Source organism: Convolutriloba macropyga, chromosome 3, assembly GCF_964194025.1.
Source record: "Convolutriloba macropyga chromosome 3, txConMacr16.3, whole genome shotgun sequence".
NCBI lineage: Eukaryota > Metazoa > Xenacoelomorpha > Acoela > Convolutidae > Convolutriloba > Convolutriloba macropyga.
In genome coordinates this window covers 51,501,785-51,573,854 of record NC_134470.1, presented here as the reverse complement: position 1 = coordinate 51,573,854, position 72,070 = coordinate 51,501,785, and the positions used below count along the sequence as shown (strand labels likewise).

Here is a 72,070-nt window from a genome sequence, read left to right as displayed (position 1 = left end):
TTAAGTTGAACACTTTTGACGTAGTAAGGTATACTAAACCTACAGATGAAAAACTAGAAGAAAATGAATTCACTTTTAGGCTAATGACTGGACAAAATAATGGACCCTATGACATGGATTTGTTGAATGGAGAACTTGAGACTAGACTGCAGGAACAAGAAATGAATCAATCTCTTTGGAGTTTGCAAAGATTCATCAAAAGAACTATGTATGTACATAGGTGTTATCCTAGTGGTGGTTGTCATTTGGAACTCCCGTTTCAATCAAGATATTTACTTAATATACATAATAATGATAATAAATGTTTACTATGGTGTTGAATTGCTTATCTACATCCTGCTAAAGACCATCCCAATAGAGTTAGTAATTATAATAAACCTGAAATTATTAACGAGATAAGACTACCAAAGATTCGTCCTCCCTATGGATATAAAGATTTACAGAAAATAAAAGAGATGAAGAAAGATAAAGTATTATTTAACGTGTTTAATCTTAAAAAAATAAAACTATTAATCCTGTATTAATCAATCATAATTATCCTAAAGGATTTAATATATCATACTAGGATAATCATTAATTACTATGTGAGGATGCGTGATTCTTATTAGGAAAATCATATAAACATAAATGTTATCCATGTCTAAAATTTTGTGTCTCATTTCAAACAGAAAATGCTTTAATAAAACAATTAGAACTGTGTAATAATACTGGAAGACGAACATTCTACCATTATGATTATCTAAAATTTGATAAGTTCCATTATAAGAACAGAGTACCATTAGCTATGTGTTATGATTTTGAATGTATAATAAAAAACAGAAAACACATTCCTATTGTTTGTGGGCTTTATATAAAAAGTGATTATCCTGATACATTAGAAGAAAAGTATAAAAGCTTTGCTGGAGAAGAAGTAGTTGATTGGTTTATAAATAGGATGAGTTTTTATAATAAATTATTTAAAGATATATTTAGTATGAATATTCCATTGAAAGAAGATATCATTACTCAGTTTACTAATATGTGTTATTATTGTAATGAGTATATGGATAATGAGATTGTTAGTGATCATGATCACCTAAATGCCAAACTTAGAGGATATGCTCACAATAAATGTAACCTTCAAGCTAAGAACAGTTTTGTTCCAATATATGCATATAATTCTACTAATAGTTATAACCACCTATTTATAACTGAACTAGCAAAGAAGATTAGATTTAAAGTATTAATTAAAACTGATGAGAATTATATTTGTATTGATATGGGTCATGCTAAAGCATTAGATATGTTTAGTTTCTTCCATCCACTTAGCTTAGATGCTATAAGTAAAACATTGAGTGATAGAGAGTGTGTAACATTAAACAAACTCAAGTAAAGGTATTTTCCCATATGAGTGGTTAGATGGTTTAGACAAACTTAATAATAGAGAACTACCTCCTAAAGATGCATTCTATTCTAAGTTGAAACAGAGTGGTATTACAGATAAAGAATATCAGCAAGCAATATATTTTTGGAATAAGACGGGATGTAAGACAATAAAAGATTATATGATGTTATATCTTAAAACAGATGTATTGTTATCACTTGATGTATTTGAGAAGTTTAGAGATAAGTTTTTAGAATATTACGAAAAAGATCCTTGTTATACATATTCTACTCTGGATTAACTTGGTTATGTGGATTGAATTATACTAATGTTAGACTTAAATATTATAAGGAAAATACAGTTAATATTTCTGATACAATACAACGTGGTATTAGAGGAGGGTTATCTCATTGTTGGGTGATTGTCATGTAAAATGTAAAAAAAAAATAAATAGATATTGAGTATACTGGGAAAGAGAATTATTTGAAGTATTTAGACTTCAACTCATTGTTTGCTTCTGCTATTGTACAAACTTTACCTACTGGTGAGATTAGTGTTTGTGATAATCCGGTATACACTAGATCTAGCTTAAGCTCAGGTTATATCTACACCATTGATATAAATTATATTGATGAGTTGAAACAGAAAACAAAGAAGTATCTATTCTTTCCTGAAGCTTTCCTGCTCTGTAATTGGTAGAAGCATAATGTACTGGGGGGGGGGGCACAAACGGTAAAGATCCCAAATTCCCTTAGATTGTTATAAGACTGCGCTGCTTCCACTCCCTTAAAACAATATAAATGCTTTTGATTGTAAAATCTGTGGTCAGATTCTGTTAAGGTGGGCTTTAATCCACTTCTCTTCCTTCATTCTGAAAAATCAGGTAAGCAGGTATCCATGTAAAACTGACACAATTTTAACTCGTCATTTTCAAGGAATCGTCTTTTAATTCTATCTGTAATTACAAACTGACAAAATTAACAAACGGATTTTTTTTTAAAACGATTTGTCTTTTTGACATCTGGATGCAGGGACTTCGAAGTGATCTCATAATTTTTTTTCCATAACTCTCCGTGTGATCCCAGTTTAGTGGATGCATATTATTGGCTACCGCAGGAGCAGGTATCATATTTGCTCTGTAACTAATTGGTGCACAACTTACTGCGGGCAGAAACGGAAGAGATCCAAGAACTTTTACAAATTGTAATTGCCCGTAAGAACTGTACGTATCAGTACCGGGCACGTCTAAATGCAATCCTCATCTGTACTGATTCCTGCACTGATTCGTCATTTTTCTTAATTGCCAGACGTGCGTTCATACTAATTTTACAATGGTCAGACCGGCGCTAATTCCGTTTTTTTACTTGCCAGACGGTAGGCAATTCTGATGTCTTCTACTTCCAGAACTGGCACCAATTTTATTTTTTTACTCAAAAACGTTCGGAAATACGTCAAAAATAGTCAAAAGAAAACCGTCAGCTTAGTCTAAAACATCATTGAAAGCTAGGGTCCGTCAAAACTCAACAAAGTACAAAAACGCCAAAAACAATTTTTTTTTTTACAAAACTAAAGCCAAAAGCACAAGGGCATCATCTGAAATTGTAAAGGTAGCAGAGTTCGGTATACCTTAAATTTACAAAAACTTGGTGATTTCGGCTGTTTTTGGGCTAAAAATTGACTGAAAACTGCTCAAAATGGCTGAATAAGAAGCATTTATGTAACCCCCGATAACCCCGATTTCAGCTGTTTTTGGGCAAGAATTTCGGCTGTTTTTCGGGACATTAATGTAAATTCCGATAACGAGGCCTGGTGAAAAAGAGGCATTAATGTAACCTCTGATAAACCCAATTTCGGCTGTTTTTGGGCTAGAATTTGGCTGAAAACTTCTCAAAATGGCTGAATACGAGGCATTAATGCAACCCCCGATAAACATTTTTAACCCGCGATAATCATTTTTGATGGCTCTGGTGGTGTTTTATAAGCACCTCGGAGAAATTGATCACAAATAATCCAAAAATCGATCAATGTGCGCTACAGAATTTTCAACATTTGAAGAGCCAAGTGCAGCTCAAGTCTGATATTTTAGACAGTTAATTCAGTACTAATTTTTTACGAAAGATTAGCAGTTATCCGTGCCCAGTACTGCATCGTGCTAGGAGTACCGTACGGGTGCGAGTTTTCTTAGGTTTTGCAAACGCTCATTTGTGTCAATCAAGAATTTGTTTGATCCTATGGTTTTAACCAACTAATTTAATTTCAGATAACAGTTAATTTTTGCAATGAAATTAATTTATAATTGCTAAGCAGCAGTTTGCCAATTCAACAGTTTCATGCTGGCTCATTTCCGCTTACACCCCCAGTAGTTTAGGCACGTCCTATTTGAACATGATATATGCATTGAAACTATTTCGTATTTATAAGTGCGAATAAGCAATTTGAAAATACTAATAAGGGGGAGGCTGGTTTGAACCTAATATGCATATGGAAATAAGTCACTACATAATTTGTAGACATCTACACAAAACTTGTTCATATTACATAATCTAGAATAACGTGCTCTGGTAGAGGCGTCTAGACTGTGATTTCTCTCGAAAAATAGGGTTGTCGATGTACTTTAGCTGGCATGTAACTATAAAAATAGGGAGCAAAATATTTTCAGAAGGGAGGAAATATCAATACTTGGGATGTGTCAAAATTTGGACCACGGGACAATTGAAAAATGTTCCGTTTTTTAAAATTTTTTGACAACGTTGACAGTGTTGGGGATGAAAATGACTATGAAGTTACGTTAGCAACTTAGCAACTTATTGTTTCATTATACCAATGTTTTGTCGCAATTTGCAGCGAAAAAGTGTTTCAATTCCTAGCCCAAGTGATTATTTGGCCACTTTTGTTATTAACAACTGAGAGCTCAATCATATAAATATAAATATATATATATATATATATATATATATATATATATATATATATATATATATATATATATATACATACATACATACTATATATATATATATATATATATATATATATATATATATATATATATATATATATATACTAAACATCTAAGGAGGCACAATATACAAAAATGGGAACCTCCAAAGTGTCGTTATAGTCCGCAAATAATTATCCCATTGACTTTTAAGCAATCATTTACCTGTTTTCTGAATTCATTCCGGACAATTTGGCGCCGTGTAAAGCCAAATGACGAAATATATTGACAAGTGCGAGAATACAGCTGTTTGCCAAGAAGTTGAAAAAAAAATAAGCGAAGTATTTCAAATTGCCCTGAAAACGGGATCAGAAAACGAAATTCACCTTTTCTTTAAAACATACAATTTGTTCATAGGTAGAATGCGTGATCACCAAGTTCTTTTTAAATTGCCTTGTGACTCTTTGGTAATTGTTAAGACGCAGGTGATCAGTCCGCCTCAGACCAAAGTGACCTCTGATTAAACTACCGCGAACTTTAAAACCTCGTCTGATCAGAATATCGTGCCGTCGAACGTAACTGCTAATGTACGCTCGAATCCGCTTCTGAGCAGACAAGTGTGCGCTTGATCCCACCTCTGATCACGCAAATGCGCTCGATTTTTGTTCTGATTTCACTAATGTGCGCTCGAAAGAGTTTGATGACAGAATAATTTTAAAAAGAAACAATCAAGGCAAAACCAATCCTAAGAGTATTCCAAGTAAAATTAAAACCCAAATAACGGGAAAATAACTTATTTGGCACGCCATTGTTACATGTTTCTGCTTCGATAGACGCAATTATACACCTCTCATAAGGTCGTGATCTACAGTTAATCAAAAATCTTTTAAAGGGGACTGGCATTTGATATGAGTTGGACTCCATGGTTCTGATCAGCAACATCAGACTCTAGATGGGTCGTTGATCTGAACTCTGTTGTTTTGCTCTCTCTTGGCAAAGCGAACACCTCTCAGTAAAAACCCAAAGAATTGAAACAAAGAAAATGCGCTCCAAGTAGTTTTTTAATCAGACTCAATCAAGTTCGATTTTTTTTGTGTGATGAGACTACAAAGGCAATTCATGTACAACCATCAACAATCAAGTTTATTACAGCAGCAGCTTGAAGAGTTTTTAAGTTTGAGTTTGAATTTGGGACATTGGTTCTAAACTGTACACTGTTACTGGGGTACGAAGCCATTATAAACATCGTGGAGGGTTTTTACTGGCTTGCGATTACTTGTCGTTGATTACTTCTGGCTAGCCGTGTTTGCAGTTGTTATTGAACAATGTTGGGCATAAAGGTAAGTTTGGTCAGGGATAGGGAAGAAAGAAAGAATAAGTAGGTAATAGAGGAAAGAAAAAAAAGAGATTGAATTAAACTAAAACTAGAGGAAGGGCTGAGAATTAATCAGCTTTGTTTGTTTGCTCGAGACAGCTGCGGCGCGTTGGGGGATCGAACTCCCGCTGTGTTTTTCATTTAGTATACTTATGTGTTGCGCCAATATACACACGTCTCTGCTTGAGAATTGTCTTTATTCAGTTATCGTGGCTGATGAGTTTCTCTCGATTTTTGAATTGAATTCGTTATACATAATTGAGATACTTTAGAATCATTGGTCCAAAGTTTGCCGGTTTCGAATTGTATCGTATTTTTTACAAATGCTGAGCATTTATGCTTGAGGGGATTAACAAAATGTTTGTACGCACTACTCCCGAGAGTCCTCCTGCAGAGGAGAAGTTTCCTCACGGCATGGTTCGGGTGATTCCTCTCGAAAGCTTCGGCGACGGAGCCAGGGATACCCGGCAGATTGCCCGAGAGAAGCTTCCTCTGTTTGAGGGGCTGTTACCGGATGGACTGTCGGAGGCTTATAGAGCTTGGAAGCGACAGAATCGCATTTTAAAGCCTAGGAAATTGCTGGCAACTTATGATTCTGATTCAAAAGGATCGAAGAAGCTTCCTGACCCCAGATTAGATCCTGAATTTGACTCGAAGGATCCTTTGGGTCTTAGTCGGTGATCACTGATTTTTAAATCAGTAAATAGGCAGAAACTGCTGTAATGTCAGTAATTCTAATCAATCAGAAAGTTTAATGTGCCTTTGCAGTTGTTCTTTGGACATTGCCTTTTCTTTTCTATAAGCCGTAAAATTGCTTCAATTTTGTTCTTTTGTGCGCGCCTGATGTATTCTTTCGCCAACCGTATCTGAATGTTTCTTATTGTAGGTGAGTTCGATTCTTCATGTAACTTTTGCGCGCTGTACCATCGAGGTTTCCTTAAACATATTCTCAGTGCTCTGTTTTGCGCTTTTTGCATGATTGATATGACCGTTTGCGATTGGGTTAGCCAGCAAGCGTTTGCATATAGAAATAGGGGCCGGATCCAGGACTTGTACAGCAGAAGTAAACTCTCCTGCTCAACATTGAGGTCGCTTAGACGCTGCAGTTGGAAGATTCGCTTATTTGCTCTGCTTGTGATGTTTTTACATTGTTCATTCCAGTTTAGTTGTGGCGTCATGGTTATTCCTGAGAACTTTATGGTTTTTGCTTCCTCAATTTGTTTTCCATTGATGTTTTAACTGAGACTTGTTTGTCTTTTCGAATGGTTTTTGAATAGCATGTACTTTGTTTTGGCCTGGTTTATTTTGATTTTCAACTTATCACACCACTTTATGAGAGTGTTGAGTGAGGCTTGGAGTTTGTTTTGTATCAACTGACTGGACTTTGACCTGTAAAACAATACAAAGTCATCTGCAAACTGAGATATTTCTGCTGGCGTTTCTGGAATGTTAGAGACATAAATTAGGAATAATATGGGCGCCACAACGCTACCCTGGGGGACCCCGGCTGTTGGTGAGAACTTCTCGCTTCTCGTATTCTTAATTTTCACGTAAACATTTCATTGTGAGAAAAAGGAGTTCACCCATTTGATGATTTTCGTCTGTTTTCTGATTTTAATCAGTTTATCAATCAAACCTAATCTCCAGACTGCATCAAAAGCTTTTTCGACATCAAGGCAGACAAGTCCCACCATTTCTGACCACTGGTATGCTTCACTTATATGCTCAGTCAAAACAAGGAGGTTATCGGTTGTGCATCTGTTTGCTCTGTATGCACTTTGTTGTGGTCCAAAGACTTTGTTTGCTTCACAGTGGTCTAGGATGAGATTATTCACAACAGTTTCACAGATCTTTGCAATAGAATTGGTAAGGCTAATTCGTCTGTAATTTTCTGCTTTCTTCTGGTCTTTTTGAGGTTTTGGAAGCATTGTTACTTTTGAGTCTTTCCAAAGACATGGCACGTAAGAACTGTTAATTGAGCTGGAAATAATTATGCATATGAGAGCTTTAATGCTTTTTGGTAGCAACTTCAGTAGCTGATAGCTTATTTTGTCTGGCCCGGGGCATGATTTACTTGCATTTTTCAAAATTTCATTGAACTCTTCAACTTTTAAGAAGATGACTTCTGCAGTTGTTTCTTTTGGATCGGTTTCTGATAGATGGTTTGTGTTTTGTTCTGTCTCGAGAAAGTGCTTTTGTAAATCTTCGTTTTCATATTGGTGTTCTATCATTGTCTCACTCAGAAGGCTTTTGAACATTTCACACTTTTCATGGTCAGTTATGGCAATTTTGTCTTCAAACGTTATTTGTAAATGTGATCTGCTTGACTGTTGTTTATCTGTGGTGATGGTTTTGATTGCTGTCCAGAACCCCTTGTTTCCTGCTTGTTTCGCTGTTTCAATTAATTTTCTATTTTGTATTTCAATCGAAAGTTTGAATGCTCTTCTGATTTATCTTTGCATGAAATTGATTTCGTTTCTCAATCGATAGAAAGTGTCATCCTTTGCATGTATTAGTTGCCTCTTTATCCTTTTCTTTTGCTTGATTAGTTTGATTATCTCTGGACTAATTTGAAGATTTGTTTTATTTACGTAGAACTGATCAATTGATTTATGAATAAGCTCGATGATGTTATGGCTCGTTTCATTCAGATTGTCTTTGTTTGGATATTTCGGTGGGTACAAGCAGGAATTTTTGTAATTGACTTTCGCATGTTTTCTGAACTTCCTGAAATCGACTTTTGCTTTTAAATCGAATTCCACTTGAAGTTTCAGTTTCAATGAGGTAAGTGTCGCTGAGTGGTCGCTGCCAAAATCTTCTAATACTTGAAAATTGTCAAAATGTTTAAGGACTGAAAGACTACCGAAAAGTAAATCAAGCATGCCCTGGCTCTTATGTTGATTAGATTGATACGTTGGATAACCGTTGTTCAGTAGTTTGAAGTTTCCTTCATCAATTATTTCCAGCAGTTTTTCGCCGTTTTCGGTTCTTGTATGTACAATTGAGCTCTTGATGAGGAGAAATGAAATCTCCATATATGAATACGTTCTGGGGATTGTTGTCAAATATTTCAGTAGTATTTAGAACTTGATTGGGTGAATTGTAAACATTGATTATCCATAAGTTTCCAATGATTGGCGTTTCCAAGTTTACACCGATTATTTCTAATGCTTGTCCGTTACTGTTTTTTCTCGATATGATAGGTCTGACCTCTTTGACATTTATGCTTTTTTTGCAATGATAACAGACCCATAAAAGTTGCTTGCTTTTGCTTCTATTACAATGAAATATTTTTCATGTACGAAACAGTTTTGCCATTTCTTGACTTCATTTAAACAAGCAATGTCGATGTTTTCTTTCGTCAGAAACAAGAACAACTCATGAATTTTGTTTTCTAAGCCACGACAGTTCCATTGTAAAATTTTAATGTTGTCCATTTTGAAGAATTTATTGGCTGTTAGATTGAATCATGTTTGTGTTAACAGTTTGCATTAGGTTTGCCTTCTTGACGTTATCGTGAATTTCATGTCCATCTATTCTTTCGTTAAACACTCTGGAGGCACTGTTGCTAACGACGCTGATAATATTGCTATTGAGACTGTTTCTTATTTTACTTAGAACTTCAACTACTAGAACAGTAATTTTTGTAGTGGTTAATGACCGAGTGTTCTGAGTATCTTTCCTTGTAACCGCACTTGAGTATTTTGTTTCTTGTTTCTGTTTATTTGCTTCAGTCACAGCGTTCCGATATGCGGGACAGCCTCTATACACTGTTGCGTGTGAGCCACCACAGTTTGCACATTTTGCTCGTTCTTTCAATTCATTGCAACTTTTCACAGTGTGTTTGCCTGCACATCGTAGACATCTCAATTCGTCTTCACAATCGCTTGCTGAATGACCAAACTTTGACTTTTGAAGCATTGTTTAACGTGAGGTGGTTCTTTACTTGGTTCGCAGCGGTGGAGCACCCAACCTATTTTAACGCCATGTTTGACTGCGGCTGTTACATGGTTTGAGAAATCAGTTTTTACGCGAATCAGTTTTGTTGGTTCTCCGGTGGCCCTGCTTGTTATCTGAAGCACTTTGATCACATTCATAGCATTGTTGTTGAGAAGTTCTTCCTTCACTTCGTTTTCTTGTATGCTCTGATGAACATTTACAATTACAAAACTTGGTTTTGATTTGGCTTTTGGCAGAGTGTTTCTTGCGTTGATAGAAGTGTTTGGAAAGACAAGTTGAAGATTTGAGGCGTTCATCAGACATTCTCTTGTGGTTTGGTCTTCGGGTTGGATAGAGAAGTCATTGTTGTTTGGAAATTCTCTGATGCATTGATTTTGAGTTGAGGCAAGTTATTTCTCATCAAACGAGCAAAATGAACTTGTGTTGGTCTCGGATTAATCGTTATTATCACTGGTCTGATTTTTTCTGAGTTGGTGTTTTGATAATTTCGGGTTCGTTTTCGTTTCTTTTTGACTTGAACGAAGTCTTGTTCATCTTGTGATGTTTCGTCTGCAATGTTTCGTGCTTCAGAGAGAAGTGCACTTAACTGGCTCATTTCGGCCAGCGCCGTTATACGAACTTGAGGCAGGAAGGCTTTAAATTGAGCTTAAGACTTTTGAAGATGAAGGATAAAACTGGGCGGAAAGTAAAGACTTTCGAGCTTAAGACATTTGAGGGTGAGAATAAAACTGGAAGAAAAGTAGAAGAACAATCGGGAAATAGAGAAAAAAAGTTGGGATTTAAAACCTTAAGCAATTTTTAGTGAAAAATCTCTTTTTATAAAAGTCTCACTCCCAAAGGACGTTCCTGCACAAAGTGGAGTACTTGCTTGTGGCTTTCCTATCACACTTTGAGGTACTGATCCGAAAGTGACAATAACAGCGTTTTGATCATTCCCATTATTAGGCTATCATTCTCATTTTTTTTGTGTGATGAGACTAGTGTGTGTGCTCGAATCAGCCTCTAATCAGACAATTTCCAAACCATTTTTCAGACTGAAATGCGCTCAATGACCTTTCCAGGCCACTGCTCAGAGGTGTGCGCTTGAAAATGGTCTGATCGGAAGTCCATTCGGTCTGGACACCTCGGCCTGGACACCACGACAATTTAATAGAACATCAATATCTTTTAACTACATCTACCCACGCAGTTGTACAGAATCAGTCAGATAAAAACAGAGGAAGTTATCGTTGGAACCTACGATTTTATTTTGCGGACACCTGCTGCCAACAACAATTGACGCTACAATTTGTTACAAGCAAAAAACCTTTTCATAGTAACTTTTATTTTCATCTATTACAGTTGAATTATTCGGAGAATATTTGTTTAGCTGCAATAGAGTAATTTAAAATTTATGCAATTAGAGGAGATAACGTTCCATGTTTTTGAAATCTATGCCAAGGTTATTTTAAAATCTATATTATAGAATGTAGACACTATCCCAGAGGGCACAAATTTTTCCAACAAACATTACGACGCGTGATTGAGTGCTGTTCGTTAATTTTTGAAGAAATACTGATTTGCAGAATAGTCTTTTTCGTTGCATGAGATCAATTGATTCCCGTGCTTGACTGAGTTATGTTGTTCATTAACTGAATCTTTAAATATTTGGATCAATAGCTTTTGGGAACCTAATAATTGATTCCTACTGACTTCTCCAATTGTCATCAATTGTCTTCGTATTAAGCTGATGCGTTCAATTAACGACAAAATTCATACATTTTAAATTACTTGTTATGTTCGTACATGCAAAGTTACTTCATTTAATTGTTGGGTGTTTTACATTTTTTTATTATCTCAAATTGGAATTTTTACGAGTTTACAAAAATGCACAGGGGAGAAAGTATTATAGATATTTATCATGATCAGATTTCTTCTTTAAAGCGCCTCCGAACCGATGCCTACCGTGTAAACAACAACTCCCCCTCCCCATTCCACCCCAGGGACTTTTGGAGTGCTTTCATAAGTCCAGGTGTAGTAGACACGGGAGATATCAACGAAAAATGTGGACAAGCGTAGTTGTGCTTATATATTCCGCTATATTAGACAACCCATGATGCCCACACATTCCCATGCTTGCTGGGATCTGCACGGGGGTCACTATCTCTCTTAGCAGATTCGACCATTGTCAACTTCAACTCTTTCAGCCTCTCAGACAATTTCTCTACAATTTCTGGGTAATCCAGAGCTACGTTGTTGTACTCACAAGGATCCTTCATAATATCGAATAGACATGCTAGGGTTCCCGAGTTGGGCTTTAAATTGCACTCTGTGTAGTTGACAGGAATGTTGCAGTTTGTAATTGGGAGTTTCCAGTCGCCGACAGTGTCAATGCGGCGACTGAAAAAAAATATAGGACTTAATAAAACAAATTACTCGAAGATAAAGCGCCCGGGTCTAATGTCCTCCCTAAAATCCTCTATTTTGTTGTAAGAGTGGGGGGGGGGGTAATTTGTCTATGGGGGGTAAATTGATGTAAGAGTGTGGGTGTAATTTGTGTGGGTGTAAAATGATGTAAGAGTTGGGCTGCAATGAAAGGACTTTTGAGGAATTACCCCCCCCCCCCCCCGACTGAAATTGCCATGTAAGAGTGGACTACAATGGGCTGCAATGGGAGGACTTTTGAGGAATTAACCCCCCTGACTAAAATTGCCATGTAAGAGTGGGCTGCAATGGGTGAAATGGTGTAAGAGTGAGGGGGTAATTTGTTCAGAGGGGGTAAAATGATGTAAGAGTTGGGCTGCCAAAGGGGTAAAATGATGTAAGAGTGAGGGGGTAATTTGCCGAGAGGGGGTAAAATGAGGTAAGAGTTGGGCTGCCATGGGGGGTAAAAAGGTGTAAGAGTGAGGGGGTAATTTGTTCAGAGGGGTAAAATAATGTGCGCGATCCACCTTACCCAGTGCAATTTTTGCGGGTCAAAGCTTTGCTGAAAAAATAATGTAAGAAATGCGGTGAATAACGGTGCAAAAAATATTTTACACCGCAAAGCACCCGTATCTTTATGCAATGCATGCGGTTAGAAGAGCTGAATTTTCGTAAGATGCAATGCATGCGGTATCTTTATGCAATGCATGCGGTTAGAAGAGCTGAATTTTCGTAAGATTTGCGATTTTTAGCTGCGAAACTTTTATTTTCAGCGCATTCACTGGAGTTCATACCAAAAAAATCTCAGTACTCGGGTTAGACTATTCAACTTCCTGAATTGCATGCCAACCAGTTCTTTTTCTACAGTCCCACATGTCTCGCATTTAAAAGAATTTTTAAAAAACTTAAATCAGATTCTCTCCTCTATATGAAAAACATACGCCAAAAACTTTTGCTGGATTTGCGGTTTTTAGTAGTGATCATTTGTAGTAATAACAATTCTGGGGTCTTTCCCATTATAGCCCCCCCATGAAAATATAGCCCCCCATTATGGTATATTTACCATGATTGGGGGCTATAGGTTATCTGACCACTAAGCTGGGGGGGCTATAATGGGAAAGACCCCAATTCTGAGCGGCGATTTTATTCTTTTCACCACTTAAGTGTCAAAAAAGCGGTGAAAAAGATTTCCTTGCTCCCAGAAAAGCGGTAAAAAAATTCATTGGTAAAATTAACAAATCTAACAAATTTTTGATTAACGAAACGCCGTAAGATATGTCAATTTAAGCGGCAAACGTTTTTTCGCCGCTTTCACCGAATTCAGTGCCATCATAACCAATGGATGTATTCGCCGCAAATCTTACATTTTTCAGCAACCTTTAGCGTTGAAAGCTGGACCAGGGTTGTGTTTCTCGAGTAACGTGCTATATAAAGTCGTCAATTGCGACGGGCGGACCCAAGGAAGCAGTGAGTAAGCTGGGAGTGATGTTCGAACAGGATAGATCCGTTAAATCCATTGGATCGTCTTCATTTGGCCCCCAGCTTTGTGGGCATATAACTTTTACGCCTCCAGGTGTTAGTGCTGATTTTTTGTATAGTAACATGCTATATAACAACACATAAATTGTAACTTGGGGCATAAATACACTAGGGGAGAGAATTCATTCCTTCTCTGAATTAATTAGCTAATACACGCTCAACTTAACATTTGTTCGAAAAATGCACATGAAATTTTCGTAATGCCCTATCTCTTTACTGTACAGATTTTGCTCTATACAGATGAGCCAGACAAAAAATGCCGGCTTTAAAGTCTCCAGGAGTGCGCGTCTCATTGAGTCGTTACCACCTGCAATCTATAATCCTGCTGAATTTTTGTAAATTGCGTTGACGCATGATTTGATTTCCTACTCAATCACGTGCATTGATTTATTTCTCTGCATTAAATCGCGGACCCAAGTTGTTTGTTTGAAATTATACGTTTGCTTGTGAGCCTAACGGTCCCTCAATTCAAACCAGTCAATTCTCCTTTCAACCTATATTTTTGCTTCTTTTGACAATAAAGCTATCACAAACGTACATATTTGGTCCGCCGACAATATGAGACAACAAAAAATTACAGATCCGCAGTAAAAAAAAGCGTGCCAAATCACGCCAGCACAACTAACACTTTAATTTGTGGGAAAAATTCATGGAGACCTACAAGGAAGACAAGCTCAGATTGGCATTCTCAGAAGCAGCGGAACGCTTCAAAACTCAACATCAGCTACACGATTCTATTCTGGTGTTAAGTAGGATAGCGAAATTAAACTGATACTGAATAAACAAAAAAGAGCCGCAAGAACAATTCCAAATTAGGAGATCAAAAGGAAAACTGGAGATGAAACAGTTGATGATTGGTACACCAATTACCTTTGCCAGAGATGCAACACAGCTTCAGCTCAAAATTGCAAAGCTTTCACAGATACAGCTGCTCCAGTTTAGCCGGCAAAACCAACAAAACGATTGCACCCAACAGTGCACAACAGCTTAACTTTGTCTCATAGTTTGCGCTGAGTCTAATTGAACAGCGCTGTCTCTCTGTTTCCACTGAGGAAGTTTAAAATCATCTCGTTCAAGAAGAACGACAATGGGACCAGAAAATACCTGTTTGAGGAACAAAACAAAAACGATTGCAAAATTGCTGCAAATACGTGAAGCCACAGCCGTTAGTTTGAAGCCTGTAAGGTGTGAGGTTAAATACAAATTGAGCCTGCAAGGAGGAAACTCAATTGAATAAGCCTCATTCAATGAAGTAACTCAATTTAGAACATGAACATCACGTGGTTGACACGTTGACAAGGACATTCGGCATTATCTGTTTTCTATTCTTTTTCGGCAACATCCTGCTCAAAACGATTGGATAACAGCAGAACTATATTTGAATGCACAAATTATATAGAATATGAATTTGAAAATCTCTGCCAAAGGGAAACTATACTCAAAACAAATCAATGTGCTCTCAAATGATGCAAGTACCGCTAACACTTGCTTTGCAACTAATAAGTTCTTATGCTCATCAGTTACCATTGTTAGTTCTTCCAACATCCAAGGAAAGGACAGAAAGGCCCAAAGCAAAACTTTCAAATTTTGAAGAAGCGCTTAACAAAAGTCAGGAAAAAATTTAAACTGAATATCTACCACAGCCTGAGACCAGATCGAAAAAACTTAATTGAAAGCTTAGCATGACAAAAACAGATTTACTGTACATTGCAGTGTTCCTTTTTCATGGCCTCTTTAAACATACACAAGCGGCGATACTTTGGTCCGAGTCACCAAGATCGAAAGATGAAAAGGAAGTTTCTCAAACAGCACAGCCATTGTACTTCAAAAAATAAGTAAAAAAAGATACTATCATTCCAGAAGTTCTGTCAAGATGTGCCAGAGGAACCAATCAAGCTGAATCCGCCATCCTTTTATATGCACTCATCCTATACTCATGGGGCCCAAATCGAGAAGCTTTTGGGGCACTCCGGATCAGGAATCTGGCGACCATGAGTCCAAACAGAAAAGATATTGCTGAAATGTAGTGTTTTTTGGTGATACAGAATTGATTATCTGTCGGTGGTATGAAAAGATAACTTGAGATCTGAAATAATATTACTCGATTCCTTCCGTCAATTTTCAGTCAAGTTTTAAGTATTTAAGCATTCATTGAAGCATGAAATGATTTCTGAGTCAGTCTCATGTATTGACATGATCTTCTAGAGAGAGAGACAAATTTTTTTATGGCATAAATCGCAAAATTGCTTATCCGCCTAGTTCCTACTCTAATTGAAACAATCAATTTCAAATTTATTTCATGTCCCTATTTGAAGAACAATAGAGCTATCACAAACATACAGTAAGTATATCAAATGTGCTGCTATATAATACAAATCAGAAAAAAAACGTACTGTTTTTCTCTCAGTGGATCTCGAAGTAAAAATTAACTATATCAGATTGATTTTGTTAATATGAAGTCCAAAATGACTTTAAAAAATAATTCGCGAGGAATGACTTCAAACGTTTAAAAGGTGAGAAATGAAAACATCACCAAAGAGAATTCCGTTAATTTTTTGAAATGAATTGAAACGGAGGGAATTTTGGGTGGTGGTTTTTAAAAGGCGAACGCAGCCGCCTAAACCTTTTATTTTGTGATTAGTTATGACCAATGTTCGGTTCACTTTCGAGTGTAGACTGAAAAAGAAATATATATGAAAAAACTATTTATCATCCGTTTTATCTAATCACTAAACAACAACTCCTAATCAAGATAGAATGAACCGCTAGCGATGCTTCAGAAGAGAGCGCTTGTTTTATTATTGCAAAAACTCAACTCTTCAGTTTTTAGAAGTTCTAATGCTCTGAGATATAGGTTTGGTAACTCTCAGAAACCAATTGCAAATACTAGCTGCATGTGCCAGAATTGTCTCTTTTTGTTTCTTTTTCACAAAATTTTTATGGGTACGTTTCAATTTTGGTATAGTCAATGATTCATGGTCAATGATTCAATACCCAATGGTTCATCTGCAAAAAAAAACTTAGTGCGAGAGAATTCCACAGAGATTTGCAAAGTTGTGAAAGGTGAAATTATCATATATACAGTGAATTTTCTGCAGAGAGTTTTAAATATCGATGATCTGAGCCGCCTAAACACTGTCTTTTGTTAAAATATCACCTCAATTTGTTCAAATTCGAGTGCATTTTATACTGGAAACAAAATTAATACGAAAAATTTATTTATCGTTCTTTTTGTAACTGAGTGCTCCGGAAAATTTTGTAATGAGTATAAAAAATCGCAAGCAATGCTTTCCCAAATAAACACTGGCCATTATTTTTCTTGTCTCTGTTTAAAAATCATTGTAAAATAAACCATTCAGTGTTCATCCCAAACTTTCATCCCTAAGCAAAACAAAATACCAAAAAGGCCGAATTTTTTCCCTATCTTCCCGTAATGATATATGTAACCTGCATCTGACAGAAATAATTCTTTTTTACTACTTCATTATTTTAAATCTGAAATTTGCTGTTGAAACTTTCCCTATAAAAAATTCTGAGTTTTGACCAAATAGTATAGGTTTTTTCCTGGTCCTTATTAATCTTGCTTCGCGACCAGTCATTGTAATTGAAATTAGTTCAGTTTGAATCATCAATGGAACCGCATTCGCTACTATCTTGGATTAATCTTTGGCTATTTCTCCTGTATTCGCTCCCAAAAATTTCATGCCACTGACTTATGATTCATACGATGAGAAATGAAATTTTGAGTTCCCCTTCTACTGGGCGGGATATCAAAACTCATGAAAATTTGTCACCCCATCTCATTGGGAGACACAATATTTGTCGAAAACTCCCCATCTAACGGATGAGATAAAAATTTTCAAAAAATTATATGATCATTTTTGAAATTGGAAAGCACAATGATATTTTTTTTTCACCAAAAACAAAAGGATATCTAATATCTAAATTGGTTTCAAAAATTCTAATGAACATTTTTCAATTCCCAAAATATTAGGATTTATCTGCGGAATAAACAAGCGTGACATTCCGAAGATCAATCAATTGGCATACTTACGTAACTAAAAAATATTGCATTAAACTCACCGTTATCGAATCGAGAAAATAGTTCAGCTCTGGATGCTCATATCTATGTGACAAATATTCTGTCCTAATGACTAAATCCATTTTCAAAGTTGGTTTAGAGTGACGTATCGTATTAGAATCTTTCAGTGAATCAATTCATTTGAAACGTGGCCTGCTATTTTACTTATGTGATTTTATGGTAGCCATGATTTTATTGAGTAAAAAAGAACATTTAATTTTATTTTTTTGAGTAAAATATTAACTGTGCATTAAACTGAAAACATTTTTGCGCGACTTGCACGACTGCCTTTTTTTACTGATTCCTGGTTACAAATACAGAAGGGTCAAATTCAAAGGTTTAAATTATGTGATTGGTTGTAATTAGATTAATGAAAATGGCCTTTAAATTGAAACGCGCTCAAACGCTATCAATTTAATAAACCGATATTGTTCCCTACAAACAGAGGTAACAAATATTTGGCAAACTTTCGAGAGAACATTGATCATTCAAAGTTTTCAAGAGCATTTCATCGTGAAATAACATTCGTTAGATCAATATTCGGGGTTTTTCTAGAGCAACTAGAGCTACGTAAAGAACGTACACACTGTTCGTTTGGACTGAAGAACTTGAAAGAAAAAGTTATTAATCCGATTGTACTTAATTGGGGAGGGATCTATATTTTTAATTGTTTTTTTTTGGTAGAGTCAGTTTTGACCGGGCAATATATCTAATAATTATAAATTATAAATAAGCCCATTGAGTTTATATCTAATAATTATAAAGAATTTTTGAGTTTCGAATCGAATTGGCTAACGTCAGACTTTTGTTCTTTTTTTCGGCAAATTGCTCAAATTACGATTAGATTGGCTAATATATGTAAAAATCGACGATAGAGATTTTAGCCTTACCTTTAGAGAGGAAGGAATGTTGCTAAACTGTTTGACCCGACTTTTTACGACAAAATGTGACCTGATTTTTTGACATATTAGTCTATTTTGCAAGGGAATGACAACAAATATACTTCTTAGCCTATTTTAAATTATTTGCAGGTACCAAACTTAAAAATACCGACACAATCCTCATAAAAACAATTGAGAGTTTTTTTAAAAGCATTTCCCAAAAAGAAAGTTCTGGATTTAAATTTTCGTCGTCAGTTAGCTAATTTTAAATCGATACGTCTGTAAAATGCATCGTTTATTTGTTTACATTTCCTTAAACTGGACAAAGCAGTCCATTTTGTTCCTTTATATTTTTTTTTGTTTTTTGTTATTTCAGAACTTGTCGTGCTATATTTTTCCAAACAACTGCTTACATTTTTTTTCAACGTTTTGTGTCAATGAAAATGAAATTGAAGTGTGGATGCTTGTTACGATTTACAATCACCTTTGATGGAATGACCTTCAAAGCAATCCGAGATAGATGGGAAAAACATTGATAATTAACCACGTGCTAAAATCAAATGTTCATAATTTCAAACAATATTATCAACTTCACTTGGTCTTTTCGCGCTTGAGATTCATAAGCAATAAGCGTTATAAAGCATTTCTAAGCAAGTGATTCAATTAATGTTGCACCGCAACATTTTGTCCGCCAACAAATAGGTTAAGGATAAAATAGTCAAAGCATTAGGCAGCAAAAGCATTAACTCTCGAACACCTTAGCAAAAAAATCTAAATTGGGATTTTTAAAGGGGAAGCTTAAAGCGGACCCCCATTAGATAACACATCCCCCTTATTTTAAACAAGTTGATTAACTTGCATCAAAAAGTCGATTAACCTAATTCTGGAACCTGTTAAAGTTATCTAGTAGGAGAACCATCTCTCGAGGGTTAAAAAAACTTTTTTGAAACTTCGGGGAAAATAATCTTTCTCCCTGTTCTCGCGGAGAAATCGAAATTTTTAGTTGAAGTTTGCTCCTTCCAAGTAATAACACAAAGTTCGCGCGCAAAAATTGGCCGCAACTTTTGAAGGGGGGATTAAATGAACCGCGATTCCCAATCTTTTTTGTTCTTTTAGTGTGTTTTTAGCTTTCAGCACAGCAAATTCAACAAAAAAGACAAATGAATAAGATACGAACATAGACCAACAACAAAAAGAAGAAAAAGACGCCCTCAAAGTCAACAGCAATTCAAATTGTCCAATCTTGAAATGCAGAAACAGTCTCGGGGATCACACCGCAGCGTTGCTACACGGTTTGACAATGATGCTGAAAACATTATGTCAAAAGATCAATACACCATATCAGAAGCAGACCTCAAGAGGCTAAATCAGGTAGCGACGCTTCTCACCCGAAAGCAAAATTTTCTGATAACTTTGAACCAAGAGTTTCAACAGAACTTCACGGAGGCTGAAACACTGAACAATGACATTCTAGAGTCCGAAGAAGTTGACCACAAGTTGAAACAGAAAATTGCTGCAATCAAACGCTTCACGAAACGTTCTAAGGGACCTTTAACAGCAGTAGATACTTCGCAACATCTACTTCAACGCTCTTTGATACTATAAGGAACTCAGCCAAATTCATTTTACCAAAACTCAATCTGCCACTATTTTTGGGTAATTATAAGGAATGGACTTCGTTCTTTGATTTGTTCAAAGGAGCAGTCATCGACAACAGTTCTCTTTCAGGAATTCAGAAGCTGCAGTATCTAAAAGCTTCTGTAAAAGAAGATGCGGCCAAACTGCTTGCCTTGATACCAGTTACCGATCACAACTTCGACATTGCTGTGAACACTCTGATAAACAGATACGAGAACAAGAGGATGATCATTTGCACACGCCTGCGTTCAATTGTTTCGTATGGATCACTGACAACCGATATTGCCAGAGACTTAAAAAACTTAATCGGAGCAATGGAAGAACATCAACTTGCCTTGCAAAATTTGGGTGAACCAGTCAACAGTCAAGAAATCTTTTTAGTCTACTTGGTCAGTGAGAAGCTGCCTACAGAGACAAGAAAACAATGAGAGCTATCTTCAAAGGTCAAGGAACCTCAAATATGCACAGCTCAGACTTTCTTTAGAAGAACACGCAAGCAGTCAAGGCAACAGCTCCAAATGGATTTGGAGCAACAAAAACTAAAGCGAATGGAATCCACGACATTTTCACACACATTTGGCGACTTCCGAGCAACAAAGCGAATGTTGTGAAGAAACGCACTAAATTTTCAAATGCTGAAAGTTCAAGAAGGTTTCATAAGGCAAACGTGCAGAGCTGATAAAGGTTAGAAAGATCTGTTTCAATTGTCTGCGACCAGGGCACAGATCAGAAGACTGTTATGGATCGAAGTGCAAGCAGTGTGGTAGAAAGCATCAAACTCTTTTTCATTGTGAAAACATTCACAAAAAAACACCAATCAGCAGACAACCAGCAAAACAACCAGCACTCAAGCGAATGAAAAACAGACTAATAAAGCTACAACAACATCAATTGCGAAATCGAAGGATGAAAAAAAGTTCACAGGAGCTATGACTCAACGAACTTCAGAAGAAGTCTTTCTACAAACCGCAATTGTTTCCGTTAATGTTCATGGCCGGACAATTCCACTTAAGGCACCTCTAGAATCAGCTTTCCAAAACAAACTTATAACCGAAGCAACAGTACAACGCTTACAATTGAAGAAGAAAAGCATCAACACAAAACTTTTTGGACAAGGTGGGACAGTTCAAGACAACAAAGGTAGCGTGGAACTTCCTATCTCATTAAGGAACAGATCGTCAACTGTCAATGTTAGTGCATCAGATTTGACAAAAATTTCTGATAATCTGCAATCAACGTTCCTTGGCACCAGCCAATGGAAAACAGTAAAGGAGTTGGAGCTTGCTGACCCAGAATTTAACAAGCCGTCATCAATTGACCTCTTGAAGACATGATGATTGGCAACAATCAAAATCAACTAAAGGAGCCTAACATTGGAATAACAGATAGGCTATCAATGTTCAGTTGGTTTGTTATTGGAAGGGATCATACAAAAAAAAATATACAAACTATCTGCAGACTTTCTTTCTTTCTTTAGAGCCAGAAAATTTGCAGCGTTTTTGGGAATTAGAAGAAGTTCCAGCAGCGCAGCATTGGACAGCCGATGAAAAACGCCGTGATGATCACTTCAAGGAAACAACTAGAAGAAGGCCTGAGGGTCGCTTCATAGTGAAACTTTCCTTCAAGAACGCGACAAAAGCTTTGAGACATTCACTTCCACAAGCCAGAAACGACTCCGAAGTCTTCTATTCAGATTGGAACGACAAGCCAACTTTTATAAAAGATACGCAGTCCATTGAAGAGCTCTTGGATCTCGGACAGATGAAGAAACTTCCAACACCAGAAATTATCAAGCCCGTCGGAAACTGCTACTTTCTTTGTCATCATTGTGTGTTCAAAGAGTCAAGCAATACCACCAAGTCGAGGTTCGTTTTCGACGGATCGGCCAAGACGACAACAGAAGTATCTCTTAACGACAGACCCAAAAGTTCAGAAAGACATTTTCAGCATTTCTGTTCGATTTCGACTACATCAAGTAGCACTTTCTGCTGACATTGCAAAAATGTACGGACAAGTGAAATCGAACAAGGAAAACAAAAATTACCACCGATTATTGTAAAATTATCCAAATTGAGACACAATTAAAACTCATCGTATGACTCGGATAAGATATTGCATTGTTTCTTCGTTTTTTCATTCAATTAGACCCCCTACAGTTTCTTGCCAAAGAAACAAGAAACAATAAACTTCGTTTGTCACTTACAACTGATATTTATATGGATGATCTATTTGCAGGATGCGACGAATCGCATCTAGGATGCGACGAGCCGCAGAGAAGCTTTAGGACGTCATTATTACGCTTCTTGCTTCAGCAGGTTATGATATATGGAAATGGGTGTCTGGCGACTGGAGACTTGTATCAAGACTAGCTGCCACTTTCAGAGAAACGGAAGACGGGAACACAATTGAAAGCGAAGACTATGCCATTAAGACGCTTGGGATCAGGTGGACACCAAATCCTGAACATTTTGGTTTCGCAGTAACACTTGAAAATGGAACTCCATTTACTAAATGGCAAATCCTCTCAGAAGTTTCACATTTATTTGACCCACTAGGATGGCTATCATCAACGACTATTGAACACAAATCTTTTGTTCAACTGTTGTGGATGGACAAACTTAGCTGGGATCAATCTTCATTGGACCCAATTCTACAGCAGTACCTGCGACTTCGAGCACAACTGAAGGATCTAGAAAAAAGTAGTCTTCAACGGAAGGTTCTCAAGCCAGCCAAGAAATCAGATTTGCAGTTCCATGTCTTTTGCGACGCTTCATCTGCAGCATATGTTGCTGTCGGTTTCATCAGACAGGACACAGACAACTTCCTTGAAACAAAAATGCCTACAGCAAAGACAAGACATGCAGCAATCAAATCAGTTTATTAGCCAAGGTTGGAAATTTGTGCTGCCCTGCTGGGAGCTAAGCTTGTTGAGACAGTGACGAATGCTAATGGAATGAACAATTTCCAACTCCGAATGTTTTTGCGTCGTCAGATTCTACGGAAAAAAATGCCGGGCTACAAGATTATCCGAGGAAATGGAAAGCATTTGTCGCCAACCGATTTATGAAAATACAACAAATTATTTCAGCCAATAGTTGTAAAAATGTTCCAACGGAAGATAATCCAGCGGATTGTGCTTCAAGAGTATAAGCAGCAGCTGATTTGTTGAACCATAGGCTTTGGTGGAATGGACCAGAGTGGTTGCGGCAACCTCAAAAACTCTTGGCCTTCACTTGACATCTTGTCACCTACAGCAGAAGAGACCGAAAAAGAAGTGAAGGTGCAATCTGAAAATTTGACAACAATTTTATCAAAAAAGATAACGCAATTTCATTGATGATAAATTGGCATTCGTCAAAACATAAAGATACAATGATATTTACTTATGTCCAAAGGTTCATCAGCAGTATCGAGAGAAGAACTCAATCTTCAAAATTGAAACAGCCGACAAAAAAGAATGTTGAAGCGCAGAACAGCTTGCTCTTCAATGCCAAACGAAAGGACTGTCAGTAATGAGTCTACGTCTCAACCAATGATCTGGACGTATAATTCGGTCTTTTTACAAGATAAAGATTTATACGAAGGACGACTTCAACAGTACAGCTTCATACAGCGGATTTTTTGTCATGAAAACAAGATCATGGGGAATCAGCCCACTGAAGATGCAAGCAACAGCAGCAGAGAAGCGACACAACAAGACGTTCAGCACCGTAACAAATCCACTGGACCAGAGGGGTTTGGTGGTATAGGTAGGGACGGTGGCCCAAGTGCTTACATCAACAACAGGATTTCACGTGGATCTCATTAGTTACCAATGCTCCTCAACGTTTAGGTAGGACCGGAGGCCCGGGTTGTCCTGTCAGCGCCTGGGGCGCAGATGAATATACGGGCTATTTTTCTACTAGTTCCCTAGGTATAGGTAGGGCCGGAAGCCCAGGTTGTCTTGTCAGCGCCGGGGGCGCTGATGAAGATACGGGCTCTTTTTCTACTAGTTCCCTAGGTATAGGTAGGGCCGGAAGCCCAGGTAGTCTTGTCAGCGTCGGGGGCGCAGATGAAGATACGAGCTCTTTTTCTACTAGTTCCCTAGTTATAGGTAGGGTCGGGGGCCCAGTTTTTCTTGTCAGCGTCAGAGGCGTAGATGGTTTTGGGGTATCAAACCTATATCAGGGTGTCAACCTTGATGTAGGTTGGGCCGGCGGTCCTGTGGATCAGCTGTACACCGTGTCTGCTGGGAATACAGACAGTTTCAGCAAAAGAGTACATCAATTCAACAAGGATGAAACCAGAGAAAGAAAATGTTTCTCTAAAACCTATGGAGCAGCCACTAAAGGGAGACAGAGAATAAAAAAAACTTCCCAGAAGCAGCAATCTCTACAGCCTTTCACCATTTTTTAATGAAGAAATTGAGGTCATTCGAGTTGGAGGACGCCAAGCCAATTCAATTTAAACAATCGCTCGAAAGTTTCCAGTTCTTATTCCAAGGAAATCACCAATCAATGAAGTGCTTATTCGAGAAGCACACGAGAAAAAATCTTCACGGAGGACCTCAACTGACGTTATACACGCTTTGACGAACAATTTGGATACCTTGAGGGTTTTCTGTAGGGAAAGATGTCTTATACAGATGCAAACCATGTATCCGTCTTAATGCCAAGGTGTTACAAACTCAGACGAGAGATCTACCTCGAGAACAAATAATGGCGTCATTTGCGTTCAATTACTCCGGAATCGACTATTGTGGACCGTTCTACACGAAAAATGGAACTCGAACGCTTTTGAAAAAACTTTGAATATGTTGCAATTTTTATGTGCTTTAGTAAGAAGCCAGTTCACATAGAGCCAGTTGTCTCTGACCAAGGACGTCTGTCTTACGGCCATTAAAAGATTTGTTTTTTGTCGAGGTACTCCTGATGAAATTTACAGCGACAATTCAACACCTATCATTGGGACCAATGAAGAGTTTGAGTTTCGACAAGCCTTAGCTACCCACGAGTTTGACAATTTGATATCAACGATCGGCAAGGAGAACAAAATTAATTGGCTGACTATTCCGCCGAGAACACCAAATTTTGGATGACTATGGGAGGTCGCTGTCAAATCTTTGAAACGTCATATGTACCGTAGCATTGGAACAAACAAAACTGTTTTTCGACGACTTCACAACATGGTTGACACAAATTGAAGCAATCTTAAATTAAAGGCCTATTACGTCCGTTTGAAATGTTTCAAAGGATGCCTTAGCACTTACACAAGCACTTTTTGATAGAACGACCAATCACAGCATTGCCCAAACCAAAACCAACAGGAAAAGAAGCAATTGCATTGACCCGACAGAAGAAGAGGATGGAGAACCTCATCAGAGGTTTTGGAAAAAGTGGTCAACAGAAGGTTTGTCAAACTTGCAGCAACGGAAAAGTGGAAAACAGGACAAAAAATATTGATATCAATGATGTAGTAATAATCAAGGAAGAGAACACACTACCCACTCTAGATCCAATGGGACGAAAAACAAAGGTCTTTGATGGAATTGATAGAATATTTCGAGTGGTTGAACTGAAGACATCAACTGGACTATTTATTCAACCAGTCAACAAGCTTGTCTTGTTAATAAAAGACGATATTTTCATGTCGCCTTTAAGGTCTGTCAAATAAGATGACACAGATAAAAAATGAACAACAGAGGTTACAGACGAGCAATAACTGCTAAAACAGGTACATTAGAACGGTACAAAACTGGCAAACAAGAACTGATTGATTTTAAGAAAGTATCAAAAAACTTTTGATGAGTTGCCAAGAAATACTATTTAACGCAATTGACCACTTAACCAAAAAGCCATTTTCAGTAATACATTAATAAAGTTGAACCAGCTCAAGGAGGCCGGTATGTTACGATATACAATGACCTTTGATACAATGGCCTTCAAAGCAATACGACCTAGATGAGGAAAACAATGATAATTAAGCACGTGCTGAAACCAAATGTTCATAATTTCGTACGATATTATCGAATTCACTTGGTCTTTTCGAGCTTGACTTTTTTAAGCATGAAGCGTTAAAAAGCATTTCTAAGCAAGTGATTCAATTAATGTTGCACCGCAACAATGCTATTGTTTCAATCAATTTCAATAATCATGAAATTGTGAATTTTCAAGTTTTTACGGTATTCGTTAACTTTTGACAACTCTCATCGTTAAAAGATCCCTCTGGCAGTCTGTGAACCTCGAAGAAGTGATTCAAAGTTTTTTGCACATCATCCTTATTTTTTTGATACTTGAAAACTATTTGTTTTAGAATATTTTGAATATTTTCTCATTATTCTTGGTTTCTGTCGACTTGCAATTTAGTCAGAAAAATAACAGGTTTCAACTCAGTTCAATTGAGAAAATAAAAAAGTTTTATTCGTTGAGTTCTTATGACGATATTCAAAACTTAAATATCCTATTTAGATATTTCAGTATCAAAATAAAAGGTCTCGTCAACCTTATATCGCAATGATATACACTTTTTATAAGTGGTCAATTTGCAGCAGATGGTGTCGACAAAGGCACATTTGTATAAAAACTGTTTTTTTTTATTTTTTCGCGGCATTTTATATTATTTATTTGCCACAATACCGTTGTTGTTGGTTGTGCAAACATAAAAGGTTGAACTGATATCAATGATTTTTTAAATTTTTTTCTCCGTAATCGTAGCGGAATGCTAGTATGCGCTGCAATGTGTACTAGATTAACAAGAAGCTTACTGACAGTGGTCTCTTTTCTATTGTTCCCCACATTTCAGATCGCAATATTTCGCATCATCATTGCGCTTTTACTAATTATTGCAACTTTTTAAGACTGAAGATTCCACGCGGCATCACCCTGCCGCCAAGTTTGGTCAGGTTGTGGTTGACATGAAACTATGGCTTTTTGATACATCCAAAGAAGAAAGAGGTTGAACAATCAATCAATGGTGTGATAAACGTGTCTGAAACGAAGTGGTTTTTTTGGTGGGGTTTTTTTCCGCAACCGAAACGCACGCCTTGCCTCTTGGCTGTCATACCAAATATTTTTTATAAATACTTGTTTGTTCCCCACAAAAAGCGCTGGAAGTGTTCTTATTGGACCCAAAAAGTAGCACCTTTTCTATACTTCACTTGTAATTCACTTGTAAAAAATTTACTATATACTAAATGTATTCATTCATCTCTTGCTTTTCTGCATAAGTTGATAACCTCAATTGTTGGAGTTACTGTTTTGGCATTCTAGCTTATTTAATTAATCTCGATTTTCTCAATAAATATTACTGAAAGTCCACTTATAGTTGGATGGAATTTTGTCGCAGAGACCAAAATTAATAAGTTAGCGACCGTAAATAGTGATAGCTAACAGGCATAGTGCTCCATAATGAAACTGTACACTGCTCCACTGCTCACAATGAATCTGACTTTTTCGAGTATTAATGCCACTGCAGTAAGTCAGAAATCTTTCAGACAAATAATAAGGAAATGGCAAAGATCCGGATAAGAAGATAAGTTGAATGGATGCAAACATAGATGTTGCAAATGTTACCTACGTGTCTGTCTGGTTGAATGGTCCCCTGTAGTGATACCAGCCATCCATGATCTCTCCTCCACCTTGCTCATGAAGCCACAGACCCCTTGTCACTTTGTGCAGTTTAAAATTGTCTCTGAAAACATACAACACGATTGATTACTGAAGATAAAAGTGGGTGCGAAAAATGACATTTTGGCACTTTGGAATATTTTTTAAACTCTTTGCAATTCCTGCTGCTGTAAGGTGAAAAAAGCTGAACATTTGCTAGCAAATAAACTTAACTTTCTCAAGGTTCATTCTTTATAATTCACACTTACAAAGAAACACTAACTTTTTAGATAATTGTTGGAAAGTTACCTGATCATTTAACCCAAAATTCAGGGTCTGGAAGTGGCTATACGGTCACACGATAGTCTGGACTGGACAATAATCGCACAGAAGTCTTTTGCCACAACATTCAGGTTCAATACTACCCGGGTTGAGTGTGCTCCCTAAATTCCTCCCATTTTGTTCTAAGAGTGCTGAGAGTGGGGGTCGTTTGTCTATTGGGGTTAAATTGATGTAAGAGTGAGGGGTAAGTTGGTCTGGGGGAGGGGGTTTAAAATAATGTAAGAGAGGGGCTGCAATGGGAGGACTTTTGAGGAATTAGCCCCCTGGCCAAAATTTTGATGTAAGAGTGGGCTGCAATCGGAGGACTATTGAGAAATTACCCCTGGCCAAGTTTTCGATTTAAGAGTGGGCTGCAATGGGAGGACTTTTGAGGAATTAACCCACTGGCTGAAATTTTGATGTAAGAGTGGGCTGCAATCGGAGGACTATTGAGGAGTTACCTCTGACCAAAATTGCGCCTGGAAGAGTGGGCTGCAATTCGCTGCCATGGGAGGACTTTTAAGGAGTTACCCCTGTCCAAAATTGCGCTGTAAGAGTGGTCTGCAAAGGGCTGCAATAGTAGGAGTTTTGCGAAATTACCACCTTGGCCAAAATTGGCAATGGGCTGCAATGGGAGAAATTTTGAGGATTTGATCCCATTTGGCCAATATAAATTGAAATAGCATATTTCATACAAATTTCAGGTAACTTAAGCACTTTTAAGAGAAAGCTCTGATCATAGGGCGGCAAAGTGTGCAAGATGTTCTGACCATAGATAGTTTTGGTAGAACCAAAGTTGCACAAAATTTTTGGTACACACGAAGGAAACAAGGAAAAGTTAAACACAGCTATTTGCTCAAAAAAAGTGTTCGAACCTGGAAAAAAGATTAGGTGGTAACTAGAAGCCCTGCTGTACTTTAAAAAATTTGTCAGAAATGCCGATTTTGTGGACTTAGTTTTTTGCCTCACTTTCAATTGAAAATATTTCACTGACAGCTGATATTTTATTCCATTTTTTTAAGATATCGTCAGTAAGTTTTCACAAAAATATGCTTTATTTGAAAGTTCTCATATATTAATATGAACAAGAGTATTCAAACTTAAGGGTAGAGTACAACCTTATCGTTTTTATTTTAAAAATACAAAATCGATGTCAGAAAATACAAAAATAAACGTTGAGACCACAATATCATCTCTGCTATATCAATGTGTCGTGTTAAAAAATTTTCAGATTTTTCAGAATTTGTAACCCTAACTGTTTTTCAACAAATTTTTCCCATGGAATCAAATATGAATCAAGTGACAAAAGAACTCTTAGAATCTAAACAAAACTCAGGGCAGCAAAAATATCCTAAAACACGAGAAATTAAACAACTTGGAAGAGTCGAAACAGGAAGACTGCAATAAAAAACTAATAGAGAGGGAGAGAGACAGTGGCAAACCATTTTGATGCAGACTGTTGATTGCCCAGAGCAGACAGTACTGAAACGATCTGCAATCAAGGCAGTCAATCAAACAAAGCAGTCAAGGTTTTGTTTGTTCTTGTTTTAACATAGAAAGATACTGATAAACAAAATCAGGCGCTGAGAAAAAGGCGTCAAGTGATTGATGCAAGTGTTCCCGGTGGAAAATTTAAAAATAATAATCTAGAACTTATTAATGGTCAAATTTATCAACAGAGGAAGAGCGGTCCGATTGTTGAAAAACTTTATTGAATAACATGCAATAGAAAACAAGAAGTTGGGATACAATCGGGAATTCAGCTAATTTGGCAAATATGCATTTCGCTAATTTCGCATTTTTTGCACGTGCTCTGAATTTATTGATAACTTTCTGAATAGACCATCTTTAAAAATAAATTTTATACATTCTGCAACTCTAGGACCCATCTTAAACCCCTTCCTTTTTTTGTCTCCGAAATTACATTGTGGGGTGGATGTGTGAAGGGAGAATATCCAGACTTTCAAGTTGAGGCCGAGGAAGGTCGTCAAAACCGGTCGGATCCAAACTTTACAGCCCACCCTCAACCCCTCTCCTCCCTATCGCCTTTCAGGTGATCGCAACATACGATTCATGGAGCGGTTTGCTTATTGAATCCTTATCGCGTTTTGACCTTGAAAAAAAATCTAAGAGCTAAAGATCTGGTCCAGTCTGAAGCAAATCACGATATAATCAACAATTCATCCCCCTATTCAATGTTCTTTGAATATCATTGAAAAAGTGCCAGTTTCTATGTCTCCCTTCAAAAGATACTCACAGGAACAAACCACTAGCATTTCAGTTAAAAAACGTTATGTCAGACACCTCAACTGGTTTAACACAGCAGATAAGTGACTGACAATAAACGACGACATATCTCGTTTCCTGATTCCAGTGGGAATTATCCTTTTTTATCCCGACAGAAAAGATAACATATATAAAGTCTCCATCTTGGAGCACGACTTGGTCAGGTGCAAGGTGAGGTACTTGCAGTGTGGTCCAAACTATGATGTGTGTGCTCGAAATCAATTTGGGCGTATTCACAGTTCACTCAAATTTTGTCAGCATTGAAAAAGATACCGAAAGATCTATCTGCCCGCATAGACGAGTTGGTTCAATCTGCAACACCGGGAAGCGGCTCTTCAGGCCCCTGTGACAATCCTAGCAAATACCACATTTGAACACTATTTGCAGTAAAAACATTCCAACGAACCGCTATATCCCCGTGAAGTTTCGTATGCCAAGCTCTGGGATAATTACGTCAATCATAGAGGATTGCATCTCAAACTCTGACTGGGTTGATAACTGGAAGAAGTTTTTCGCAGTTAGCAAATGTGTTTTGCGTGCTTCAAACAGAGGGGGTAGAAAACATAAGCAGCAGCAGGAAAACTCAATGATGAATAGATTTGAGCGATGGAGAGCGGGTGAGTATGCTGACCTTTGGTATGAAGCGGCTTCAATGAAGCAAGCAAAAAGTAAAAGCAACATCAAAATGGAAGTGCTTGCCTCTCGAGCGAAAACCCTTTTTCTTCAGGGACAGTTTGGTTTTGCGGCAAAAATTTTATCATCGGAGGGAATAGCACCAGACAAAAAAACCCAAAAAAAAGCATCCAGAGGAAAACGAAATTTTTGAGCCGATGGAAAACTATAGCTGCGAAGCTTATCAATTCGATTAAGGAAAGCTCTTTTTGCAGCTCCAGTCTTTTTTGTATTTCACAGCAGCTTGGCCGTCCAAAATGTACCCAGAGCATCTTCTCGACGCAATCAATTGTTCAATTTCCGATCAATCCAAGCGGGCAATGAATTCCCTGACCAAATTAGTGAACTTGGCCAGCAGGGCCAGTTCTCAAGGTTCGTGGCTCTTGCTTTTTGTAGTTCTACATTAACAGCATTGAATAAAAAGAAAACCAGCATTAGACCTATTGCTGTGGGTGAAGTTATTTGGCGCTTTTTGCCGAGTGCATTGCAAAAGAAGCAGCCATCGAGGCGGTTGAGTTGTTTGGTGCAAAGCATTTGGGAGTTGCTGTCAGAGGAGGTGCCGAGAGCATAGTGCATGCCACAAAAATAACCTTCGAAACAATGAAGATAGTAAAAAGTGGGGCATACTCCAAATTGATTTCAGAAACGCAGTCGTCTCCTCGGCTGAACAAAAGTTTTGATGCCTAGTATATTGTAATTTGTATTCTTTTATTACTCGAAACATAGTGATTTGTTCTTCAATAGCTCAACTGTTGACAGTCAGACAGGAGTGCAACAAGATGATCCACTAGGTCCACTTTTTTTTTCATTGGCCATCTGGCCTCTTATTGACGAAATCCAGATCAAAATACAAAATCTCTTGCATCATTGCTGGTATCGATGACGGAATTACTGCAGGAACCGAGATCGAACTTTGTAAGCCGTTAAAATTTCTCTCAGAATCAAGAAAAAATTTGATTTCGAACCAAGAAGGATAAGTGCGAGCTATGGTCAACCGAAAGCATGGCGAAAGTTGACAGTTTGATCAAGAGGAACTGTGTAGATGGAATTGAAATTTTAGGAGCTGCTGTAGGATCTGATGCTTTTGTTTCGTCTTGTTTACTCAAACGCGATTAAAAATTAGGGAACTTATAGACAATTTAGCATATGTAGACGATCCTCAATATGCTCTTGGTATTTTTCGTTTTTGCCTTGGTGCTCCCAAGATGGTCTACTCTTAGCGATGCAATTCTCCTTCGGACAAATAAAATAAAATCTTTCGAAAATTTGGTTCGATTCAGCGTGCAACCTTTGAAGGTATTCTTGGAATTTTGTTGTCAAAGACATTTTGTGACCAAGCACGCCTTCCCATCAATAAAACCGGTGTAGGAATAAGACGACGAGCAGATCAAGTTCAGGCTGCATACGTTGGATCTGTTTTTCAACCCTCTGTTCTTGTTGAAAAATTAACAGGCCATAATCCAATTGAAGACATCTCGTTTGTTAAGACAGTTGAACGATTAAGCAAAGTTTCGCTGACATATCCCTCTCAAAGAAAAATTCAGGAGGAAAAAGATAACTCAACCTTCGTCAACTCTTTAGGAAAACAAAGTTCCATAAGAGAAAAAGCTCGCTTTCAATCTCTTTCTCTACCGCAATCTGATGCCTGGTTATCCGCAGCCCCCATTCCAGCTCTGGGACTGCACTGATTGTCCAATGAGTTCCGTGTTGTTCACAATATCAAATGGTGTAAAATTATACGAGAACAAGAGAAATTGTCTTTTTTGTAAATCTGGGATTCTAGATGTAATGGGCAACTGTGCAGTGTCATGCAATGGTCGCGATGATATGATCTCTCATCATGATCGTATACGAGAGAAAATTACATCAGCTTGCTCGGAAGCTCTTTTGTGTCCCATCTGTGATCAGAAAAGTTTACTACCCGACAATAACTCCAGACCGGGCAATTTTGTTTTACCTGTATGGAATGCTGGTCAACCAGCAGCTTTAGATGTTACCGTCCCTTCTCCATTGTAAATGCGTCGGAGAAGAGTGGTTTCGCACTGTCAGCTGCTAAGGACAGGAAGTACGAACAGTACGCCCAGAATTGTAGTAAAGTCGGAATTCAATTGATTCCTCTGGCTTTCGAAACGTTTGGAGGATTTTCAGAGACTGTTCGTAAGACCCTCAAACGAATCGCTACTCTGACTGATAACAGAAATTTGCAGCCGGCGGGGTTGTCGGTAGCCTTCAGTAGGTTATCTCAATCAGTCTCTTTTACATCAATTCGGTGGTCTGCAATCATGATCCTTGCAAGGGATGCGAGATTATAGACACATATGAAACGCGAGCAAATCTTTGAATCCTTGTTGCAGAAGTTAAGAGGCGAGTCGGCCTTGAATAGTGTGTCATCCATGAGCGGGGACAATCTATACTGATAAGTTTTTGACTCACCCATTGAGTGGGGAGCTCAAAATTTAATGCATTATCATACTAGCTGTAACTCAGTGGCGGGTGAAATGTATTTGCCCGGAACAGGAAGTTTACCTCTAACAATTTTTCCAAGAAGGAAACGAGTATGATTGCATGGGTGATTGCATGGGTTGAACTGATAACAATGATCGTTTATGAACCAAGATTTTCTAATTAAAGATAATTATTCAATCGTAAAAAAATTATTTCGCAAATACCAGTGTCCATCCAACAATATAATATTTTATGTCTCAGTGAAATGTGGCTGAACAGAAATAGAAACTCTTCAGATTTATTGATAGATATAAACCCTTTATCGCTCTAAAAACGAACTCAGAGATAACAAAAATGCACATGGAGGAGCTCTGGTTGCGGTATCAAACTCTTTGGAATCTGGATTTGTCAGTTCAGAATTTCCTAATTCATGTCCTGCAGGCAAAAATCATTCTACGTCACTCATAAATTATGTTATGTTCTCTAATCCAAATAATCTGCAAAACCTAAGCACTTATAGATAGACGTTTAATGACATCTAACTGCTAAAAGGAGTTACAACAGAAAACCTGTCTGTCGTCATTTGGGGAGAGTTAATAGTTAATTTTTCCATAGACAAAGTTGTGCACTTATAACCGCAAGGCTGGAGAGGAAGAGTTTTTTCTGGAGTTCCTGAAAGAGATCATGTGAATACCTTTCCAAATTGCCAAAATAATGTTCTTGGAGTTTGTGTTCTACGAAAACTAAGTAGTAAATGCTAGAAAACAAGGAGTTTTTGAAAAAATCCACAACTGCTCTGATTACTATGCTATTCACTTGTCGGTAATATGGGCAAGTCATGGAAGCAAAGCCTACTTGAGGAAAAAATCGATATTTTGGATCGCTAGATTTTGAAGGAAAAGTCCAGTATCTGAGGAAAACGCCCATTAAGTGTTTCTCTTATTACTCACACCGACGACATGAGCTACGAGTTATACCACTATCTTTTCAATGTTTTTGTTTTTTACGTACCTTGTCGTACTACATGGGCAAAATCTCCCAACAAAGTTTTCAGCAAATTCATCAAATCTCATCGAGAGGCCTGAAAGGCATAGAGAATGCCTGATCAAAAAACCCAGACACTATAGAAAACAAAGTATAATAACATTCTGAAAATATGTCACTGCGTCAACAGAGTATGACAGAAAAGAGTACAATGAGAAAGTTTTTCAGTCTAAAAAGAATAGTGTAATACTTAAACATCTAGAGACTCTTATCAAGTCTACCAGTCTATCAAAACAACTGAACAATAAAGATGTCAAATGAAGTACGGACCTGAAATAAAGGATAATAGATTGAACCAGTTCTTGCAATCAGTGTTCTCTCCGACAAACTTCGTTAAATAATCAACTCCTAAAGCCCAATTAATTTTAGATTTGGTTATCTAAATTCTGGTTCTGACAAATATTGGTTTTTGAGTGAAGTCAATAATGTTGTGTCAGCCCTTGACACCACGAAATTGAGAAGAGCTGCCAGCCAGCCCTGTTTTCAAAGAGGCATACACAAAATGTATAAAAACATATACATATTTCGTTGCTCAATACTGACAGTAAAGGTTTATTGAAAAGTATTTGCATTAGCCTGTATGAACATTTTGCTCAGTTTTGTCGATTTAGTGCACTCATTTGATCCAAAAGTGTAGCTTTTGAAAGTTTAGTTCTTTCCTCTTTTTTCAGTCTATTCTTTTCACTAAATTAATGCAAAAAGTATTATTTGCAAGGCAAGCAGTCTATCATTAGAGAACATGCTGAGTAGATTTTAAAAGCGAAATACACTCGAGCGCATTATGGTTCTTGATACAACATAAAAAACTTGTTTCAAAGTCTCAAATTATTATCAAATGCAGGTTTTCGGCTGACATTTTTTGTATTTGTTTCAAATATTTTCAAATATTTTTACAGAAAGTTTGAAACTTGTTATATCATTGTGAACCATAACATACATACTTAAGACCAGCTGACAGTCTTAGGTGTCGCTCTAAATGTAGGCTCATTTAATCCTTAAAAATAAATGCAAACCAGTAGAGGAGGCAGGCTATGGTGAGCCCATTTTCCCCATTATTTTCTCATTTTTCAGTTGACGTTGCATTAATGATTATTTGCATGAATTTTGGGGGTTGGTGTTGAACTTGAAGATGACTTTTTGCTCTCTGTGTTTTGGATCTTTGACGTGTCTGAGTTTGGACTCGGCTTCGCAAGCCCGTTTCTGAGCAGACTTTGGGGGAATCCCATTCATCTCAAATTATCAAATGTCAATGTAATGTAGTGTACCTTATAATGGCGCTCTCTCCGTGCTGTTGATGAATGTTGACAAGGAGTTCCCTCCTAGGAGCTGAGCTATAATCGATAGTTTTATCTTCAGTCTGAGCAGATTGACTATTTACAAGTATACTGTTCCAGTGATCAATTCCATCTATGTCTCTTCTGGTGTTCAGTTGGCTTCTGGACGTGAAAGAATTAACAGCTGCCAGCAGTGTGGGCATCCAGTCGACAAGATGGAATAGATGATCGTACGTTGACTCTGGACAAACAAATCTGAATATTTAAGGCATAATTTGAACCTAAAAGAGCTATTTTTACGGCATGAAGAGTTAGTTTTCTGCGAGCGCAGTAGATTTAACCTATTGCCATGATCTCTCTATTAATCGTCTAAACACTCTTACAAAACAAGTAGAGTGGTCTCAATAATAACTTAGCAGAAAAAAAGATGCCATAGTCAAAATGTAAAAAGCAAAAGAAGAGCTTGAAACTGAAGACTATAGTTAAGAGCATTTGTTATTAACCATATAATAGTATATTCATCGTGTGAGCCGGAACATTTTACAAGCAAATTTCTATCTGTTGCTCAGCATAGGGCATCATTTAGTTAATTGTTCCCCAGACTTTTTACTCTTAACATAGCAACTTTAACAAAAAAGCGACAGAAACGATAGTCCAATTATAGCTACCAAGTTATCTCCAAAACGGGTAATTTACAAATTTAGACATCCCATAGTCACTATGAACCAATTCTTCTTCCTAGGGGAGGCAACAATCTTAAATTGTTTTTCACTCTCTGCAAGTGAATTCTTTGGAAATACTCGAGTTTTTATGCCTCTTTTCAACCTTTTCAGTCTGTGCTCAAAAGCAGCCAATTGTTGACCTAAAGTTACGAATCGTCAAGTCTTGTCCATAGCTTGACTCAAAGTGTGGATTCCAGTCTTGGCCAGACTTACGATATTATACCGTACTGATTTGCATTTTTACTTAATCTTTGCTGAATGAGTCGGCGTTCACTCCGAGAGATCATTATTTAAACTGACAAGGATTGGTCACATTTTGATATAAATTTTATTTTATTTCGTTATTTCCCAGGTTGACCAGACTTGGAAAACTTACTAAGGCCTTACAACGGCACCGTATAAGTCTTAGAAAAAAACCGTACCAAGTCTTGTCAAGTTTACTACGGCACCATACTACGGCCGTAATAAGATTTAAAAGGTGCCGTGCCAAGGCCGTATCAAGATTAATAAGGTGCCCTTAGAAATGGGATAGAATGAACACTGTCGGAAAAATCTCTAGTCACGTTAAAAAAGTGACTGCTGAGAGTTTTCCAGTAATAGGTTTGTGATTTTCCCTCCTGCTTTATAATTCCGGGCTTGGGACCGGTAATGGCGGAGATACTGAAATTAAAAATAGGAGTACTAATATAGCACGATAACAAACGTACTCGTGTAGTTCTCCAAAGCAAGAATTCAAATGAAAAAATAAGACAAGTCAACTTTAAATATATATGATACTGCTAAGAGACGCGTATAAAAGAACGCTCTATTTTTTTGGCCTCTTCAATTACTTCTACTTTTGTCTTCTTTTTTAGTTTGAAAAGCAATCATGCGCCTTTCGTCAACTAAAAACTATTTTACTATGAGAATTTTACATCAATTAGAATTCAGAAATGGGTAATCATGCTAAGCTAGAGTGGGCCACATTAAAAAACTGTCATTTAGTAAAAATAATAGTTCTAGGTTTTAAAACAATTGTATCTACAAAAAGGCAATAAAGTTTATTTTTAAACCTTTCACGGTAGTCAAAAATGTCCAATCATCCAGTCCTTGCAAACAGTTCAGTTTGTTACGAGGTCGATTTTTCTGAGTTTTATAGACTTATACCCAGTACCAGAATCAAATAAAATTTGACATTTATGAGGTAAATGTTATTTTTTCATTTATAATGGTCTCCTTATACTTGAATCCAATGGAACTGATGTTTTAAGACAGCTGGGAATACTTAGAGAATTGCGTATTCAAAAAACAAAAACCTAAAAACATTTCTGAAATCTGACCCGGCCTCATCAAGGGCGCAAGAAGTTTTTTTAATTTCAAATCGTTTCGTGGCAAAAATTTAAGACCAACGGGTGTATTTTCAGAACAATTTAAAGTTTGGCCGCAATACCTTTGAAATCTTACAAAACTTTGTACGGCCTTAAACGGCGCCGTACTAAGTTTTTTAATTTTTCAGTGCCAGTACCAAAAAAGTAATTAAAAATGACGTCTATGAAATAAGCGTTTCATAATATATCGTTTTTAAGAAGTCAAACTATAGAAATTGGTAATTATATCATTTTTCCACGTTACCGTAGAAAACGTGTTACGGCCTTAAACGGCGCCGTACAAAGTTTCGTAAGCTCTCTAGTATGTTTTCAAAGTTTCCTCTAAGTGGTCAACCTGGCTTTGTCACATAATGAATGCTGTAGCAAAAAAAATTATATCTTCTATATATTCGAAAAACAACAGTGAACTCAAAGATATAGGGCGTAGAACTAATTGTATTCCGAATACGGTCCAAAACGGTGATGTAATTATTATTGAGTCAGAAAATATTTAGTAGAGTAAGAAAGTTAGATTAAAATATTTCTTTCCTTCGCTTGTTGTAAACTAACTTGATGTCTTATAGTACAAACTTTCGAATTTTTACGCTCAAAGCAGTGCAACTTTACCTTTGGGTATTCCTGGGCCAGTCAAAAATGCCGGAGTTCTAACCCCTCCTTCAAAGTTGTAGTTTTTACCGCCTCTCAGAGGGTAGTTCGAAGCCTGTGACTCAGTCCCAACCTGGCCACCATTATCCGATGTGAACACTATAATAGTTTCATCTAATATACTTTCGGCTGTAAGGACTTCGATCAATCTACCAACTGATTCGTCAATTGATGACACCTGAGACAGGTAAATTCGCCGGTCTTGATCCCAGACGCCATCGAACTGTGTGAAATATTCGTCGTGACCTTGCAGTGGTCTGTGAACTCCTTGATGAGCAAAATAAATGAATAGGGGTTTCGAAGTTTGGCGGTTCTTAACTACCTGGAAAACAAGAAAAGTTACCCAAGCTCAATTCCCCAGTGGTTCGGGAAGTTTTATCGCTTAATTTCTGCAGCGATTCTTATTTTTATGAGTCCTAATATTTTATACTTATTTTGCTTCTACATTACGAGCAATCTACGAGTACCAAATTTTCGAGTATATTTAATCGTTTATATTACCAGATTTCACTTTTCCTATGTTAATACATTGTGCGTGTGGAATATACTTCCAAACTTCTCGACCGAAAATGCGGTTCCTTATATGGAAATTCCAGTCAGTGTTTTTCACGTTTAAACTGGAAGTTGAAAAGTGAAAACTGCTTTTCACCGCAAAATATGCTTGATGGAAGCGCGTTCCGCAGATTATTTGCAGCATAATTCCACATTTTAGTTATCTTAAAATATTAAATCGTAAAATTGAGCGGCAAAAGGATTAAAAGCATTGAAATTTGGGGAAATGCGCTTACAGCCGAACGTAAGCACTTTGGATTTATTTGATCCTATTTTTCCACTTTCACAAAACTTAAGCGCTTTCCGTATTAAACGGAAGTCGTTGCCCGTAAGCGCCAGCCACATTTTTCGGAAGTAAATTTAGTTCAGTACCCAGGTTGAGATCCCAGACGGAAAGTCGGTATGTCTAGACCGTCCAAGACAGAAGGTTCCCATGTCCAGACCGTCCCAGACAGAAAGTGCCTATGTCCAGATTTTCGTGCGTTCATCAGACTTTTAGTGAGTTTATGTCCAGACTTTTGTGCGTTCACCAGACTTTCGTGCTTCCAGACTATGTAAATTTGAACGCACGACACCCCATCGTGCGTTCATTTGGGTCTGGACATATCGACTTTCCGTCAGGGACCTCAAGCTGGGTACCGGTAGATGCTCGTATTAATTAAACTTTTTTTTCTGAATTACTATCTCAGGAAAGTTTGAGCGCAGGAAAGTGGTGTCAGATAATAAAAGACATGTGGATGTGGTCAGAAAATCTTGTTTCTGGTGGCATCATATGATATGACTTAACTTTCAGGGCACTAAAAGCGTTTTTAGTGCAAAAGAATCTACCTAACATTTATTGGATTACAGAAACTACGAAAGAAAGAGAAATATCTCACATCTAAAACATCTCGAAAATTTAAAGACATTTACAAAATACACTGTTTAGAAAATTAAAAAAAATTCCTTTACTTGACTCAACTGTGCCAAAACTATGGTTCTCTGGGTAGAATAACGGATCCTGGCCATAAAGAGGCCGAATATACAGTTTAGAGAAAAACTGACCCAAAAGGCTTAATTTTGGGAGAAAACGTAAACCTGGTTCTTCTAAGTCCGAAACCAACAAAAAAATTAATCCAGCTTTTATATCCCAAGCAATAGTTTCCATTTTATGAACATCGGACATATCACATAACAAACAAAATCATCAAATTTTTCTCTGGGTGGTTGCAAAAAACGTAATTTGATTCATAATTAGGTAAAAAAATTTTCTTTCAAATATTCCAACTTTTTTCTCAATTTCTACCTTCGAACGGAACTTTTCAGTACTTTGCCATCCACCTAGTTGGAGCAGGCTAGGGATTAAACGAATTCAAAGAAAATTGGGTGATATCTCATAAAACAATTCGAAACAACATAGTTGATTTGTAGATATCATTAGTCACAATTTGTTTTTGCAGCAACAAGTATCAGGAAAATTGTCAAAATTTTAAAATTTTTCATCTTTATTTTTCAAATTTTCCAGATTTTTGTAATTTTCAAAGATTCTGAGCTCAAGTTGTCAATTATCTTTTGAGCTAGAAGCTTTTTGTTTTCATGCGCAAATTTTTCATCACACTTTTTGTTGCTAAAGCATTGGGATCAAGGAGATCTATCGAATATTCAAAATTTTTTTGTCGAAAACATCGCTTTTTTATAACCCTAATTATCAGGTATTCGGTGTAACTTCCTATATGTTCGTCACTAGTTTTTGTACTTTCAAAATTTTCTGTTCTTGAATTATCACATTTGTTTTTTGAAAACCTGGAAATCAAAGCCTGTTCCAAAAATTCCCTTCGACGCTGAATGGTAGTTCTCTTGTTTTCCTTCATGTTTGTGGTGGAACTGCTTTTGTCTTTTTAACTTGTAATGTTGACCATTTTTAATTCAATCAATTCTTGGTAATGCTTTTTTTAGATAATGTCCTGTTTTGGTCACAAATCAAGGAAATCAAAATGTATTGGCGGAGTGTCTTTTATTGAGATCCCTATTTTTTTACTATACTGTTAATTTGGTTTAAAATTAGAGTAGTGATTATAGTCTCTCGGGTGTGGTCTGAAGAGTAAAGACGAAAATTTTTTAAAGCGTAATATTTTTTAAATCTGCTTTTAACGTTGGATGAGACGTGGGCCTTAGAACCTTTTTTAGGAAAAGAAACTTTTCAAGCGCTGCAAACCAACTTTTTCAAGCTGCTTCTTTTTGCTGCTTCTCTCTTGATTATTCTCCAGGGTTTTGTAAATGCCAAGCCCGTATCCTAATAATGCATAACTGTTTTTTTAAACAAAGAGCAGTTAATTTTTTATACGGCTTAAACAGTGTTTCTTTTATTAAATGTCAGTAATTTGTAAAAGTTTTGCCCATGTTTGTATTCTTGTTGTTCTCCTGTTCATTGATACAATTATTATCCAATTGAGTTTCTTTAATAGATGTATTAGGCGGGGCTGAATGTTTTCAGTCGAATACTATGTTTTTTTACACCTTTGTCGTTATTTCTCGTACTACTGAACCTTTTACAACAAATGTTTTCCAAAAAATATCACCGATAATCAAAAGTTTTTTTAGCTTTTGCTGTCCTCTCAAAAGGATCTCAAAAGGATCTCAAGTAAGCCATTATTCGATGTATTTATTAATTTCATTTCATATCAGACGACTTTACGTCAACTTCTTTCCAAAAAAGATGTAACTTTTCCTCTTCCGCCCATTTTTGTTTCCTTAGTTGTGATGATAGTTAGTCTGGTTAATGTTTTTAATAGTTTCTTTCGATATCAGAAGCTTTCAACAATTTTGTCAAAAATTTTTCTAATAACTTCAGTTGTTTTTGTAGTTTTTTTGTCATCCTCTAACACAGTCTCTTGAATTAATTCTGAGTCCATCAAGATTTAATATAGATTTTTGCTCGCATAAGTCATTTTAATAACTTCTCCTATAAATCTCTCTTGGGAACTAGAAATCTCATTGAAAGTCAAAAGAGGACAAGCAAGTATGATTAAAATGAAATTGTTACTCTATAGAAATAATTATTTCGAAGATTGGAAAAGGGGTGGAGGTTCATTTCTAGGTCCAATTTTTTGTCGAATTTTTTTTTACTTGATATTGTTTTTCTAATTGATAAAATTTGACGTTGATTTGATGTCTGTCGTTGTATTTGTATTTTTATTAATTTTTACTATATTGAAAAAAAGAAGTGTGATTTCATTTAACTTATATTGACTCCTTTTTGTATGCACGTCTGTTCTTTTTACAGAATCTGTCAAAATTAAATAACAAGGAGTTATTTTTTTTAAAAAAAATATTTCGAACATAGTTTAACTGTGCTTCATTTGATGCACTTCAAAAAAATTTCTCCTATTTGGAAACTTCACTAATGATGTTCTCCTTTGCCTTTGAAACTTAGATTGTGTCAAAAAAATTGTGCTTGAGCCAGAAAAACTGTAGAACTCAGCTCAAAAGTGGAAAAACTATATTTTAAACTGAACCGTTACTTTGCGAAACTTAAAAAAACAAGTCGATTTTCCTAAATAAAAACGTTTTGATTCCCCTAGAATCTGTAATTATGTTGTTTTAGTTTAGTTTTATTTGATGAAAAATTTTTGTTGTTATTTTGTTCAATGCAATAGAAAAATGTTCAGATAATTACACCTGAACTTGTTCAGGTAAAAATTTACCTGAACTACAGTTCAGCTGAGTTTCAGGTGACTTTATACCAGAAATTCACTTGAATTTCCAATTACCTGAACCCTGTTCAGGTAAATTCACCTGAACTTTATTTAGAGTGTAGACAATTACTCCACGAATGTGTGTAAATATTGGGGTGGAACAATATGTGCCAAAGCTGCTTGTATTAATAAAGAATTAAGAAAAAATGCGGTGAAATTAAGAAATGCGCTGAAAATTTAGCGCTTTTATTACATATTTTCACCTCACCTCATCGCATTTCTACAAACGTTAATTACTTATGTTAGATCAACTAAATGGTAAGAAAATCAGTAATCGGCGCTAAAAAGCGTTGAAATGCGCTTAAATTATTTAAAAACTACAAGTAACTCAGGTTTTGAGAAATTCAGCGCAATCAGCTCATTTCTTACAAAATAGTGATTTGCTGACTTCTCGACCCGGGAAACAGGTCAGGGAATGTATCCTCAAATACCTTCATTAAGTACTTGTCTAAGCTGATCTGACAAAATTCCTAAAACCACTATCTGAAAGATTAACTCCTCTGAAATTATTTTTCACAAGTGATCAGCTTCACATTAGAATTATCTTCTAACCTCTTCAGCTCTCTGAGTGTATAAATCAGTTGAGTAAGTTCCGAAATAGCCCCACATGTTCTTTCTCTGCCCACTCGTGTCATTGTGGAAATCCAATCCAACATATCCCTCGTGGGTACCAATGTGGTCATAATAATCCAGATTTCCCCCATAGAACCCGAAGAAGGAATCGAATCCTCGCTCTGTAGGGAGATAATCAGTTTGGTAAAATCCTGAAATAACGAGTGTTTGCCTGTAAACAATGAGTGCATTGTATGAATAATCTAAAATATTCAATGCCGTATAAACTTTTAGGAACATTTTTTGTCTGATTTAGGAAATATTGCGTGAGCAGTATTCATTTGGAGAAAAAAGTTATGCAGTGTCTGCTTTCAAAATATTTTCATGTTCAAAAAGTTTTCTGGACTAAAACATTAAGTTGTCTGTAAAATGACAATTTAAAGCCAGAAATGACAGAAACCACAGTGATTAATACCTTTGGTATTGTCCTTTTTTAAATCAAAAAGTTGCCGACGGCTTCGTGCGATGTTAAACTGACGATACTAAAGTATTACAATTCTTTTTAATCCCTTTGGTGTGGTTGTCTATGTAGGATTTGAGTTTTTGATGACGTTTATTTAGATAACATATCTGTGGCAGTCTTAAATAGAACCATAACTGAAACTCAAACCAGTTCAAATTAATGCGGAGGAAAACGCACGTGCAACGTCTGTTTCGCCAAGAAGCTAATAAGGCCCACGCTCAAGAGCTAAGACTGGGTTTCCAGACGCCTGTATTGCAAGAGTATCGTAAGAATCACAAGCTTTGATTAAAGGAATCTTGCAATAATTGGAAGCTTTGCTTCGTGCATATACGACGGCTGTCTCGCAATGTCTTGCAAAAGATGATGCGTACTCTTACAAGATCCTGCAAGATAGCCGTCGTAATAGACTAGAGTGGCCCCTTCATCAGACAAACCTGGTCTAAAAGACTCAGAAGCTGAATTAGATCTGATTTGAACTCTTTCAAAGTCTGATGCGCAACTGTCAAAAATTGGATTGCAACTTAATGTCGAGCATTCTTTTCTAGCAGAACTTGTCACAACAGTTTACAAATCCTGCTCGCCCAAATACTGCTCGCCCAAATTACAGAAGTCTTAGTTGTCGTTTTTAACAACTCCACGAAGAGAATTCACGTGTAAATTGAAGTATGTGCACCATTAAATCAAAATTGCCAGTGCCGTTTTGGTCTGGGTAAGATCCAGTCTCGAACAACTTTCAAACCACAGAGAGATTGCAAAAACATAAAGCTCGCGAATTTTTAATATTGGTTCAAATAAGGGTTTAAATATCCGAGAAGAGGCTAGTTCAGTTCGGGTTCCGATTCTATCAGAGAAACAATGTCTTACCCAAATGCCATTTTCCGATTGCGTGTGTCTCATATCCCAAGTCTCTGAAGTATTCTGGCATCAATTTCTCACTCAGGGGCAGTCCAGTGGGGGAAGATGGCTCAATTATTCCATTCTGAAGTCCAATGTGAATTGCATACTGAAATGATCAAAACGGCTCTTCGCAATTCTTTACTATATTTTTGATGACTTATGTAAAAGTCCATTTTTTGAAATTATGTAAAGATAAGCGGTTTTTTACATATGTGGATAAGTGTTTTTTACAGCAAAATTTACATAATTTTAAGTTGATTGTGATGAATTTATGTAATTTTAAAGCTTCAATGGTGTTGATATTTTAAAAAAATTATGCAGTAATTTTGATTAATTAATGTAACTGCACACCTTAAATGGCAGTGAAATTTCAAAATGTTTTCTTCAACGCTCGCTTTTACGCTTAAGTCATCTACCGTAAGCATTCTAGTCACAGTTTCTACAACTGTCCCCACTGTTTCTTAATTGAATTATAACTGATTGAAATCTTGAGAAACAAAATATGAAGGGCAAGTTTAGATGATGTTCTGAAAGCTAATTTCGCCCCCAAATTGGAGCAACAAAGATATGCCAATTCTGCGAAGACGCGGTGAAAATCTGTAACTTTGATGCCAATAAGTTCCCATATCACCTCATTGAATAAGTATTTTTTTGGAATTTGACAATCTGTCTGGTCGAATTCTGATCATTGTTAGCTTTTTTCAATCATATATTGACCCAGCAAGCCGTTTAGAAAAAAATGGAAAGGCTTCCCGGACTCTAGTGCCGGAGCTTTTCAGTACTGATTCTTTAGATTCTCAAAGTAAAGTTACCTTGCATTATGTTCAGACAAAACGCAGAATCAATTTTTTTATGTGTTTTGTCTGTTTAGTATGATTTTCCTTTTTCATACTCTTCTTAGAAATTTCTTTAAAAATTTTGAAATTTTTGAAAAGTCTGGAATTTTCTGGCCTTCACCTTGAGCATGATATATAGCGTTTTTCTATGAAATTCAAGGTTTTTACAGTGAAAACCAGCAAAAAACCAGCTAAAAACTTGCTGATCTCGAGATATTATAGCTATAAATACAAGAAATACAAACCACCCACCACCACCATTACGCCCACCACCCACTCAAACGTTGCTGGTCATCAGTATCTCGAGATTACTAAAAATTGTTACTAATTCGCAATTTATCTGGTTTTTGACGGTTTTCGCCTGAGAAATCTTGACTTAAAGTTTTTGTAATGTCAGATAGTAATTCTTCTAATCTTTTCACGTCTGGTTTACCTTCTTAGGTTTTACATGGTTATTGGGTGGTTACCTTGGAGAAGAATCGTAATTCCTCGACAGATTCCTATATTATTACAATGAATTTTCAAAATTGCTTAGGCGTAAATACATATGAGCGTAATAAAGTGTCATAAGAAATTGGTAAATTCAAGAGTGATTATTTTAAAAAAAATGAATGTCAGAGATAGGTCACAGAAACTTAAGCTATAGATGTCCATCGTTTTCACGTTTGGGTGGGTGATGGGGTGATGGGCGTAATGGTGGTGGCGGTGGGTGGTTGGCGGGGTAATGGTGGTGGTGGTGGTTGGTGGCTGGCTGGCGGGGTCGTGATGATGGTGATGGTGGTGGAGGGGGTGGGGTGTTCTTTTTGATGTTCTGGGCGCTCATTGAAAGTCCATGTGAACCATCCTACATTTCCCTGTCTCATCATCGTCCCTTCTGAACGAAGACCTCTTTTCCTGGAGCTTTCGCGTCATTTCAGCTGACGGCTAATCTGAGGAAGGTCTCAGGTATTGTTTCCCCGGGTGAATTCAGTGCGATAGAGGTGGTTTACTACTAGAGGTGTGACAGTGCATTTTAATACCAACAGCCTCCAACTCAACTGGAGAAAAGAAGTGAAAAGAGAGAACTAGAGAAGAGAAGTGATGAGAATTCAGGAGAAGTAGCACAGAAGAGAACTGTCGAAGAAGAAGTTAAGTTTAAATTAAACTAACTCAGTTTTTAACCCTTTTGTCTGTTAATAGTAGTATTAACCATTCATTTTCAATTAATCATATCTTCAATTAATTGATTTTTGCCATTGGCTTTTGAGTTTTTTCTAAATGCCGGCGGATTTTAATTTTTGAAACTAATCAGTAAAATATTGGGAACAAAAGTTCATTATGTTCAGAAAGAATTCAGAAACTGAGATTCATGCTCAGAAAATTTTAGAATTTTACTCTGAAAGTTACAAGTGCCCTGATCGGTTTACAAGTGCTCTGAAATTTACAAGGTACCTCGACACCGCAAGTGCCCTGATTGAAGCCCAGCGCATAGAAAAAAAACAGAAAGATTTTTTATGATTCAGTACTGATTTTTAATGGCACTCAGGCCCGGGTTCTCAACACTCAACACAATTTCTGCTAAAAAAGTTCACAGTTTGTACAAACATTTTAAAACTGAATTTATTTTAATTTTGCACATTGGTCATATAACAAGCTGGAGGCTGAAGGTTGGTTATTGAAATCTTTGCCGCCGTAAGATTGTTGAACAATAGCCAATAAACACACCACTGAGACCACAAGTTGAAAGAGGACACTGAGATGGGTAAAAAACTTGCTGAAGACCTAAATTTTTGGGCTCAATCAATATTTTCAACTCAAAACTCAATTACTTGCTTTAGAAGTTTTAACTCTACTCTAAATTCAAAAATATTGAATCCGAAATGGACTATTTGAGCCATTTATGTGCTGTTAAACAAGCGTCTCACGGTTGACCAAAATAGATGATAAAGAGTCATAACCTCGACATCACAAACACAAGTGAGTTGTAAGAATCGTTGATATTACTGCCGTTGGACAAATGACCTTGAATATCTGAATTGTAGTTGACAAAAGAACTATTTTGAATACAGTCTGCTGAACCTAAACAGATGCAAGTACCTGTTTCGATTGATTTTTGAAGAAATGCTTTTACAATTTGTAAATGGCATTGAGGTTTCATACATTTTGTAGAATTAATTTCAATTCTGTACACTTTTGTACTCCCATTAAGGGAAGAAATATCGACCTAGCTTTTTATCGGCTGTAAATGTTCGCAAATACAAGAAAAATTATCAGAAAACACTTCGAGTCATATGCTTATGATGCTCAAACCTGTGAAGAAAAATTATATTTGCAAGAAAATCTTGGAAGACAATCATAGTCTTGCAAGATCACAATTCGAAGTGGACTGGGGAATGCAGACTGACAGAAACCAATAAAAAGTAAATCTGGGGGTGTAGAATTTTATTCGCTGCCTAAGAACGTTTTTTCTCATTTTTTTGCAGAAAACGACCCAAAGATACTAGCACATATATTTTCTTTTGAGACATGTCCAATCCAATCTGATAGCGGTCAATTCGTTCCTCCTTAGGATTTTTTTGTAATTTATTCTCGTACCAATTGCGTCGTTATGTTAACTAGTTCTCGACTTGTTATTATGTTAGCGACCGGGAATGCTAACAGGTAATACGTACACGTACACATACAGTCCAACCACCGATAGAAGTAACTTATGTTTTAAAAAAACTTAGAGATAACCTAACTCATTAAAAATACTGACCTTTGAAGTGAGTAAGGCCCCTCTAGACGGTGAACAAACAGGCTGCGTGTAGTGTCTAGTAAGCACAGTGCCAGATCGGGCTAACTTGTCAATGTTTGGCGTTTTAGGTTGAGTGGAACCATGGAATGAGACGTCATTATAGCCCAAATCATCAGCCAAGATAAAGATAATATTTGGCAGTTTTGCTGTGGATAACGGTTTGATAGCAGAGGAGTAAATTAAAAATTGCAATAAACACCTTTCCAGTATGTTAAACATGTTTCAAGATTGCCGGAGTTTCTACAAGTTTGCGATCTGTCATTTTTCAATTGTTCATTTTAATATCCACTAAGAAACTGCAAGGTTAATCAAATAAAAAGCGTGTATTTCTAAAAGTTGCAGAATATAATATTTCATGGATGGAAAAAGAAAGTATAATCATGGATAGCAACTGAAATGGTTTTCCTTGACCAAATTCCAATGGAACTATGGTGTAGTTTATTAGTACACAAAAAAACACCAAACAAGCAAAAGTTTTCCCTATATCATGTCACATTTCGCGCTTCAAAAGCACTTCCTGCATAGTTTTGTAAGGTTTCATGGTCCATTGGCTACGACGGCACAAATGTTATGCCAAAAATGAGATTGATGATTCCGCAAAGCAAATCTTAAATAAGCAACTATACAAATGAAAGTTTCAGCGTGAAGAGTTCGAGCAGTAAAACGGTGGCAGCGATCTTAAAACGTAGTTTGAAACCCAGTAGAAATCCTGATCGCAGTAATAAAAATCTAGATTTCCGAAGTTATTAATGAATAACTTCGGAAATCTTAGAATTTTATAACTAACGCACGAAAGTCTGGACATAGGCACTTTCCGTCTTGGACTGTCTGGGAATACTTGCTTTTGTCTGTCACATCATCCTGGGTTAGCTCCGTTGAAAGGATTAGCGAAGCTAATTTTCGGAGAAGTGTGCAATTTATGTTATCCAATTTTATCACAAACAGAGGAAAGAAATAAAAAAGGCACCTGGATAGATTCAGAACGAACAGCTAAAAGTTTGCGAGAAAATTTTTAAAAGACCACAGTAATCTTCTAATGTTCGTTTATGGATCAAGTTTTTGCCATAAAGCTTTGCTTCTAAACCAAGAGCACAGTTTTTGAAAAAAAATCTTTCTCGAGTGTTCCAAAAATGGCGAACTGAAGTCACTAATTTTATGGTTTCCAGTGAGCCAGCAGTAGCTGTGCTAAACATCCTACGAAACAAACAATTCTTTCAAAAGAGTTTTGCGAATTCGTTCGAGTCAATATGCGCACTTATTCGGTTTTTTTGTTTCTGGTCCGTCGTTTTTATTTGCAATAAAATACCAACTGTCTGACAAATATGATAAGAAAAGCAGCTATCTCGTAAGAAACCAGCGAAACTAAACTGCCTAGCTTGCAAGATATATTTCTTTTTAAAATTCAAGCATGCAAATTTCAGAAATATAACCAAAACTTTAACATTTACATACTAATCCATATAATTAAAATCACTGAGTAACATTTGTAAAAAATTATAAAGATAATTTAGAGAAAAAATCGTACAAGATAAACGGTTTTTCTTACAAGTCAGCTTTTCTATGATTCAAGTATTTCAGCAAGGTGGCAAGGTGCGTGGTGTTCATCCATAGGCGTTGCACAACTGAATGAATAACGTAGTCATCAACTAAAAAGTAGTGGAAAATTTGAATGTACCACAGTCATTGAACTTAAGAAAACACTCTTTAAATTTGTTGTGACTTAATTACATTGCACACATGCCAATATTCACATAAAACGCAAGCCAGAAACATCAAAATAATCAGTGGCAAATAATTTTAAATCAGTCAAATTAGTAACTTCTGTTGCGAATTGACTTCTTTTAGTTTTGAAGTGGACCTGACAAAATTTTTTATATATACAAATCTAGTATAATACCAGACGCGATCTAAAAAATCGTGCAAAAAAGTTTTAACGAGCCCTAATTTCTTCAAAAATATCAAAAATGAAATAAAATGAAAGGATAATATAGTTAGAAACAACCAATTTTTAGTTCGGAATGTGGTTAGGTCTTGGGGTTGGAGAGGAAATGGATAGGAGGCGGGGGTTAGTTTGATGTAGGGGAGACAGTTTGAGGGAATAGACTGCTGGGCGTGTTAAGGGTAAGGTAATTGAGGGTGTAGGAAGACAAGGTGTAGGTTCCCAGGGGTACGTAGGGTTGGATGCGGTGGATGGGTAGTTATAGTGGTAGGCTAGGGCTAAGGCAAAAGGTTGGATAGTTAGGTGGGCGGTCTGTAGATTAGATGGAGAGGACGGACTCATATGGCACCAAAAGTTCTCAAAATGACTTTTCCACTTTGAATATTACCAGCATTTGCTAAATACTATGTATAAAAATCTGAGCTGTTGTTAAAATCCAAAGTTCGAAAACAGAGAAACAAATTTGAAAAAAAGAAGTCAAAATTCAAGTGATCAACGAACTTGTTTCAGCGAAACAAAACCTGTGTAATAGCAATACGCTTCTTCAAGTGGTAAAGACATCGCAAAATTATAATAAAGCCCTGCATATTTAAAGCAGTCAGGTAGTGTAGAGTGTGACCAAACTTTTAAATATTAAAGACTAACTCATTCTGATTCCAAAGAATTGCAGCTATTTTTTTAAAAGTAGGTATTAAAAAAAGTATATCAGTATATGTTTTTTACTGAGAAAGAATTGTATTGGAAAACAAAAATCTAATTATACAAGTCTTCACAGCATTGTGGTTTTGCCAGCAAAATTACCTTTTGATAAGAAACACAATTCAAAAGAACAAAAGGATGATCTTTGAAGTAAAGCAAAACAACAGCATTTTAGAATGCACTACTGCTTTCCTGAAGAAGACTTTGAATCAACATAATGATTTCTTTCAAAGTTTTTCATATTAATTAATGTTTTGAAATTAATTGCTTTTCAAATATTATCCGGAATATTATAAAGGCGTAAATTTTTTTTATCTTATTTGTCTTTGTTAGACACCTAACAATCATGGGTATCGTGGAGCAAACAATGTGAAGGTATACTCAGTCAAACAATGTGGTTCATAGTATCCAAAAAAATTTAGTATGACGTATTTGCTGCACTATTGAAGAAAAACTGACGTTTCTTTTTAACGCGCCGGAATGATCTTCTACAATTGATGCGGCAACAGAGCAGCATTAGTTCAGACACTTCTGCCAATTGTAATCTTGGTTCTGATTATTGCAATCATATTCTGTCGGTTGGCTAAAAATAGCTTTTAGCTTTTTTGTTCAAAGAGATCAATCAAAATTGATTATTGCTCTAAACCAATTTTTTTCATGCTGACGAGGATATAAGTTTTCGGCTGAATTAATCCAAAATTCTTCATTAGGCTAAAGTTAGGCTCTGGTAATCGATTTGTATTTTCAAGAGAAATTCGATTATTTCAGGTCAAATATGCGTGTTTGAGAAAAGTTAATTCTTCTGAACAAAAATTAACATTTGTTTTTTGCTCAAACATTTTAGATAAATGCTGAGTTGACAAATGGGCCTCTGGTCATTTTGTAAAACTACGTCACCTTGTCTGAAAATCAGTATGACCGTCGCTCCTCGCTGATAATGTCCTTGAAGTGTTTTCATTAAGAAAAATCGATGTGTTTTTGAAAATTCATCTTTTGTTCTTCTTTTATTCGATTTATTGTTCAATCTTGATGTCAGAAAATCAACCTTGGCTTTCTGGTAAATCAAACATTAACTTCGTTTTTGATCTTATGCTAGGTAATGCTTCTTTTTGGGACAAAGAGAAAGCAACATTCGGAGTTTTTTATTTCTGATATTTTGCAATGTACCGCAACAAACTAATTGTAAAAATGATATATTAGTTCGTTCAACCAATCTTAAAGTCATCTCATAGAAAGAAAAAAAACTGTTTCAAAAAATGGCATTTCAGTTCTGTGGTGCTTTTAATAATTCTTGTTCCAAATCTTTTTTTGTCAAATCACACAAAAGACACCAGCCTCAAGGGCGAGGTGGGAATTTTCTCCCAGTTCACAGTAGTGGTCTTGGGTGTTCATAACTACTAAGTGGACTTGAATTACGTTCAGAATTGTCCACGTTGCACCGTTTTTAGCCGTTCTGCTCAATTGTTTGAGAAGTTGGTGTCTCCCATTAGCCCAAAATTCGCGGGTACGCTTCATGTGTTTGACAATTTCTCCAAAACTACTGTACCAAATTGAACGGCCATTGTTTTTTTTGATGAACACTGAATGACTTTGTTTGCAGTGTTTAGTTGGTTTCCCAACTCGGCTTTAAAAAGAACTTACCAATGTTTAAACTTGAAAAAGTTGAAGTAAACCTGAATTTTTTTGGGCTCGCTTATTGTTTCTGACAATTTTTCTTGATCTACTCTGCCAATTTGGCCAAACATAGTGTCATTGTATTGAATGTAGGTTTTTTCGGTGTTTGTTGTCTTCATTTGGTATCTAAATTGGCCTGCTCAGGACGTTAGTAAGCTGTAAATCTTAGAAAAAATATTTATGTGTTTTTGGTAGCTAAAACTAACTGAAAACCAAATATCATGACTTATATCAGAATTCTTGATCAGCAAAACTGAAAATAAATGACTTTTTTCGTCAACGCCTTTTGAATGTGAAATCTTGCAAGAATCTTGCAAGATTCTTGCAAGATTTTGAATTCACATACAACTTTCCGACAAATAAATAGAAATTACTCGAGGCAATCAAATCCGTCTTTTTAAAGTTCAATTTATCCAATAAAAAGAGAAATATTTCAATATTTCTCTTATCTTTCATTAAAACAAATTATTTTTAGAGAAACAAACAGTTGGGACTTTTTCTTACTGATCCTGTCCGTAATTTAGCATGTTCTTGTTGTAGTAAAAAAAATTCCAATTAATTTGAAGTCTAATTATCTTCCTAAGGAGATTTAAATTAACCCATGATGCCTTCAGTTGATAGCTGTTAGTGTTAATGTCCTTGAAGTGTTTTCATTAAGAAAAATCGATGTGTTTTTGAAAATTCATCTTTTGTTCTTCTTTCATTCGATTTATTGTTCAATCTTGATGTCAGAAAATCAACCTTGGCTTTCTGGTAAATCAAACATTAACTTCGTTTTTGATCTTATGCTAGGTAATGCTTCTTTTTGGGACAAAGAGAAAGCAACATTCGGAGTTTTTTATTTCTGATATTTTGCAATGTACCGCAACAAACTAATTGTAAAAACGATATATTAGTTCGTTCAACCAATCTTAAAGTCATCTCATAGAAAGAAAAAAACTGTTTCAAAAAATGGCATTTCAGTTCTGTGGTGCTTTTAATAATTCTTGTTCCAAATCTTTTTTTGTCAAATCACACAAAAGACACCAGCCTCAAGGGCGAGGTGGGAATTTTCTCCCAGTTCACAGTAGTGGTCTTGGGTGTTCATAACTACTAAGTGGACTTGAATTACGTTCAGAATTGTCCACGTTGCACCGTTTTTAGCCGTTCTGCTCAATTGTTTGAGAAGTTGGTGTCTCCCATTAGCCCAAAATTCGCGGGTACGCTTCATGTGTTTGACAATTTCTCCAAAACTACCGTACCAAATTGAACGGCCATTGTTTTTTTTTGATGAACACTGAATGACTTTGTTTGCAGTGTTTAGTTGGTTTCCCAACTCGGCTTTAAAAAGAACTTACCAATGTTTAAACTTGAAAAAGTTGAAGTAAACCTTAATTTTTTTTGGGCTCGCTTATTGTTTCTGACAATTTTTCTTGATCTACTCTGCCAATTTGGCCAAACATAGTGTCATTGTGTTGAATGTAGGTTTTTTCGGTGTTTGTTGTCTTCATTTGGTATCTAAATTGGCCTGCTCAGGACGTTAGTAAGCTGTAAATCTTAGAAATTAAAAAAAATATATTTTAATTGGATTTCAGTTCTGATGTAGTTTTTCATCTTGATTGGTTATTGTTGCTAACAAATTGTGTTTTTTTGGCTTTGTTTTGGTTTTTTACGTTTTTCGAAAGTTAGTTTTTGGGAAATCATCAATTTTTCATTCTTTGCGAAATCATGAAATTCTTGTTAGTGGTCTTTTTTATCAAAACACATAAAACAACCTGGCCTTTAGGGCGAGGTGGGAATTTTTTCCCACTCCTTAGTGGAGATCTTGGGTGTTCAGTAACTACAAAACGGACTGGAATTGCGTTCAGAAGTGTCCGAGTGGCACAGTTTTTAGTCGTTTTGCATAATTTTGCGAGAATTAGGGGGTCTCCTATTAGCCCAGAATTCGGGGTTCGCTTCATGTGTTTTATGATTTCTTCGAAACTACTGTACCAAATAGTACGGACATTGTTGCGTTTTGCTTATCCTAAACATCCATTGCTTTCAGTGTTCATTGGTTTATCAAGTTGCCCTAATCAAAAAGATATTAATGTTTAACTTTGGAAAAATGAAAAAAAAATTTACATATTTGAGGGCACGCTTTTTGTTTCTGACAATTTTTCCTGAACTACTTTGCCAAATTGGCCAATCATAGTCGCATTTTTTTTACTGTAAGCTTATCAAATGTCTGCGGTCTTGAATTTGTGTCTAAATTGGCCTGCACAGAAAGCTATCAAGCTGTAAACCTTAAAAATTTTTTAAAAAAATATTTTTTAATTGTTTTTCAGTTCTGATATAGTTCTTCATCTAATTTGGTTATTGTTGCTTGCAAATTGTGTTGTTTTGGCTTTGTTTCAGTCCCTGAAGTTTTCCAAAACTTAGCTTCTGGGAAATCATCAATTTTTCATTCTTTGCGAAATCAAGAAGTTCTAGTTAGAGGTCTTTTGTCTTTTTTTTTCTAACAAAACACACAAAATAGCCTGGCCTCTAGAATTTTTTCTCACTTCGCAGTGGGTGTCATGGATGTTCAGTAACTACTCAGTGGACTTTTATTATGTTTTGAAGTGTCCGATTGGTACCGTTTTTAGTCGTTTTGCATAATTTTGAGAGAATTTGGGGTCTAGAAGACGGAGGTACGCTTCATGTGTTTGACGATTTCTCAAAAAGTACTGTACTAAATGGGACGGCCATTTGCGCATTTTGTTGTTCCTGAACTCTCCTTGTATACAGTGTTGACAGATTCCTTACGTCGGCTTAATCACAAAACTGGAGGAAAGAACTTGTTTTTATCACATTGAGAAAGGAACTTAATGTTTTGTACTTTTTCGAATTTCTCAATGAATTTTTGGTCAAAACGAATGATTATTGGCTTGATCTGTTGCTATTAAGACGTTCTTCTCTGGAATGGCTAGTGATAGTCTCGAAAAATATTCCTTAGAACTGTTATTCAATGATGAATGCGGAAAAAAGAATCCGTACTCAAATTTTGGGCTGAGTGGTGTTTTGCTTAATTGAACAACTGTATCGTCGTGCATTGACAATATTGTACCTATAACGGCTCATTTGGTCTGTACGAGACACTTTTTGCTCTTGATGAGTAGTAATTACACTGACACGCCCTGGTCTAGAAGTTATTCAAGGACAAATTTAAGAAAAGTAGGATTTTTGGGTCATCTTGGTGTCCACCCAAGTTTCTGTACCCCACAATACCCGAGTAACCATACATATATGGGTTCATTAGTTTCCTCAGATAGTGGGGAGTGTTTCCATATAGATTTTTCAGATGGTTTTATCGAGTTGAGAAGGTCAACTTTAGCCCTGTATGCGCCGAACCTCGATTTTGGCCAATCTCTTCTCAATTTTCAAGTCTGAGTGGTGTTTTGCGCAATTGAACCAGTTTTTCGGCTTGCGTTTTGTGTTTTCTAGACACTATTTAAGTTGTTGAAGCTAATTGTATCAAATAATCGGGTTAATTCAACAATTTTTCTTTTTTCACGATTTCATCAAATTTCTGTGGATGTTGTTTTATGTCAAAACACACAAAACATGATAACCTTCATGGTGAGGTGGGAAATTTTTTCCCACCTCACGATGAAGGTTTGCCGTGAGCTAGAACGTGGAAGTGGACCAGAATTACACCCACAAATACGCCGGCAACTCTGTTTCACGTTGTTTTACGTCAGTTCCAGAGATTTTGGGCTTCGGTTTTAGCCCAAAAAATGGGGTACAAGACAGTATTTTGTTAATATCTGCTAAAGTACTGGACCAAATTAAACGGGAGTGGTCGCGTTTTGTCGGCACTGAACCCTTCTTGCTTGCAGTATTTGAATGATTTCTCAAATCGGTCTCATCAAAAAGTTATTAATGTTTAAAGTTGAAAAAAGTCGAATTTTTGGGCTATTCTGGGTGACCCAAATTTCGGTACAACATAACAGCTGATTTGCGGAATAAATGTTAGTGTTTTAGAATCCTCAGTTAGTGGGGAGTATCCCCATATATATTTTCTATAGCGTTTTACGGAATTATGATAGTCAAATTTGGCTCTGAAATCAGGTCACCTCGCTTTTTGGGTCATTTGGTAGGGTACCTTTACTTTGGAATAACTCGTTGTAGAGTGAACCGATTTCGATGATTTCTTTTTGTTAGACCGAGCTTGAGCTAAGCTTTGTTTTGATATAGGTCTCGTTCCGTTTCGTTCAGCCGTTTTTGAGAAATTGGCCAGTAAACTTGCCCTCCGTTTTAGCCCCAGAAGCGGATGACACCATCCGGCACCAGTTTTGAAGCTTTGAATTTTGTTACTTCAGGTTACAAAATTAGTGTTCTGAATAGCCCGTCTAACGTAGATTCCGAATATGTATACTTTATATAGCGTTTTTGCAGGTTTAGATGGTCAATTTTGGCTCTGCAGCCACAGTACCCTTGCTTTTTGGTCATTTGGTACGGTGCCTTTACTTTGGAATAACTCGTTGTAGAGTGAACCGATTTTGATGATTTTTTTTGTTAGACCCAGCTTGAGCTAAGCTTTGTTTTGATATAGGTCTCGTTCCGTTTCGTTCGGCCGTTTTTGAGAAATTGGCCAGGATAGGTGCCCCAATTTTCACCAGGTGAAGCAGGGTACCTGTACTGGGTACCCGTTTTAAAGCTTGAAATTTTGTTACTTCAGGTGACAAAATTAGTGTTTTGAATTGCTCATCTAACGTAGATTCAGAATATGTATACTTTATATAGCGTTTTGTGATGTTTAGATGTTCAATTTTAGCTCTGAAGGTGGTGTTTCTCTCCTCCAAGGGCACTTGGTACGGTACTTTATTTTTGCTATAACTTCTTGAAAAATGCACCGATTGGGCTCATTTTTTAATATGACGCGTGTCTCAAGCTGTGCTACAAACGGTACTAAGGGCGTTTGTTTTTGTTCAGCCGTTTTTGAGAAATTGGCCAGGAAAGTTGACCCCAGATTGAGCTCCTGAGGAGAGAAACAGTACCTTGATGACCAGTTTATAAACTTCCATATTGAAGCATTTCATTATTTCAGATTGATTGTAAATTCATTGTAATTGCTGCAACATCCTTTCCTTACAACAGCGAATTCCAGACATCAATAAACGTGAGTTATAACCTCAAATAATACTCCATAATTGGAAAATATGCCTATTTTAGCTTCAGAGGCATATTTTTTAGTTGCGTCTGGTGCAGTAGTAGCGGGTACCGCTAAATCTGAAGTAGGTCGATGGTCTATGGTCTGGTTTGTGGTCTGTTAGTCTGGTCTGGTCTGGTGTAGTCGGTCTGGTGCAGTAGTAGTACTCGTAGTAGTGCTACGTAGTAGTAGTAGTAGTAGTCGTAGTAGTAGTCGTAGTAAGAGTCGTAGTTGTAGTAGTAGTAGTAGTTGCTGTTGTTATAGTTATAGTAGTGGTACTAGTAGCACTCGTAAAAGCTTTCATTAAAGAGGACTTTGAAAGCGATAGACGATATACAAAAGTACTTGATACGTTGTCAGATTACTATATGGTGTTTCAACATAAATCGCTTTTGAACCTAGTCAAGGACTTATTCAAATGAATTGAGGGTCTAAGGAGGAGTGTCACTGTCCGAGTACAGTCTGAGGGGCAAAGAATTTTTGACCTAGGTGGTATACGAAAAAAGTACTCTATACGTTGTCAAATTTCGCGCTTAAAAACTAGCTATATGGTGTTTCAACATAAATCGCTTTTGAACCTAGTCAAGGACTTATTCAAATGAATTGAGGGTCTAAGGAGGAGTGTCACTGTCCGAGTACAGTCTGAGGGGCAAAGAATTTTTGACCTAGGTTGTATACGAAAAAAGTACTCTATGCGTTGTCAAATTTCGCGCTCAAAAACTAGCTATATGGTGTTTCAACATAAATCGCTTTTGAACCTTGTCAAGGACTTATTCAAATGAATTGAGGGTCTAAGGAGGAGTGTCACTGTCCGAGTACAGTCTGAGGGGCAAAGAATTTTTGACCTAGGTGGTATACGAAAAAAGTACTCTATACGTTGTCAAATTTCGCGCTCAAAAACTAGCTATATGGTGTTTCAACATAAATCGCTTTTGAAACTAGTCAAGGACTTATTCAAATGAATTGAGGGTCTAAGGAGGAGTGTCACTGTCCGAGTAAAGTCTGAGGGGCAAAGAATTTTTGACCTAGGTGGTATACGAAAAAAGTACTCTATACGTTGTCAAATTTCGCGCTCAAAAACTAGCTATATGGTGTTTCAACATAAATCGCTTTTGAACCTAGTCAAGGACTTATTCAAATGAATTGAGGGTCTAAGGAGGAGTGTCACGGTCCGAGTACAGTCTGAGGGGCAAAGAATTTTTGACCTAGGTGGTATACGAAAAAAGTACTCTATACGTTGTCAAATTTCGCGCTCAAAAACTAGCTATATGGTGTTTCAACATAAATCGCTTTTGAACCTAGTCAAGGACTTATTCAAATGAATTGAGGGTCTAAGGAGGAGTGTCACTGTCCGATTACAGTCTGAGGGGCAAAGAATTTTTGACCTAGGTGGTATACGAAAAAAGTACTCTATACGTTGTCAAATTTCGCGCTCAAAAACTAGCTATATGGTGTTTCAACATAAATCGCTTTTGAACCTTGTCAAGGACTTATTCAAATGGATTGAGGGTCTAAGGAGGAGTGTCACTGTCCAAGTACAGTCTGAGGGGCAAAGAATTTTTGGCCTAGGTGGTATACGAAAAAAGTACTCTATACGTTGTCAAATTTCGCGCTCAAAAACTAGCTATATGGTGTTTCAACATAAATCGCTTTTGAACCTAGTCAAGGACTTATTCAAATGAATTGAGGGTCTAAGGAGGAGTGTCACTGTCCGAGTACAGTCTGAGGGGCAAAGAATTTTTGACCTAGGTGGTATACGAAAAAAGTACTCTATACGTTGTCAAATTTCGCGCTCAAAAACTAGCTATATGGTGTTTCAACATAAATCGCTTTTGAAACTAGTCAAGGACTTATTCAAATGAATTGAGGGTCTAAGGAGGAGTGTCACTGTCCGAGTACAGTCTGAGGGGCAAAGAATTTTTGACCTAGGTGGTATACGAAAAAAGTACTCTATACGTTGTCAAATTTCGCGCTCAAAAACTAGCTATATGGTGTTTCAACATAAATCGCTTTTGAACCTAGTCAAGGACTTATTCAAATGAATTGAGGGTCTAAGGAGGAGTGTCACTGTCCGAGTACGGTCTGAGGGGCAAAGAATTTTTGACCTAGGTGGTATACGAAAAAAGTACTCTATACGTTGTCAAATTTCGCGCTCAAAAACTAGCTGTATGGTGTTTCAACATAAATCGCTTTTGAACCTAGTCAAGGACTTATTCAAATGAATTGAGGGTCTAAGGAGGAGTGTCACGGTCCGAGTACAGTCTGAGGGGCAAAGAATTTTTGACCTAGGTGGTATACGAAAAAAGTACTCTATACGTTGTCAAATTTCGCGCTCAAAAACTAGCTATATGGTGTTTCAACATAAATCGCTTTTGAACCTAGTCAAGGACTTATTCAAATGAATTGAGGGTCTAAGGAGGAGTGTCACGGTCCGAGTACAGTCTGAGGGGCAAAGAATTTTTGACCTAGGTGGTATACGAAAAAAGTACTCTATACGTTGTCAAATTTCGCGCTCAAAAACTAGCTATATGGTGTTTCAACATAAATCGCTTTTGAACCTAGTCAAGGACTTATTCAAATGAATTGAGGGTCTAAGGAGGAGTGTCACTGTCCGATTACAGTCTGAGGGGCAAAGAATTTTTGACCTAGGTGGTATACGAAAAAAGTACTCTATACGTTGTCAAATTTCGCGCTCAAAAACTAGCTATATGGTGTTTCAACATAAATCGCTTTTGAACCTTGTCAAGGACTTATTCAAATGGATTGAGGGTCTAAGGAGGAGTGTCACTGTCCAAGTACAGTCTGAGGGGCAAAGAATTTTTGGCCTAGGTGGTATACGAAAAAAGTACTCTATACGTTGTCAAATTTCGCGCTCAAAAACTAGCTATATGGTGTTTCAACATAAATCGCTTTTGAACCTAGTCAAGGACTTATTCAAATGAATTGAGGGTCTAAGGAGGAGTGTCACTGTCCGAGTACGGTCTGAGGGGCAAAGAATTTTTGACCTAGGTGGTATACGAAAAAAGTACTCTATACGTTGTCAAATTTCGCGCTCAAAAACTAGCTGTATGGTGTTTCAACATAAATCGCTTTTGAACCTAGTCAAGGACTTATTCAAATGAATTGAGGGTCTAAGGAGGAGTGTCACTGTCCGAGTACAGTCTGAGGGGCAAAGAACTTTTGACCTAGGTGGTATACGAAAAAAGTACTCTATACGTTGTCAAATTTCGCGCTCAAAAACTAGCTATATGGTGTTTCAACATAAATCGCTTTTGAACCTAGTCAAGGACTTATTCAAATGAATTGAGGGTCTAAGGAGGAGTGTCACGGTCCGAGTACAGTCTGAGGGGCAAAGAATTTTTGACCTAGGTGGTATACGAAAAAAGTACTCTATACGTTGTCAAATTTCGCGCTCAAAAACTAGCTATATGGTGTTTCAACATAAATCGCTTTTGAACCTAGTCAAGGACTTATTCAAATGAATTGAGGGTCTAAGGAGGAGTGTCACTGTCCGATTACAGTCTGAGGGCAAAGAATTTTTGACCTAGGTGGTATACGAAAAAAGTACTCTATACGTTGTCAAATTTCGCGCTCAAAAACTAGCTATATGGTGTTTCAACATAAATCGCTTTTGAACCTTGTCAAGGACTTATTCAAATGGATTGAGGGTCTAAGGAGGAGTGTCACTGTCCAAGTACAGTCTGAGGGGCAAAGAATTTTTGGCCTAGGTGGTATACGAAAAAAGTACTCTATACGTTGTCAAATTTCGCGCTCAAAAACTAGCTATATGGTGTTTCAACATAAATCGCTTTTGAACCTAGTCAAGGACTTATTCAAATGAATTGAGGGTCTAAGGAGGAGTGTCACTGTCCGAGTACGGTCTGAGGGGCAAAGAATTTTTGACCTAGGTGGTATACGAAAAAAGTACTCTATACGTTGTCAAATTTCGCGCTCAAAAACTAGCTGTATGGTGTTTCAACATAAATCGCTTTGAACCTAGTCAAGGACTTATTCAAATGAATTGAGGGTCTAAGGAGGAGTGTCACGGTCCGAGTACAGTCTGAGGGGCAAAGAATTTTTGACCTAGGTGGTATACGAAAAAAGTACTCTATACGTTGTCAAATTTCGCGCTCAAAAACTAGCTATATGGTGTTTCAACATAAATCGCTTTTGAACCTAGTCAAGGACTTATTCAAATGAATTGAGGGTCTAAGGAGGAGTGTCACGGTCCGAGTACAGTCTGAGGGGCAAAGAATTTTTGACCTAGGTGGTATACGAAAAAAGTACTCTATACGTTGTCAAATTTCGCGCTCAAAAACTAGCTATATGGTGTTTCAACATAAATCGCTTTTGAACCTAGTCAAGGACTTATTCAAATGAATTGAGGGTCTAAGGAGGAGTGTCACTGTCCGATTACAGTCTGAGGGGCAAAGAATTTTTGACCTAGGTGGTATACGAAAAAAGTACTCTATACGTTGTCAAATTTCGCGCTCAAAAACTAGCTATATGGTGTTTCAACATAAATCGCTTTTGAACCTTGTCAAGGACTTATTCAAATGGATTGAGGGTCTAAGGAGGAGTGTCACTGTCCAAGTACAGTCTGAGGGGCAAAGAATTTTTGGCCTAGGTGGTATACGAAAAAAGTACTCTATACGTTGTCAAATTTCGCGCTCAAAAACTAGCTATATGGTGTTTCAACATAAATCGCTTTTGAACCTAGTCAAGGACTTATTCAAATGAATTGAGGGTCTAAGGAGGAGTGTCACTGTCCAAGTACAGTCTGAGGGGCAAAGAATTTTTGACCTAGGTGGTATACGAAAAGAGTACTCTATACGTTGTCAAATTTCGCGCTCAAAAACTAGCTATATGGTGTTTCAACATAAATCGCTTTTGAACCTAGTCAAGGACTTATTCAAATGAATTGAAGGTCTAAGGAGGAGTGTCACTGTCCGAGTACAGTCTGAGGGGCAAAGAATTTTTGACCTAGGTGGTATACGAAAAAAGTACTCTATACGTTGTCAAATTTCGCGCTCAAAAACTATCTATATGGTGTTTCAACATAAATCGCTTTTGAACCTAGTCAAGGACTTATTCAAATGAATTGAGGGTCTAAGGAGGAGTGTCACTGTCCGAATACAGTCTGAGGGGCAAAGAATTTTTGGCCTAGGTGGTATACGAAGAAAGTACTCTATACGTTGTCAAATTTCGCGCTCAAAAACTAGCTATATGGTGTTTCAACATAAATCGCTTTTGAACCTAGTCAAGGACTTATTCAAATGAATTGAGGGTCTAAGGAGGAGTGTAACTGTCCGAGTACAGTCTGAGGGGCAAAGAATTTTTGACCTAGGTGGTATACGAAAAGAGTACTCTATACGTTGTCAAATTTCGCGCTCAAAAACTAGCTATATGGTGTTTCAACATAAATCGCTTTTGAACCTAGTCAAGGACTTATTCAAATGAATTGAGGGTCTAAGGAGGAGTGTCACTGTCCGAGTGCAGTCTGAGGGGCAAAGAATTTTTGACCTAGGTGGTATACGAAAAAAGTACTCTATACGTTGTCAAATTTCGCGCTCAAAAACTAGCTATATGGTGTTTCAACATAAATCAATTTTGAACCTAGTCAAGGACTTATTCAAATGAATTGAGGGTCTAAGGAGGAGTGTCACTGTCCGAGTACAGTCTGAGGGGCAAAGAATTTTTGACCTAGGTGGTATACGAAAAAAGTACTCTATACGTTGTCAAATTTCGCGCTCAAAAACTAGCTATATGGTGTTTCAACATAAATCGCTTTTGAACCTTGTCAAGGACTTATTCAAATGAATTGAGGGTCTAAGGAGGAGTGTCACTGTGCGAGTACAGTCTGAGGGGCAAAGAATTTTTGACCTAGGTGGTATACGAAAAAAGTACTCTATACGTTGTCAAATTTCGCGCTCAAAAACTAGCTATATGGTGTTTCAACATAAATCGCTTTTGAACCTAGTCAAGGACTTATTCAAATGAATTGAGGGTCTAAGGAGGAGTGTCACTGTCCGAGTACAGTCTGAGGGGCAAAGAATTTTTGACCTAGGTGGTATACGAAAAAAGTACTCTATACGTTGTCAAATTTCGCGCTCAAAAACTAGCTATATGGTGTTTCAACATAAATCGCTTTTGAACCTTGTCAAGGACTTATTCAAATGAATTGAGGGTCTAAGGAGGAGTGTCACTGTCCGAGTACAGTCTGAGGGGCAAAGAATTTTTGACCTAGGTGGTATACGAAAAAAGTACTCTATACGTTGTCAAATTTCGCGCTCAAAAACTAGCTATATGGTGTTTCAACATAAATCGCTTTTGAACCTAGTCAAGGACTTATTCAAATGAATTGAGGGTCTAAGGAGGAGTGTCACTGTTCGAGTGCAGTCTGAGGGGCAAAGAATTTTTGACCTAGGTGGTATACGAAAAGAGTACTCTATACGTTGTCAAATTTCGCGCTCAAAAACTAGCTATATGGTGTTTCAACATAAATCGCTTTTGAACCTAGTCAAGGACTTATTCAAATGAATTGAGGGTCTAAGGAGGAGTGTAAGTGTCCGAGTACAGTCTGAGGGGCAAAGAATTTTTGACCTAGGTGGTATACGAAAAAAGTACTCTATACGTTGTCAAATTTCGCGCTCAAAAACTAGCTATATGGTGTTTCAACATAAATCAATTTTGAACCTAGTCAAGGACTTATTCAAATGAATTGAGGGTCTAAGGAGGAGTGTCACTGTCCGAGTGCAGTCTGAGGGGCAAAGAATTTTTGACCTAGGTGGTATACGAAAAAAGTACTCTATACGTTGTCAAATTTCGCGCTCAAAAACTAGCTATATGGTGTTTCAACATAAATCGCTTTTGAACCTTGTCAAGGACTTATTCAAATGAATTGAGGGTCTAAGGAGGAGTGTCACTGTGCGAGTACAGTCTGAGGGGCAAAGAATTTTTGACCTAGGTGGTATACGAAAAAAGTACTCTATACGTTGTCAAATTTCGCGCTCAAAAACTAGCTATATGGTGTTTCAACATAAATCGCTTTTGAACCTAGTCAAGGACTTATTCAAATGAATTGAGGGTCTAAGGAGGAGTGTCACTGTCCGAGTGCATTCTGAGGGGCAAAGAATTTTTGACCTAGGTGGTATACGAAAAAAGTACTCTATACGTTGTCAAATTTCGCGCTCAAAAACTAGCTATATGGTGTTTCAACATAAATCGCTTTTGGATCTAGTCAAGGACTTATTCAAATGAATTGAGGGTCTAAGGAGGAGTGTAACTGTCCGAGTACAGTCTGAGGGGCAAAGAATTTTTGACCTAGGTGGTATACGAAAAAAGTACTCTATACGTTGTCAAATTTCGCGCTCAAAAACTAGCTATATGGTGTTTCAACATAAATCGCTTTTGAACCTAGTCAAGGACTTATTCAAATGAATTGAGGGTCTAAGGAGGAGTGTCACTGTCCGAGTACAGTCTGAGGGGCAAAGAATTTTTGGCCTAGGTGGTGTACGAAAAAAGTACTCTATACGTTGTCAAATTTCGCGCTCAAAACTAGCTATATGGTGTTTCAACATAAATCGCTTTTGAACCTAGTCAAGGACTTATTCAAATGAATTGAGGGTCTAAGGAGGAGTGTTACGGTCCGAGTACAGTCTGAGGGGCAAAGAATTTTTGACCTAGGTGGTATACGAAAAAAGTACTCTATACGTTGTCAAATTTCGCGCTCAAAAACTAGCTATATGGTGTTTCAACATAAATCGCTTTTGAACCTAGTCAAGGACTTATTCAAATGAATTGAGGGTCTAAGGAGGAGTGTAACTGTCCGAGTACAGTCTGAGGGGCAAAGAATTTTTGACCTAGGTGGTATACGAAAAAAGTACTCTATACGTTGTCAAATTTCGCGCTCAAAAACTAGCTATATGGTGTTTCAACATAAATCGCTTTTGAACCTAGTCAAGGACTTATTCAAATGAATTGAGGGTCTAAGGAGGAGTGTAACTGTCCGAGTACAGTCTGAGGGGCAAAGATTTTTTGACCTAGGTGGTATACGAAAAAAGTACTCTATACGTTGTCAAATTTCGCGCTCAAAAACTAGCTATATCGTGTTTCAACATAAATCGCTTTTGAACCTAGTCAAGGACTTATTCAAATGAATTGAGGGTCTAAGGAGGAGTGTTACGGTCCGAGTACAGTCTGAGGGGCAAAGAATTTTTGACCTAGGTGGTATACGAAAAAAGTACTCTATACGTTGTCAAATTTCGCGCTCAAAAACTAGCTATATGGTGTTTCAACATAAATCGCTTTTGAACCTAGTCAAGGACTTATTCAAATGAATTGAGGGTCTAAGGAGGAGTGTCACTGTCCGAGTACAGTCTGAGGGGCAAAGAATTTTTGAGCTAGGTGGTATACGAAAAAAGTACTCTATACGTTGTCAAATTTCGCGCTCAAAAACTAGCTATATGGTGTTTCAACATAAATCGCTTTTGAACCTAGTCAAGGACTTATTCAAATGAATTGAGGGTCTAAGGAGGAGTGTCACTGTCCGAGTGCAGTCTGAGGGGCAAAGAATTTTTGACCTAGGTGGTATACGAAAAAAGTACTCTATACGTTGTCAAATTTCGCGCTCAAAAACTAGCTATATGGTGTTTCAACATAAATAGCTTTTGAACCTAGTCAAGGACTTATTCAAATGAATTGAGGGTCTAAGGAGGAGTGTAACTGTCCGAGTACAGTCTGAGGGGCAAAGAATTTTTGACCTAGGTGGTATACGAAAAAAGTACTCTATACGTTGTCAAATTTCGCGCTCAAAAACTAGCTATATGGTGTTTCAATATAAATCGCTTTTGAACCTAGTCAAGGACTTATTCAAATGAATTGAGGGTCTAAGGAGGAGTGTCACTGTCCGAGTACAGTCTGAGGGGCAAAGAATTTTTGACCTAGGTGGTATACGAAAAAAGTACTCTATACGTTGTCAAATTTCGCGCTCAAAAACTAGCTATATGGTGTTTCAACATAAATCGCTTTTGAACCTAGTCAAGGACTTATTCAAATGAATTGAGGGTCTAAGGAGGAGTGTCACTGTCCGAGTACAGTCTGAGGGGCAAAGAATTTTTGACCTAGGTGGTATACGAAAAAAGTACTCTATACGTTGTCAAATTTCGCGCTCAAAAACTAGCTATATGGTGTTTCAACATAAATCGCTTTTGAACCTAGTCAAGGACTTATTCAAATGAATTGAGGGTCTAAGGAGGAGTGTCACTGTCCGAGTACAGTCTGAGGGGCAAAGAATTTTTTGCCTAGGTGGTGTACGAAAAAAGTACTCTATACGTTGTCAAATTTCGCGCTCAAAAACTAGCTATATGGTGTTTCAACATAAATCGCTTTTGAACCTAGTCAAGGACTTATTCAAATGAATTGAGGGTCTAAGGAGGAGTGTTACGGTCCGAGTACAGTCTGAGGGGCAAAGAATTTTTGAGCTAGGTGGTATACGAAAAAAGTACTCTATACGTTGTCAAATTTCGCGCTCAAAAGCTAGCTATATGGTGTTTCAACATAAATCGCTTTTGAACCTAGTCAAGGACTTATTCAAATGAATTGAGGGTCTAAGGAGGAGTGTCACTGTCCGAGTACAGTCTGAGGGGCAAAGAACTTTTGACCTAGGTGGTATACGAAAAGAGTACTCTACACGTTGTCAAATTTCGCGCTCAAAAACTAGCTATATGGTGTTTCAACATAAATCGCTTTTGAACCTAGTCAAGGACTTATTCAAATGAATTGAGGGTCTAAGGAGGAGTGTCACTGTCCGAGTACAGTCTGAGGGGCAAAGAATTTTTGACCTAGGTGGTATACGAAAAAAGTACTCTATACGTTGTCAAATTTCGCGCTCAAAAACTAGCTATATGGTGTTTCAACATAAATCGCTTTTGAACCTTGTCAAGGACTTATTCAAATGAATTGAGGGTCTAAGGAGGAGTGTCACTGTCCGAGTACAGTCTGAGGGGCAAAGAATTTTTGACCTAGGTGGTATACGAAAAGAGTACTTGATACGTTGTCAAATTTCGCGCTCAAAAACGCTCTATATAGCGTTTCAACATAAATCGCTTTTCAACCTAGTCAAGGACCTATTCAAATGAATTGAGGGTCTAGGGAGGAGTGTCACTGTCCGAGTACAGTCTGAGGGGGAAAGAATTTTTGACCTAGGTGGTATACGAAAAAAGTACTTGATACGTTGTCAAATTTCGCGCTCAAAAACGCTCTATATAGTGTTTCAACATAAATCGCATTTCAACCTAGCCAAGGACTTATTCAAATGAATTGAGGGTCTAGGGAGGAGTGTCACTGTCCGAGTACAGTCTGAGGGGGAAAGAATTTTTGACCTAGGTGGTATACGAAAAGAGTACTTGATACGTTGTCAAATTTCGCGCTCAAAAACGCTCTATATAGCGTTTCAACATAAATCGCTTTTCAACCTAGTCAAGGACCTATTCAAATGAATTGAGGGTCTAGGGAGGAGTGTCACTGTCCGAGTACAGTCTGAGGGGGAAAGAATTTTTGACCTAGGTGGTATACGAAAAAAGTACTTGATACGTTGTCAAATTTCGCGCTCAAAAACGCTCTATATAGCGTTTCAACATAAATCGCTTTTCAACCTAGTCAAGGACTTATTCAAATGAATTGAGGGTCTAGGGAGGAGTGTCACTGTCCGAGTACAGTCTGAGGGGGAAAGAATTTTTGACCTAGGTCGTATACGAAAAGAGTACTTGATACGTTGTCAAATTTCGCGCTCAAAAACGCTCTATATAGCGTTTCAACATAAATCGCTCTTCAACCTAGTCAAGGACCTATTCAAATGAATTGAGGGTCTAGGGAGGAGTGTCACTGTCCGGGTACAGTCTGGGGGGGAAAAAATTTTTGACCTAGGTGGTATACGAAAAAAGTACTTGATACGTTGTCAAATTTCGCGCTCAAAAACGCTCTATATAGTGTTTCAACATAAATCGCTTTTCAACCTAGTCAAGGACTTATTCAAATGAATTGAGGGTCTAGGGAGGAGTGTCACTGTCCGAGTACAGTCTGAGGGGGAAAGAATTTTTGACCTAGGTCGTATACGAAAAGAGTACTTGATACGTTGTCAAATTTCGCGCTCAAAAACGCTCTATATAGCGTTTCAACATAAATCGCTCTTCAACCTAGTCAAGGACCTATTCAAATGAATTGAGGGTCTAGGGAGGAGTGTCACTGTCCGAGTACAGTCTGAGGGGGAAAGAATTTTTGAACTAGGTGGTATACGAAAAAAGTACTTGATACGTTGTCAAATTTCGCGCTCAAAAACGCTCTATATAGTGTTTCAACATAAATCGCTTTTCAACCTAGTCAAGGACTTATTCAAATGAATTGAGGGTCTAGGGAGGAGTGTCACTGTCCGAGTACAGTCTGAGGGGGAAAAAATTTTTGACCTAGGTGGTATACGAAAAGAGTACTTGATACGTTGTCAAATTTCGCGCTCAAAAACGCTCTATATAGCGTTTCAACATAAATCGCTTTTCAACCTAGTCAAGGACCTATTCAAATGAATTGAGGGTCTAGGGAGGAGTGTCACTGTCCGAGTACAGTCTGAGGGGGAAAGAATTTTTGACCTAGGTGGTATACGAAAAAAGCACTTGATACGTTGTCAAATTTCGCGCTCAAAAACGCTCTATATAGTGTTTCAATATAAATCGCTTTTCAAACTAGTCAAGGACTTATTCAAATGAATTGAGGGTCTAGGGAGGAGTGTCACTGTCCGAGTAGAGTCTGAGGGGGAAAGAATTTTTGACCTAGGTGGTATACGAAAAGAGTACTTGATACGTTGTCAAATTTCGCGCTCAAAAACGCTCTATATAGCGTTTCAACATAAATCGCTTTTCAACCTAGTCAAGGACCTATTCAAATGAATTGAGGGTCTAGGGAGGAGTGTCACTGTCCGAGTACAGTCTGAGGGGGAAAGAATTTTTGACCTAGGTGGTATACGAAAAAAGTACTTGATACGTTGTCAAATTTCGCGCTCAAAAACGCGCTATATAGTGTTTCAACATAAATCGCTTTTCAACCTAGTCAAGGACTTATTGAAATGAATTGAGGGTCTAGGGAGGAGTGTCACTGTCCGAGTACAGTCTGAGGGGGAAAGAATTTTTGACCTAGGTCGTATACGAAAAGAGTACTTGATACGTTGTCAAATTTCGCGCTCAAAAACGCTCTATATAGCGTTTCAACATAAATCGCTCTTCAACCTAGTCAAGGACCTATTCAAATGAATTGAGGGTCTAGGGAGGAGTGTCACTGTCCGAGTACAGTCTGAGGGGGAAAGTATTTTTGAACTAGGTGGTAAACGAAAAAAGTACTTGATACGTTGTCAAATTTCGCGCTCAAAAACGCTCTATATAGTGTTTCAACATAAATCGCTTTTCAACCTAGTCAAGGACTTATTCAAATGAATTGAGGGTCTAGGGAGGAGTGTCACTGTCCGAGTACAGTCTGAGGGGGAAAGAATTTTTGACCTTGGTGGTATACGAAAAAAGTACTTGATACGTTGTCAAATTTCGCGCTCAAAAACGCTCTATATAGCGTTTCAACATAAATCGCTTTTCAACCTAGTCAAGGACCTATTCAAATGAATTGAGGGTCTAGGGAGGAGTGTCACTGTCCGAGTACAGTCTGAGGGGGAAAGAATTTTTGACCTAGGTGGTATACGAAAAAAGTACTTGATACGTTGTCAAATTTCGCGCTCAAAAACGCGCTAATAGTGTTTCAACATAAATCGCTTTTCAACCTAGTCAAGGACTTATTCAAATGAATTGAGGGTCTAGGGAGGAGTGTCACTGTCCGAGTACAGTCTGAGGGGGAAAGAATTTTTGACCTAGGTGGTATACGAAAAAAGTACTTGATACGTTGTCAAATTTCGCGCTCAAAAACGCGCTATATAGTGTTTCAACATAAATCGCTTTTCAACCTAGTCAAGGACCTATTCAAATGAATTGAGGGTCTAGGGAGGAGTGTCACTGTCCGAGTACAGTCTGAGGGGGAAAGAATTTTTGACCTAGGTGGTATACGAAAAGAGTACTTGATACGTTGTCAAATTTCGCGCTCAAAAACGCTCTATATAGTGTTTCAACATAAATCGCTTTTCAACCTAGTCAAGGACCTATTCAAATGAATTGAGGGTCTAGGGAGGAGTGTCACTGTCCGAGTACAGTCTGAGGGGGAAAGAATTTTTGACCTAGGTGGTATACGAAAAAAGTACTTGATACGTTGTCAAATTTCGCGCTCAAAAACGCGCTATAAAGTGTTTCAACATAAATCTCTTTTCAACCTAGTCAAGGACTTATTCAAATGAATTCAGGGTCTAGTGAGGAGTGTCACTGTCCGAGTACAGTCTGAGGGGGAAAGAATTTTTGACCTAGGTGGTATACGAAAAAAGTACTTGATACGTTGTCAAATTTCGCGCTCAAAAACGCTCTATATAGTGTTTCAACATAAATCGCTTTTCAACCTAGTCAAGGACTTATTCAAATGAATTGAGGGTCTAGTGGGGAGTGTCACTGTCCGAGTACAGTCTGAGGGGGAAAGAATTTTTGACCTAGGTGGTATACGAAAAGAGTACTTGATACGTTGTCAAATTTCGCGCTCAAAAACGCTCTATATAGTGTTTCAACATAAATCGCTTTTCAACCTAGTCAAGGACCTATTCAAATGAATTGAGGGTCTAGGGAGGAGTGTCACTGTCCGAGTACAGTCTGAGGGGGAAAGAATTTTTGACCTAGGTGGTATACGAAAAAAGTACTTGATACGTTGTCAAATTTCGCGCTCAAAAACGCGCTATAAAGTGTTTCAACATAAATCTCTTTTCAACCTAGTCAAGGACTTATTCAAATGAATTCAGGGTCTAGTGAGGAGTGTCACTGTCCGAGTACAGTCTGAGGGGGAAAGAATTTTTGACCTAGGTGGTATACGAAAAAAGTACTTGATACGTTGTCAAATTTCTCGCTCAAAAACGCTCTATATAGTGTTTCAACATAAATCGCTTTTCAACCTAGTCAAGGACTTATTCAAATGAATTGAGGGTCTAGGGAGGAGTGTCACTGTCCGAGTACAGTCTGAGGGGGAAAGAATTTTTGACCTAGGTGGTATACGAAAAGAGTACTTGATACGTTGTCA

General features: G+C 37.2%; 1 protein-coding gene across 1 annotated transcript; it reads right to left on the bottom strand.

Annotated features, from left to right (window-relative positions):
- Positions 1–11,375: 11,375 nt before the first annotated feature.
- LOC142336263 (arylsulfatase B-like) lies at positions 11,376–48,859 on the bottom strand. The gene is made up of 7 exons (XM_075384956.1): positions 48,369–48,859; positions 44,763–44,901; positions 43,376–43,587; positions 38,499–38,859; positions 35,795–36,044; positions 27,733–27,846; positions 11,376–12,015 (listed from the first exon to the last, which is right to left on the bottom strand). The coding sequence occupies exons 1-7, from the start codon at positions 48,624–48,626 to the stop codon at positions 11,718–11,720; spliced, it is 1,632 nt and encodes a 543-aa protein (XP_075241071.1). The 5' UTR covers positions 48,627–48,859; the 3' UTR covers positions 11,376–11,717.
- Positions 48,860–72,070: the final 23,211 nt, after the last annotated feature.

Coding starts and splice junctions, on each gene's coding strand:
- LOC142336263 (XM_075384956.1), bottom strand. CDS start 48,626: ATGTTTAACATACTGGAAAGGTGTTTATTGCAATTTTTAATTTACTCC. Junction 44,902..48,368: donor GGGCCTTACTCACTTCAAAG/GTCAGTATTTTT, acceptor TGATCATTTCAG/TATGCAATTCACATTGGACT. Junction 38,860..43,375: donor ACACTCAGAGAGCTGAAGAG/GTTAGAAGATAA, acceptor CTTGTTTTCCAG/GTAGTTAAGAACCGCCAAAC.